This window comes from Microtus oregoni, unplaced genomic scaffold, assembly GCF_018167655.1.
Source record: "Microtus oregoni isolate MIOR12 unplaced genomic scaffold, Mior012 000001F_ref0000356, whole genome shotgun sequence".
Taxonomy (NCBI): domain Eukaryota; kingdom Metazoa; phylum Chordata; class Mammalia; order Rodentia; family Cricetidae; genus Microtus; species Microtus oregoni.
In genome coordinates this window covers 8,807,734-8,876,191 of record NW_024543060.1, presented here as the reverse complement: position 1 = coordinate 8,876,191, position 68,458 = coordinate 8,807,734, and the positions used below count along the sequence as shown (strand labels likewise).

The 68,458-nt window shown below is 45.0% G+C and overlaps 1 protein-coding gene and 1 pseudogene across 3 annotated transcripts; one reads left to right on the top strand and one right to left on the bottom strand.

Annotated features, from left to right (window-relative positions):
* Nucleotides 1–11,071: 11,071 nt before the first annotated feature.
* LOC121458460 lies at nucleotides 11,072–13,378 on the top strand (annotated as a pseudogene).
* Nucleotides 13,379–21,374: 7,996 nt separating this feature from the next.
* Entpd4 (ectonucleoside triphosphate diphosphohydrolase 4) lies at nucleotides 21,375–55,080 on the bottom strand. 3 transcript variants are annotated; one of them, XM_041672558.1, is made up of 13 exons: nucleotides 54,944–55,080; nucleotides 40,354–40,458; nucleotides 39,089–39,244; nucleotides 38,134–38,339; nucleotides 34,791–34,941; nucleotides 33,730–33,833; nucleotides 32,295–32,354; nucleotides 31,912–32,066; nucleotides 30,144–30,310; nucleotides 26,297–26,621; nucleotides 24,503–24,588; nucleotides 23,632–23,793; nucleotides 21,375–22,669 (listed from the first exon to the last, which is right to left on the bottom strand). In XM_041672558.1, exons 2-13 carry the CDS (start codon nucleotides 40,359–40,361, stop codon nucleotides 22,450–22,452), a joined length of 1,800 nt encoding a protein of 599 aa, XP_041528492.1. In that variant the 5' UTR covers nucleotides 40,362–40,458; nucleotides 54,944–55,080; the 3' UTR covers nucleotides 21,375–22,449. The 3 variants fall into 3 exon arrangements, with proteins under 3 accessions (XP_041528492.1, XP_041528479.1, XP_041528485.1); XM_041672545.1 differs by having other exon boundaries at nucleotides 21,376–22,669; nucleotides 39,089–39,286; XM_041672551.1 differs by having other exon boundaries at nucleotides 21,376–22,669; nucleotides 31,936–32,066; nucleotides 39,089–39,286.
* Nucleotides 55,081–68,458: the final 13,378 nt, after the last annotated feature.

Below are 68,458 nucleotides of genomic sequence, written 5' to 3'. Positions count from 1 at the left end.
ATAATAACAGAAAAAAGCCACTAAAGAGCTTAAGTAGAGGGGGTTCCCTGCATTAGTGGGAAGGGGCACTCTACAGGTTATAAGGTTGTTAGATAAAAATCCCAGCACCAGAAGTGAGTTACTTCTATACTTGGCCAGGGAGGCCCCTGAGGCCCCATAAACTATGACAGATATATCCACTCTTGTCAGCGGTGTTCCAGAACTAGACAGACAGACTCTATTGCTGAAGACACCATGCACTTTGTTTACAGAACACGGGAAAAGAGCTGGGATTGAGCTGGCTCTCACGGTGTCCCATGCAAGTATTACATGGTCTGCTGCAGGAAGGACGGTCAGTAACAGTCCTGCTCAGCCGTGAATCTTGTGTTGCAGTACCGAGACACCAGGCAAGCTGTCCCTGCTTGTACAGTAGTGGCATGACCATAATGGGAACAACCAGTAGCTTTTTGAACCAAATTTGAGACTCCACAGGAGGGAGTTCCCATCTGGTACCGAAAGCCCAGACAAAACCATGTGACTGGGGAGATCATAGACCTCCAGCGGGTGGCTGCTATTGATCACGCTGTTGCTGTCAGCTGCAATCCATCATGAAAAGAAACTTCCCTTTGCCGTGGATGGCATACTGCAGAGACTCATAGCCCCTGGGCGGGCTACTGTCTTGCATGTTACTTGATGTAGGAGGGTCCTGCCCACTGTGGGTACCGTTCCCTAGGCAGGTAGTGCTGAGCTGGTTAAGAAAGCTAGCCAGGCCTGCGCCTGCTAGTGAACCAGTTAACTGATCTCCATGGTTCCTGTTTTAAGTTCTTACTTGAGTTCCTGTCCTGGCTTCCCCAGTGATGGACTAAATAGCCCTGGCTTCCAATGCTTACTTTTGGTCAGGATATTCTATCAAAGTAACAGACAGGAAACTGTAACAGGTGGGGAGGCTCATGAGATTCAGGAAGTAAACAAACTTCACAAGTCTGGACTTGTGAAGGAGCCTCCCCCGCCCCCCAGGGTTCAAGAAACAGAAAAGAGGTGCTGAAGAGACTCTAGCAGCCCAGCCACTATGGAGAAGGAGAAAGAGATGGTACCCATGATGAGGCAACCTTCAGTTAGGTGGAAGTTCCAAAATGCTCATCATTTTCTAGAAGCATTCTTCGGGTGGAACCCTCCCAGGAGTTTCTCATAGCTGATTAAGTCCACCTAGAAAAATTTTACAGGCTTAGCATCATTTTTCAACACTTACCTGACAAACTATTGCAATTGCTGCTTGTTGCCCAGCAGGGGCCACTGCCAGCCTCGCTGTGGCCTCCACCATCCCTGCTTTCACTTGCTGCTCTTCGCTGCCCTTTCAGAGACCCAAGGCTCCTAGGACCCAGGTAAACTGGCTTGTCACGACCTTCCATAACTGTAGCTCCAGGGCGATACAAAGTCTTGTTACTCACAGGAACCTGCGTTCATGTCCACACCCGCACAGACCAGTACACATACACATAATTAAAAATAATTTTGAAATTAAATTTAAGAACTAAGTAAGTTGGTTTACTTACCTTGTTTATCTGAAAGAGTGTCCCGGAGCTGGAGAGATGGATCAGTGGCTAAAGCACCAGCTGCTCTTACAGAGGACCCAGGTTCAGTTCCCAGCAGCCACATGGTGGCTCGCAAAGCTTAGGAACTCTCCTTCCAAAGGCTCAGACACCCCCTTCTGATCTACGCGGGTGTCGGGTATGCATGTAGTGCATATAAGACACAACCAAAACATTCATACTCATCAAGCTAAATGAATCTTTTAAAAATCTCCTTTTAAAATGAAACTTAGGTGGCTGATGAGCTACCTTATTTAGATTAGGGTACGAGAAAGGCTAAAACAGTTAAACTCAACATTGCGAATGTTCCAGCCCTGGTCAGCACGGTTTATTGTCTTTAACCTTGTTGGCGATGTCGTTAGGAAAGCGAGCGCTATTTTTGTAGGCAATTTTGATTTTATCAGTTGTGGTACGGTCTCATACTCCCATACAGATTCCGAGAGTGACTTTCCATGTTCCCTTGATGTCTCCCGTCTTCCTATGGTGAGTCACTCTGACCTGCCCCCAGCATGAACCCCAGAGCCAAGCAGGAATGTTATCACGTTGTTTTGAACAATACCCATCCCCCACTCGTGGGATCTTTAATCCCATGAGTGTGAGGCTTGCTAACCCTGACCCTGATATGAAGCAAAGGACCTTAGCGCTCACAGGGTCCAGAACCTTTCGTTTACAAAGGAGAAGGCTGCTCCACAGAGGGAAGAGAGTTACTTCATCTGTCAGTAGCGGCATGGTGGGGAAGCAGCCCAGTGCTGCCGCCTGTAATCAGAGGCCTTTCCTTGCTGCTTTCCCCTTTTCTGTCACCTCTGTTCGGGTAAACCCAAACCTTGACTCCCCAGTGATGATGAGAAAGTTTTTCTAAGGAGACCCTCTACACACACACACACACACACACACACACACACGCATGCTCCTACTTACCCCAAATAGAACACCCACAACAAAACAACAGACCACAAAGGGGTTAAGACATGTCTTTGACTGCAAGCAAGATTCCTTGTAAGATTCCTGGAACTAGCTGTACCTTGGAAAGGGGAAAAGCCATATGCCATCATATACATGTGGGCCTGGAGCACGGGTTCATTGCTCCTTCAGCATTCTTTTTTTTTTTTAAAGAACCTATTTTTTTAAATATTTATTTATTTATTTATTTGTTATGTATACAATAGTCTATCTGTGTATATGCCTGCAGGCCAGAAGAGGGCACCATACCTCATTACAGATCGTTGTGAGCCACCATGTGGTTGGTTGCTGGGAATTGAACTCAGGACCTTTGGAAGAGCAGGCAATGCTCTTAACCACTGAGCCATCTCTCCAGCCCCCTCCTTCAGCATTCTTATGTGAAACATCTCTATACAAAAGGAAGGTTATCTCTATATAGGCAGCTCTCACAGAACGCTTTCTTACCCATGCTGGACTCTCAGCTGGTGAGAGACTGGGAGCAGACTCTAGGGTTCGTAACTGTAATTTTACTACTGTTATAAATCATAATATAAATATCTAATATGCAGGATATCTGATATGCGACCCCTGGGAAAGGGTCGTTTGAACCCCAAGGAAGTGGGTGCAACCCACACATTGAGAAGCACTGCTCCAGGGTGAGGTGCAACTTTCTTCCCTTCCCATTTTCCTTCTCTTTCTGTCCTGACACAGGGCCACTGGAGGTTGAAATTTGGAGTGAAAAGCTCCGTCTCACGTGCCTCTAGCCAGGAAACCTCTGGCATCTAAGGCGTGGACCAATAGGCCCTTGGCTCTCAGGGCTTAGAGCTGTCTGCATCTGGGTTCACCAATCTAGCCATTAGAGCTTGGTCTCTCTAGGGGGTTTTTAGTGCCCCACCACACTGACTTTCTATTAACCTCTGCAGCCACCCTGGGAGCCAGCAGCTCGCTCTGCACCGCGATCACTCTGCACCGCGCTTGCTCTGCAGCTCACACAGGTCATCACCGTTTGTGATATGCACCAGATCAAACTGAAAACGTAAGTCTCTAAGACTGACAGAAGTAGAAACGGCTTTCCTTGGTATTTACTGAGTTTCCAGCTCCTAAGGATGAAGTAAGAGGCTTAAGCTCATACAACCGAATAGCTTCATGTGCTCTAGTTGTCAATATAAAAGGAGGTCGAGCAAGCAGCTGGGCAAACATTGGTCCACACATTTGGGAAAGAGATTCGGAACCGTCTATCAGGGAGGGGTTTCTGCCTCATCTGGCCTTGGGGAGGGGATCGTGGCCACTTACATCACATATTTCATGTTGGACAGACATCTAACCAGCCCTGTGACCTGGTTTCCGTGTTTCCCATGATCACAAACCTGCAAATCTCTCACAATGCCTTTTAGCTGAGTACTGACTGAGAATAAAGAGGCTGCGCCCTCTAGTGGTGGATCCTTGCTCAACAATGAGCAATGGTTCTGGTTACAGTAGAAAAGGTATCAAGACAATTGTACTTAAAACTACCGTGGGAAGTCCAAGGACCACCCACCTCCATCCAGGTCTGATGAGGGAGGGGGACTTGACCGGGGGAGGGGGAGGGAAATGGGAGGCGGTAGCGGGGAGGAGGCAGAAATCTTTAATAAATAATTTTAAAAAATTAAAAATTAAAAAAAAAACTACTGTGTTGTTCTTGATAACATTTACAAAACAGAATGGCTTAGAGGACCAGATTTTATGTTCTGTTAAGACAACTGCTGGTGTTTTCTTCTGATTTTGTCAGACTCTTTATTACTCAGGAAACCAAGTCTCAACCAAGTCAAGGTTCATTTAATCGCGTAGGTAAAGCCTTCTAATGTCCGCATTATAAACAACTATTACTTTAAAATGGTCCCGGTACATTTAATGTTCTATTGTTGCACACATGTTCCAGGGCAGAAATGCTTTGGCCACCTCGCCACTCCCATAGTCATCTCTTTACAATAGTTCAGTTAGTTTTGTGTTGTCTCTATCCAGCCTTGTTGTCTGGGGACTTTCTGCAGAAGTGCAGCTCTGACAATATAACACAAGCAGTGTGTCTGGGGGATGTCAGCACATCAGCTGCAGGGCAGAATGAGCTCACCAAACAGGACAAGACGGTGACAGCCGGGTCTGTGACTAGTAACAGAGCTGTTGATGTGCCCTCATAGGTGGGAGAAGAGAGGTGACACAGTACCATCACCTGAGATTCCAGCCTTCCAGAGGAAGTTCTTCCCACTGCCCACCCTAGCTGCAAGTGATCCTGTTCCCCCTGCCCACCCTAGCTGCAAGTGATCCTGTTCCCCCTGCCCACCCTAGCTGCAAGTGATCCTGTTCCCACTGCCCACCCTAGCTGCAAGTGATCCTGTTCCCCCTGCCCACCCTAGCTGCAAGTGATCCTGTTCCCCCTGCCCACCCTAGCTGCAAGTGATCCTGTTCCCCCTGCCCACCCTAGCTGCAAGTGATTCCGAGATATGCTGGAGTACATAGGAAATGGAAGGTTGACCTAAAGGAGACTCCATGATGTGACTTCCATGAGGTCATCATCCATGATGGGGTGAGACTTTGCAGTGCTGCAGCTGTTGGGGGTGGGGTCACCATGCTCCTATAAGTCGCCCCTTACCAGTCCTCTCTAGATAAGCCCCTGGTTTACCAAGTTGAGCTTTAATGGAACTGTCTGCCATTAGTTCCCTATCCAGGTGAACAGATGTTTGTTTGTGTCTCCCTAGGAAAGTCAGTGCCACACACTGTTGCACAGATGTGGGGCATGAAAACCAAAGATGAGTTTGGGGGGAGCGATCCCATTGCCCTTGCTGTGGGTAGTGAGGAAGGCACCCGGCTGAGACTGAACTCTCTGAGGGTGTAGCATTTGCAGGGGGCAATCCTGACAGGGCTGTTTTCCCCCGTGGTATGGACTGGTGTGCTTACCTGCCACAGCAGGTCGCTTGGGCCTTGCTATGGGTAGAAACACGTGTAACGAAGCTGAACCACGTGGTGGCGGGGTGTCCCTGGGAAGAATCACAGGGTGGCTGTTTTTCTTCTTTGCGGTATGGGGCCGGGTGTCTTTTTGATGAGTGGGTCTGTTGTGTGAATGCAGGGACACCCCAAAAATGGTTGATGGACTTGAGAATACACTGCAGCCCCAGTTGTGGCAGTTGCATGGCTGTTGTCATGGATAATAAGACACACAGCTGAGAACATAATTTTATTCCAAAATGTTACACCTGCAGAGAAAACTGTGCTACAGCATTGTCCTGACAACTTCAGTTGTTAACTTGATGCGGCCTAGAGTCACCTTGAAAACGGGTGTCAATTAAGGGAGCATGTCTATGGGGACCGTGCTGATTGTTAATTGATGCAGGAGGACCCAGCCCATGGTGGGCAGCACCATGCCCCAGACAGGTGGTCTCTGACTGTATAAGAAACCTAGCTAAGCATAACCCTCTGCCAGCCAGCAAGCAACCTTCCTCCATGGTTCCTGCTGTACTTTGGCTTGACGAGAGATCCTTAGTCAGAGGCAATGCTTTATAGAATAGCAAGCAGGCCTGCCTTCAAGTCCCGGCCTTGAGTTCCCACCCTGACTTCCCTCCATGGGCTGACTGTGACCTGGAAGTGGAAGCCAAATAAATCCTTTCTTCCCCTTAGTTGTTTGTGGTCACAGAGATAAAATTAAACCCGCACAAACACCAAAGGATCTGTGACTGGAAGTATGCAGTTTCGTACACGAGGGCTTTATCTAAATATTATGCAAAAGGCGGTAGAGTAAAAAGCAGGCCAGTTATATCCACAAAATAACTGGTTAGTATGCTTATGCAGTGTGTATCAAGACTTGCAACATGCAAAACAGCCAGTCAAGCTTTTGACATTTCCACTTCTGTATTCAGTGTCATTCAGACAACAAAATTGCTCTTCCGAAAGTCCTGGTATTTAAAACCTGGTCCATGTTATCTGCCCTGACTCGGTAGGATTTTGTTATATAAATATATATATTTGTTATATATATGTGATATATATATTTGTTATATATATGTTATATATATGTGATATATATGTGTGATATATATACACACATTCCAGAACCTCTTATTCCAGACCTCTGGTTTCTGCCAGCTCTGGACACAGCTGAAGCAGGGAGAGGCTATGCGAGCTTTGCTACCGAGAGAGATGGGCTGGCATCTAGCAGGTTCCATGCCCTGGGGTGCAGGCCAGTTCACCTCAGGGTTCTCCAAGGTATGCCAGCAGCTCGCTAGGTGGCTTAGGGTTGGCTGAGGACAGCATCTGACTCCTGCATTCCAGCTGCTGGTATTTATGAGGCTGCTCCGTGCCCAGAGCCAGCTCAGCACCACGTGACGGGCGGGAGGGTTATAAATCCTGTCCCATCCTGTGCGCTCTGCTCCTTTGATTTCGAGATCAGATAAAATCAGACCTGTTCTAGGCGCTGTAGTCAAGGATGGGCCTTACAGCTGAGTCTGAAATGACCACGGGTCTGCTAGAATCTGGGAACCTGAGGGGACATAAAGAGGAAGCTGCCGAACCTCCTCAGCATTAACCGCCAAAGCAGCAGGGACACCATGTGGGCAGAATGGGAACTGCAGTCCCTGTGATGAAACCGTAAATCCCAATGGAATGGAATCTGGAATAGGGTTTTTTTTCTGGAGGGGGTGGGGCAGTTAGGGTTGGTGGGGTCTTTCCTGGTGGGACTCACAACTGTGTAAGAAGAGAAAAGGGAAGTATGGACAAAATATCTCTCTGCTGGTAAGATAGGGGAAGACAAGCTTTTATGAACAGGTGGAGGGCTCCCATCAAAAGCTCAAGGGGACTGCTCCTTAACCCTGCACTTCCCAGTGTGACCTAGACATGCCTACTTCTAGACCCCCCACTCCACGGTGCTCTGTGACAGCATCCTGAGCTGACAGAGGACCCACAGTGGGTGCTCCTCTACCCAGGTCTCCCAGCCATGGCCACCACGGTATCAATTCTGCTGCTCTGCCCACTGTCCCCAACACAGCTCTCCCCTGATGCCCTACAGTACTTCACAGTAAAGAAATTCATCTCTTAAATCACAGTCCCCTCAGAGGTGGGGTGGGCAATCACATCGCCTCTCCTCCGGTCTTTCAGCCTCCCTGTACTGTCTTTCTCACACCCGAATCATTGACCTTGAGCCCCCCCCCCCCCCCCCCGTACACTTCAAATCCTGCTGGCCCTGCCTTCAAAGCCCCCAGAATCTTCTGAGGCTTTCTTTGCCTGGCGCCCTCTCGTCCCATCACTGACCAGGCATACTGATCCTTATATTCTCCCTTTGTCCCAGTATTCAATGTTCAAGTCCAAAGCCAAATGATTCTTTTGAAGTGTAAGTCTGGTCATGTCACTTCTCCAATGAGCATTTTGCTGTGGGCTTCCCTCATGAGATTGGCGTGAAAGCCCACGTCGGAGCTCCTCCCCTCTTCTGCCCGTGCAGGCTTTCCCAGCCTTTGCTGACTTTGATTTTCTGCGCACGCTCCACCATTCTCCGTGCTAGTTCCTCCAGTGCCCACCCCCTTCCCAGCTTCGCTCCTGACCCAGAGCCTGCACATCTTGCTCTCGCATCCTAGAACCCTCTTCCTTGGGTCTGCTTGGGCTCCATCCCTTTCCTCCTTCAGATCTTTGCTTGAGACCATTTCATCTGGAGGGACACTCTTGGCAGCCTGTTCAAACTGCTCCTCTCCTGGAATTCCCTTTCCATTTCCCTACCCTCTTGCCCTCTGGCTCAAGTTCCTTAGCAGGCCGTAAATGGTGCTCTGTTCTTCCTTACTGGAGAGTAAGCTCCACCAGGCCCGTTTTCTTCCTTTTTATCTTCCCTTTCCCCTCACTGATGTTTCAGGGACCCAGCGCCCAGTCCTGTTAACTGCTTGTTGAAGGAATAGATGTACTTCTTTGATGTCTCTGGCTCTCAGTACTGTCTGGAGGTCCTTGGGACAGTCAGTAATCCTTGCCTGCTTAAACCAAGTCCAAAAGCAACAACTATAAAAGAATAATGGTACATTTTACTGCATTAAAATTAAGAACCATCCATCCAAGCACAGCTTACAGAGAGTGGAGGACACTTGTAAGAAATATAACCCAAAAGGATGAAGGCTGAGTTAGGTAGCTTTCCGAAATTGAGACCCAAGCGCTGGAAAGAACAGCTTAAAGGAAGGATTTGTTTATTTTGGCTCAAGGTTTTAGAGATTTCGATCATGGTTGGCTGGCTCCATGGCTATGGTAAGGCCTAAAATCACAGGGCTGGGATGTGTGGAAGAGCAGGCTGCTAATCTCTGGGTAGACAGGGAGAGGATAGGGGTGGGGGAAGGAGAGAGGAGGGATGGATGGATGGATGGATGAAGGCAGGGAGGGAGAGAGGGAGGGAGAGAGAGAGAGCACCTTCAAAACAGCCCACACCAGGGGACTACTTCCTTCAACTAGACCTTATCTCCTACTTTTCATCCCCTCCTCACGATGCCATCATATTACAAAATCTATCAATGGATTTTTGATCTATTGATCAGGTCAGAACTCTCAGGGTGCAATCACTTCCCTAAACCCTGCCAGCTGGCGACCAAGCACACACTTCATGAGTACGTGGGGAATGTTGAATACTCAAACCACAGAAATGCAATTCCAGTATTTGATATATTACATAATATAAACATAGCAACATATAATATATAATATAACATATAATACAAACATATAAACATAAGGAAGTTTAAGGCAGGCTGGGGAGATGACTTAGTGGATAATGCACTTGCTGTGTAAATGTGAGGCCCAGTGTTCAGATCCCCAGAACCCACAGAAAAGTCATAAACGCCAGGCCAGCATGGAAATCCATTTGTCCTCCCAACACTTGGGAGGGGAGACAGGGAACCGATGAGTTCTGGGTTCAGCGAGTCCCTGCCTCACTAAATAAAGCGGGGAGTAATCGAGAAAGACACTCAGTGTCAACTTTGGCCTCCGCACATATACATGTATGTATACCCACAAGCATAGACACATACACACGCACATGAACAAACACACACTCATGCAAAAAATAAAACATATGAACATTGTCTAATGATGTTTGGATTATCTGTAGCCTGCTCATCTGCCTGAAATCACCTCAGGAATGGTTTCTGGAGCTCACACTTTTAGAGTAACTCTCTCAAATCACTGCAGTGTTTCCCAGGGCAGACATCTCAAGGGTGTGTTCAGGCTGCCTGTAGGGGTGAACACAATCATCCTCTTTGGCTATTCCCAGGTAGTTCTGTGCAATCCCCGAGATCACTTGCCATGGTGACATTGATGGGGTTTAAGTGGAAACTCTTTTGTCACTAATCATGTGCTTTGCCTAAATTTCAGCTCCTTACCTGATACAGAGGACAGCAACTGTTGCTTCGTAAGCTTGCTTTGGAGATAGAGAGCAGCATGTAGGGAAGAATGCAAGTCTGTGTCTGGCTGTCTCGTGCATGCTCAGAAACACCAGCTATCTCCCCTGCAATGAAGTCTCTCTCTCTCTCTCTCTCTCTCTCTCTCTGTCCCTGCCAAGGTCTCATCTTGTAGCTCTTGGCTGGCTGGAGCTCACTAAGGTGGGGCGTGCCCACCACTCCTGGCTTGTTTTTAACTCTTTTAGGGGAGTTCTGGGAGAAGCATGACTGACCTAAAGGTACGAGTATTTTTATTTTTATTACAGTCATGTGGTTACTTGTCTCAAAGCCTGACTCAAGTCACATGTGGAACAACAGCAAATGTGAGATTGGATAGCACTTTTACCGTACATCTGCTGAACTGAAAGGTACTAGGTTTTGGTTTGTCAATGTGAGGGGAAAACTTAATCAACTAACCTAGTTTAATTTTTGTCTTTATTCAATCACCCTGATATATATTTTTTATTTGATTCAATATATCTAAAATATTATCTCTCAAGTACCTATGGAGAGTTGGTATGTATAGGGCCTTATAGGCCGTTTTCTCTTCCTTCCTTCCTTCCTTCTTTCTTTCTTTCTTTCTTTCTTTCTATCTTTCTTTTTTTGAGACAGGGTTTCTCTGTAGCTTTGGAACCTGTCCTGAAGCTCACTCTGTAGACCTCACTGGCCTCGAACTCAGAGATCCTCCTGTCTCTGCCTCCCGAGTGCTGGGATTAAAGGTGTGCGCCACCACAGCCCAGTTTACAGGCCATTTTCATGGCAGCTTCAAGCGTCATCATAAAATTCATTAAGGGTTTTTTTTTTCCAGACCAGTCACATGATCTGAACTAGCTTTTGCAAGTTTGCCATGTTAGAAGACAGGCAATTGAAGGTGTGATTAGGCAGGGTTCTCAAGAGGAACTATGCTGTGTGTGTGTGTGTGTGTGTGTGTGTGTGTTTGCATGAACGCTCGCAATAAGGGAGATTTATTAGATTTGATTACATGATGAGTGTAGGATGAGGAGAAGGAGACAAGAGACAAGGAGAGGCGGGGAGGGGAGAGAAATGAGTATGAACCCTTGTGTGAAAGAAATACCATGGATTTTAGGCTTTCAGCAACGGTGCAACTTTCTTCTCTCATTCTGAATCCGGGTTCATCGGACACCCACCTCCACCATGCGGCCCAAGTTCGACCCTGAGGTCAAGGTCATGTACCTGAGATACACCTGAGGTGAGGTGGGTGGAACATCCGCCTTGGCCCCCAAGATCAGGTCCCTGGGTCTGTCTCTGAAAAAAGTTGGTGATGACATTGCCAAGGCAACCGGTGACTGGAAAGGTCTGAGGATTACAGTGAAACTGACCATCCAGAAAAGCAGGCCGACTGAGGTGGTGCCCTCTGCCTCCGCCCTGGTCATCAAAACCCTCAAGGAGCCACCAAGAGACAGGAAGAAGCAGAGGAACATTAAACACAGTGGAAATAGCACTTTCGATGAGATTGTCAGCAATGAACGTCAGATACAACATAGGTCTTTAGCCAGAGAGCGTTCTGGAATTATTAAAGAGATCCTGGGTACTGCACAGTCTGTGAGCTGCAATATGGATGGTCGCCACCCTCATGATATCATTGATGACATCAGTGATGTAGTGGAATGCCCAGCTAGTTATGAAGCAACAAGAAAAAACAAAAGACCATCTGATAACAACAACAACAAAAAAAAAGACGAAGAAGAAGAAAGAAAAGAAAAAAAGAAATACCATGATCAGAGCACCTGGGGTCAGAAGATATTTTGAAGCGCCACCTAATGGAAGGAAGACTACATAACAACACTCGTTGACCACCAAGGCTGTTCTTCCTGCTTTTGCTAGAACAGCCTCATCTTCACATTTTCCCCTTATTATTATTGTGTGTATACATGGATGGGGTATGTGTATGCTCTTGTACCATGGCACAAGGGATGGGCACATGTACGGGACAGTCCTGTATGACGGGGGGGAGGGGGCAGTGTAAGGGTTTTCTTTTCAAAATCTTAGCAACAAGAGGGTTAGAAAGGGTTCCTTAGGCAAAGCGTCCCTAGAGTCCACTGTTAAAGTGACGGCAAACAACTAAGAGTTGGATTTGTGCAGAATTCCTAAAGACCACAGTCACAAAGCCAAAGCCAGTTCTGCTGCAAAGCAACCTTGGTTGTAGCAGACCACTTGGGTGCTGTGTGCTGTGTTAGGGGAGGGCTGTGGCGTTGGGTAGAGTGCTTGTCTGGCATTCCAGGGGACCATCCTCAACACTGAACACCAAATTGAAACCAAGACCCCCCCAACCCCACCCTAAAACTATGCTGGGTTATTATTTGGGGGAAAGTATGCTCTTTTAAATTGAACAAATTATAAAAACATAAATATTTTAGAGACCAAAAGTTCTGAGTTCATTCTTTCCTAGAATTTCATTTCTCTGAGACTTCAATCATGTAAAATACCAAGAATTGTATTTTAGCATTTAAGTTGGGGATTAGGTTTTCAGTGTATGAACTTTGGGGACATATTCAAGTCATAGTAGAAAAATGGCTGGGGTGTTTTAGAAAATTCTACCGTAAGCAGAATAAAAAGATTCCACAAAGCTGAGTAGAACTCATTAAATGTTTAAGAGTCAGAATCTTTTTTTTTTGGTTCTAAAATCTGGGTAATAAAGTTTATGGTGAGAGAATATAAACTCTTTAAGAAAAGAAAATGCCCAGGCTGGTTCCTGGTGTTCAAGGCCTGGGCAAGACAGAGCAAAGCAAAGACAGGGCAGGCAATCTTTTCAGAACTATCTAGGGCAACAAGGATAAAAAGTGGAATTCACATAGCAATGGTAAACCTTAGTGAGTTGGGATTTTTGTTTTTTGAATAATACAGTAAGGGCCAGTGATATGGATTAGCGGGAAAAGGCACCAAGCTCGATGACTCGAGTTCCATCCCTGAGACCTTCATGGTAGAAAGAACCAACTCTCCCGAGTTGTCTGTAACCTCTGAGTGTATTCTGTTCTGTGTGCACACACCCACACTCACATCAATGTAATCCAAAAGTCCTAATTCAATAAACATCAGCCCTTTACTAAAAACTCCAAAGATGTATCTTTTGTCTTTCGGGAACTTTGTCACACATCAATGTGTCCCTTTCCTGTCAGTCAGGGTCACTTGAATTCCCAGCTCCCAACAAAACAACATGATGCCTAGGACATTCATCAGCTGAGTGGCTGGACAGGAAGGAAGCCCTCTCCTTCACCTTCCATTTGGCTGAGTTTATTGTTTAAACAAAGAGTGCCTTTGAAACCTATCAACACTGTACTCAGTACAGAGCTCTCTGAACTTTTCTGGGGGTAGAAACCCCTAAGGCCTGATTTGTTGTCGTTATTTGTTTCAGTCTCTGACAAGTTACAGACCCAAGCTGTTGATGGAAGTGTTCAAGTGGCCGTGGAAGTGTGGAGCCCAGTGTGATCCCTCTGCAGACAGGATTGGGGGGGAGGGTGAAGATCAAAGACCAGAGTGGCCCTGCAGCAAGCCTCAGCCTCTCCTAATGGCTCTTTTCATAGCAAAAGGGGCCTGCGGATGAATGAAAGTGTGTCACCAAATTCTTCTGTTGTGAAGGGGAGGCAGAAGGTTGAGGCCATCAGACCCCAGACATGGTGAGCTGGCCAAGACTCCCTGTGGTATTGTGTTTCCAAATTGCCTGCCTCTTCCAAGTTGTGCTTGGGGATTAGCAGGGCAGCCCTTTGTCTTTTGATGACATTTCTGAGAGGATTTGCTGACAGGTCAGGCAGGAACTTCTGGACTCCTTGGCCAGAGTGAGCCACAACTCCTTACCCTCCATGCAAACTCTTAGCATTTCAGAATCTAGAAGAACAAAGCAAATGATGAAGCAATAAAAACAAGCAAAGTATAATCTGAAGTCATAGGACAAATGGAAGAATACTAAAACCAAGCAAAAACCCAAGGCTCTGTGCTGTGATTTGTTAGCCATGTTAAAGCTTTTGGATCCGGCACCTGCCTTCTACCCAAACGAGTGATAGACACATCTTTACTCACATAGACATTTCTGGGTATTTATCCTTTTGTTTGTTTGTTTTCAAGATAGGGTTTCTCTGTACAGCCTTGGCCGGCCTGGCCTGGAACTTGCACAGTAGACCAGACTGGCCTTGAACTCAGAGAGACCCACCAGCCTCTCCGGTGCTGCGATTGAAGGTGCACGCCCTCACCACCCAGCTGATTTCTGTTATTTACCTTTAAGCACCAAGTCCTGTATTTAGTGCTTGGTTTCAAAACAGGTTGTCTGTTTTCACACTCTATGCTATTCTTCCCAACAAAGGCTTGGGCACCCTGCTTTAGGCTGTTCTCCCGACTCCTATTCCCTTTGCTTTTCCCCTTATATCCTTTCAGACAAATGCCTTAGGCCTTTTTATCTGTAGCTGCCATCAACCAACCATCTGTCTCTACGTCTATTTTAAGTATGGCTCAGGCCCACCCTCCGCCTTCAAGAAAATCTGTTTATATAATTCTAAGAATGGCTGAAAGAGGTTTAGCTTCTAATTTGATCTTTTCTGGCAGTTGGCGGTTGGAACTGCAGTTCTCTGAGGAAGCCACAAGTGTGGTGAAGATCCGTCAGACGGACCGACTGACTACAGCTGTCTGGTGCAGATTCAGAGGCGGAATTATCTTGTACTCTTTAGTTCCCTAGTCTTCTTGCTAGCCTCTTACTACCAACCTCCACATCTTTGCGACTGCCGGGTAAATCTTTGGAAATGCACCGTTAACCTTCACCAACCCTACAGTTAATACAACCGGAAGAGCCAAAGTTAACCTGTAAGCCCCACTGGCCCAAGGGCAAGGTAACTTTCTGGAATGCTGGGGGCTGTAGTTCCTGGGAAATAACAGGCACACACATGTGCGTGCATGCATGCATGCATGCATGCGTGCATGTGTACGTGCCTTCACTCCCCTAAACAAGTTTGTTTTTCCCATTTGCACAGGACGTGCTTGATCACATGTGGGGTAGGGAGAATATTGGAAAAAATACGTCAGGATGTATGCTTGTCCCTGATTGGGACCTGATGGGAAATACAGTGAACTGTGGGGTTTGCCTTCTCAAGTCCCTGCAAAGAGTGGGTAACTTGAGGCCATTTCCTGGGAACCTAGTGGGGGACCTGGCCAGAGTCCATAAACCTGGTATTTAATTAAAGTTTGCTTCAACTTTGGCTCAAAATTGTGGAACTGGTTTTCCTCTTAAGAACCCCAGGATTAAGAATAACATTAGAATCTTTCAGGAGAGGTTTTCCCACCCTGCTGTGACCTGCATATCTGAAGTTGCCACCAACATACGTGACAAATACACTGACTTGTGACTTTGGTTCTCTAACTATAAAAGGTTATATGATCATTTCCACAACATAAAGTATCATCCAGAGTAACCTGAATCCATGCTTCCAGGCCATGGCTGTTCATGTTTAGCTCACAGCAAACTCAGAGCAAGTGATTCGTTCTAATTTCACTTCGGTTGCTATGATAAAATACCCTGACAAAAAGTAACCCTGGGGAGGGGAAGAGTTTATATGACTTGCAAATCTGGGTCACAGGTCAACCACTGAGGGCAAGTCAAGGCAGGCACGTAAGCAGCTAGACACATCACACTGCCAGCCAAGAGCAGAGAGAAACTAATGCACCTTGTACCACCTGTGTGCTTCTGTTCTCAGCTAGCTTGCTCCTCTTTTATACTGTCCTACACCCAAACCTAGGAAATGGTGCTGCCCACTGTGGGCTGGATTTTACTTCATCAGCTAACAAGACCATGTCCTACAGCCATGCCAACCTGATGTAGGCAATTCCACAACTGATACTCTCTTGGTGAGTCTAGGTCATGGCAAGTTGACATTTAAAATCATCCAGTGGGCTGGAGAGATGGCTCCACTGGTAAAGGCTGGGCTCATAACCAAAACCCAACCAGCTCAGTAATATTTTGCATCCCGGTTAGCAATAGTAATATTAAAAATTCTCTAGGAATAGCACCCTGTTGGTTTTTCTTGTCACCTGGGAAGAGGGTGACAATTCTGTGGAAGACTTGCCTTGATTATAGATTGGCCTGTGGCCATGTCGTTGAGAGACTGTTTTGATTGACGCTCAGTGTGGAAAGGCTCAACCCACTGTGGGTGGTACCACCTCTGGGCAGGTGGTTCTGGGCTGTATAAGAATGCCAGCTGAGCACGAACCAGAGAGCAGGGCAGAAAGGAACAGTCCTCCAAGGTTTCTGCTTCGATTCCTGCCCTGACTTCCCTCAAGGATGGCCTGTGACCTGTACAGGTGTAAGCTGAAACAGATTCTTTCCGCCCCAGAGTTGCTTTTGGTCATAGGGTTTTCCATGGCAACAGAAAGCGAACTAGAGCACTTAGAACCGCAAAGTGGTAGGGTGGAGACTCACTCTCCACTGGCAAGCCTGAGGGGACAGCCAGAGCCCACTGGGCATCTCTTAGAAAGGACACAGTGAAAGCTGGCTTCACACAAGGAACTGAAAAGGCATTGGCTGTTACTAATATGGATATTGACTGAGAATAAAATCAACCCAGTGAAGAACAAAAATATATATATTTTTGAATTTGGCGATAATCAGGCTTCTAACTTGAAAGGCACAAATTCAGTCTTGAAGATGGTCTCTGAGATGTTCTAAAATAGTGGCTGTATTGATAGCTTTGTTGACAGGGCAGCTGGAAATTATACTGTTTGTCAAAAACTATGATAGATACTGGAAAAAGTCAGGCTGTCTTGTAGACATGGTTTTGGGTGCTCTCTCAGTGTCTGTGTAATTTGGTGGAAGAGGTCTGTTGTACTGAGAAGACAATTAGCCATGTTTGAGGTAACTGTTGCTCAGGTCAAGGGTTTACTTTCAGATATCCAAGATCTGATGAACCATGGCCTCCAATACCGTGTTACATGCCCAAACCAATACTCTTCCATTTTGACTTTTCATTGACAATACATACTAGTTATTTTTTAAAGAAAGATTAATGAACTTTACCTATATGTATATATGTGTACCACATGTGTGCAGTGCCCATGGAGGTCAGAGGAGGCTGTGATTCCCTGGAACCAGAGTTACAGACAGCGAGGGTGATGAGAGCTGAACTCGGATGCTTGGCCAAAGTGGCAAGTGCTATTCACTACCGAGTCATCTCTCCAGCTCTCCAGTCATCTCTTTTTCTTGTCTGTATGTAAATAGGCATGTCAAAATGGAAACCTGACTTTCGTGTGTATATGTACATGTGTGCCCATGTGGGGGAAGATCAACTTCTCATGTTGTCCCTCAGATGTTGTCCACCTTATTGTTTGAAGCAGGATCTCTTCCCAGGCGGGGTTGGCGAGCTGCAGGGATCTGTCTCTGCACGTCATGCTGGAGTTAAAGCATGTGCCACCATGTCTGGCTTTTTCACATGGCTTCTGGAGGTTGAGCTCAGGTCCTCATGACTGCATGACAAAGCACTTTACCAAAGGAGCTCTCTCTCCAGACCATAGAGACCTACATGTAGCCACCTCAGTCTGGTTTAACATTGCATGTTGGTACGTCTCGCTCCTTGTGAAGCCCGATTTCTGTGCTATAGAACACAGTGCCTGCAACCCTTACAGTTGCTCCTCACTGTAAGTTCAACAGGACAAGAACAAAGTGTGTGCAGATTCAGCTTATTTGGCTGGATTTATTCATTTGAACAAGATTCAGACATCAGAGAGAAGTCTGTTTAAATCACAGTGGGACAAGCACACACGGCTCTTGTTCAGTGGATGAGCCTCTATTTTCAACATCCATCCATGCCCATGTGTGTGACAGGAGGCTGCCTAACCTGGAGAGTAGACATATACATGCTTCCACAAATAGTAATTCTTACTCTGAAAGAAAAACTGTCACTTAAAAAACAAACAAACAAAACACTTAAAGGTGCTCCCTAGGGTTTGTAATCCCTAAGTGTAAACTCAGTCTCAAAGCATTCTCCCAGGTTGGTCAGATCACTTAGAGCAGTGGTTCTCAGTCTGTGGGTCGAGACCCCTTCGAGGGTTGAACAACCACTGTAGAAAGGACCGCAGCATTCGGTGGTGGTGCACGCCTTTAATTCCAGCACTGAAGGCAAGGCAGGTAGATCTCAGTGGATTCGAGGCCTGCCCGGTCTACCAAGCGAGTTCCAGGCCAGTCAGGACTGTTACACAGAGAAATCCTGTCTTGAGAAAAGGTTGCAACGTTAGGAAGGTAGAGAACAACTGATCTAGAGGGATACTCAACACTGGAGAAGACAGAGCACTGAAATGAATGAATGTTTTATGTAAAGGTAATTTTGCTGCATTGCACATTATCACACAGGACTCGAAAGTAGAGGTGGTGGTTTTGCTTGTTTTTTTTTTTTTTTGGGGGATTCTTGCTGATAAGTGCTTCTCATAAGGAGCACTATCCTATGTTGGCCTGGGTTAAAATGAGTTGTCTGTTCAATGGCTAGTTATACTATGGCCCACCGGGGTGGGCACCTGTGAAGTGTGACCTGCCTTCAGGATGGTCAAGCTGAGACCTATGATCCTTGCTGCATAAGCCAACAGCTTCTCCACTGCCTATGCCTGAGATGGAAGAAAGCTGAAGCCAGAGGTTTAGGGATAACCTGGAGAGTGCAGATCTGTTTGCCTTTTTCTGTGCAGTGCCCCAAATCTGTGAACACCCCCGAGTGGTTTTAAATATAGCTTGGAATATGATAAGTGTGTGTTTGCTGCTGGGTCTCTTAGGTGTTGATGAAGAGTTTGACGAAGTTTCCTAGCAACTTCCCAGCTCAGTGTCGTCTGCTCTCTACTCCAGACGCACAGTTCTGGCTTTCTGGGCAGCTACCAAGTGAAAGGAATCCTTATCTCAAAGCACCTTTATCTTCAGCTGCTGCTCTCTCTCTCTCTCTCTCTCTCTCTCTCTCTCTCTCTCTCTCTCTCTCTCTCATCTTCAGAGAGGTGGCCTTATGCATGGTATCAAGAGCTGTGTGAAGCTGCAGGCCACCTCCAAGCAGGAATTGCTCTGACTCAGACTCCCCTGGTGCCACATGAGCTCCTAAAGAACTTTGTTGTTGTTTTTATATTTGGGGAAGAGTAGGTTTCCTGATTTGGCAAAGTAGACCCTGGGAGTAATCCCCATGTGAGGAAGTGAGATGGATCTAAGCAGGTATTTAAAGACTGACGTGTGCTCACTTCCCACGTGGGAACTGATGGTAACTCACAACGCGGCAGTTCCCTTGGAGGAGCAGGTTGAGAGGCACAGTTGGAATCTGCAATGTCTCCAAAAGCTCCTGTGTTAGAGGCTGGTCCCTGGCTCTGTGTTAGGGGACGCAGAGGAACTTTCAAGATGGGGTTTGCTCAGGATGCTCTCAGGTCACTCACTAGGGGTGTGCCCCTGAAGGGGAGCGTGGGACTCCAGCCCCCTCTCCTCAACCTTTGCTCTTGGCTGACCAAGACCACCCCACCCCACCCACTTTGCTCTTGGTTGAGAAGCCGGTGGCTCTGCTCTAGTCTTTGCTCCTTCCTGCCACAGTGCGCTGTCTCAGCACCAGTCCCAAACAGCTCCAAATGACCCCACAGAAACCCCAGAAGCTGTGAGATAAAGAAAACCTTTTCTCTTCGCAAACTGATTATCTTAGGAGTTTGTTATAGTAAAAGGAAACCCACATGGCAATGGTCAGCAAACTTTTCTATAAACAACACTGTAAATATTTCAGACCTTCCGAGGCCATGTAGAGTCTCTCTTGCACATTCTTTTTTTTTTTTTTTTTTTGGCTTTTCGAGACAGGGTTTCTCTGTGGCTTTGGAGCCTGTCCTGGAACTAGCTCTTGTAGACCAGGCTGGTCTCGAACTCACAGAGATCCGCCTGCCTCTGCCTCCCGAGTGCTGGGATTAAAGGCGTGCGCCACCACCGCCCGGCTCTCTTGCACATTCTTTAACTGGTGGTGGGGATAGGATCTATGTAGCCCAGGCTGCCTTGAAATCTTTATTCCTTTGCCTTAGCCTTCCTGTGCTGGGATTACAAGTGTGTGCCACTTTGCCTAACCTTTTTTTTTTCTATTTTTTTTTAAATCCTTTTCTTTTTTGAAATAGTGATGGCCTGGAACTCCCAATGTAGGTCAGGCTAGCCCTGAACACAGAGATTTGCCTGCTCCTGCCTCCTGAGGAATTAACATCAAGTTCAGCTAAAGCAATCCTTTCAAAAGCCTTAGCTCAAAAGTCTTCTAGATTTCCAATAGTTTCTAGGTCCTGCTCTGGGAGCCACCATACAAACATTGGTGGTGTGGCCTTGGGAACCCTATGCAGGGGTTGGGGTTGGGGGCTGGGGATGTGGGGTGTTACTTTGGAAAGTAAGGTTGGTCTTTGCAGCAGGGATCCTGTTACAGGCTGAGAATGCCTGCTTCCATCCTGTCCCCAGACTGCAGGAGCAGGACCAGACCAACACCCTCTACGTGAGGACTGGCTATGTAGGGGTAGAAGTCCTGAGGTAGGCAGATTTTAGTAAGTTCTTATACTGGATTTCCTTGCCTTGGTTTTAAAAGCAAATCCCCCCTATTCGAGGCATTTATGGAATTTCATCACACAGATTATGTGGCCTCACCGTTCCTATGGCCCAGAAGTGGGAGAGGGGTGCAGACTAAAGTCTAACACACTCCTCTTTAGCACCAACGCCACAGACAGTTCACAGGGCACCATCCCCTGCAGGAATTCAAGGAAAAGATGCCAGCATGACGACTGCTAGAATCCCAGTGACAGGCTCACCTGTGCTGGGCCTGAAGCTGTGGGTGCCCAGCTCTTCAGAAAGCGACCTCTCAAATATTCATTCCAGGGCAAGTCCTCTGGGGCACGGTCCACACACGGACTGCTCAGCACCACGCCGTCTACCTCTCCACTAGTGCTTTTCATCTAGAACAGTCACTCTGAAGAGATGAGGAATCTGCATGACTTTCATCAGTTTGAAGTCTTTTAAGTGGTCAGTGCAGCGTGCACCACATCTTTTCTCTAAAGGTAACAGGGCTTTAGAAGCACCGTTCTTTTTTTTTTTTTTTTTTTTTTTTTTTTATTTTCGAGACAGGGTTTCTCTGTAGTTTTTGGTGCCTGTCCTGGAACTAGCTCTTGTAGACCAGGCTGGCCTCGAACTCACAGAGATCCTCCTGCCTCTGCCTCCCGAGTGCTGGGATTAAAGGCGTGCGCCACCACCGCCCGGCTAGAAGCACCGTTCTTTTCTCATCTTAGAGTTTTAAAGTAGCTGAAGGTTCTCAAAATAGCCATTTGCTACCAACTCTGTCAACTTAAGTGCTGTAGAGCTGGGACATATGTGCTGCACCACCACCACCACCACCACCACCACCACCACCACCACCAAAACCACCACCACCACCACCACCACCACCACCACCACCACCACCACCACCAAAACCAATGCCTTCTAAAAATAACTCTCCCATAGGAATCCCCTGGATTTCAACTAAATGAACAACATAAAAACAAACGAACAAATGACACCCCATCAGTCTCACCTGTGCCCCCCCCCAATCATCCTGTTCATGTTTCTGCTTAAAATGCCAAATAGGTTTTCAACATATGCATTTATTTCTCGTTTTAAATTCAGGCTCTTCCATGGTATGGGCTTATAGTGAGAACTGTCACGCAGTGGGTGGAGTGTCCCAGAGAAAAGCACTGAAGCCATCTGAACGGTGGGGTGCCAACTTGAAAGTGGAAGAGAGCAGCCTAGCACAGGCCTGCTTCTCAGGAGCGCTGGAGCACCCGCAGGGGACACTCCAGTTCTCAGACCACTAAGCCAGGGGAACTTTAAAAACTTTCTGATTTAAAAATAAACAAACAAAACAAATGACCATACAAACAAAAACCCCTAATGCTGCTATAACAGGGCAACAGTTTCCTAAACCCAGGGACAAGAACGGCAATTCACAGGCATGTGCTTCGGCTGCAGCCAGACAAGGCTCTCCTCAGTGCTTCGTATCCGTCACAACCCTTCATTCAGTAGTACCTCCCTAGGCCAATATTTTGTCAATTTTTGCTATGAATGACTGAATTCTGAAAACTGCAAAGAAAACACAGGTAGTGACAGACCTGAGCAACAGTTAAACTCAAACACCTCTTCCAGGCTTATGATTTTATAGAGGAGACAGAAGACCTAACTCACTTCTAGGTTCCATCCCAGGCCCAGCTGAAGTCCCATCCTCACTGATGGGAACTTGCCCACTGCCCTCCACTATCCAAGTCATGCGCTGACAATGCAGCCTGTCCCAGAGACAGCCAAGGACCTTGCGTGGCAGATACTGTGCAGCACAAACCAAGTGAGTTCCCTTTTTCCACTCCTCCAGTTAAAGCTGTACTCAGAATGGCAACAACTCTAGAGAGAAGGGTTCACAATCAGTGGGTTTCGTTGTAACAGAAAGGAAAGGGGTCACAAAACCGTCTGAGCATACAGAGAAACCCTGAGGCGAAAATGGCTTTTCCTGTAGAGTCCTCCCCAAGCTGACACTGTGTCATAAGGGACCAGGGCCCTTCTGGGAAGGCAGGCCTTCCTCCATCCACAGAGAGCCAGTTCGGGGTGCCCTGCGGTGGATGCGCCGCAGTCGAAGCAGGTACAGAAGGATGGACAGCAGGACGACCAAGAAGCAGCCAGAGAACAGATAGTGGTTGTAGACGAAGGACACACCCCGCCAGTGCCCGTGGCCGGCCCGGAACACCTCCTGCCGGATGTCTCTGCAGGCATGAAGACAAGCAGAAGCAGTGAGAAGGGTGCAGGCTGGGGCCTGCTGTTCCTGGCATTCCTTACCTCTGAAACGGGACAGTAGCCCAAAGTGAGCTCCCTGCCAATGCTATGCTCTTCATGCTAAGACAACGACATGTGGAGGCACGTCCATAAGACCCCAGCATTATAATCTCATAAATGTAAGGACCAGGGTTTTGCTGTGACAAGGAAGTTAATGGAACAAACACATTCACATAAAAATTATACATAATAACAGCTACTGTACAGAATTTCTGGAGATGACTCAAATAAAATATCAGATAAAAATAGTTTTTAATGTAGTTCAGCCAAGCTGTGAACTTGAATGGGGAAATCTGTATGTCTATTTGACCAACAGTGGACTGGAATTTAGAATTTCCTTTGGACATGAATCTATGTAGACAATGTCACAGTCTTAAAAGTAATTGACACTTCAATACTATGGACAGTGACTGGTGTTTTTAGTCCATTATGCTAGCCGTCTCAGCTGTCAGTCATCATCACACTGAAGGAATGGACACGATGGTTCTGCTGCTAGACACTACAGGTTAGTGTGTAAATAAAGACGTCCTCCTACATCACGAATATGTTTGCTACAACAGTGCCATAAATGCATTTCAATATAATTTCTTCTGCAATCCTAGACACTATAAATATCCAGTGAAGGGGCCCAAAGCCATAAAGGTCACCATGGAACAGACCCTCCTGCAGGGTTAGGGAACAGACAATTGGGACATAGAACAGCACCAGTGCTGTGTGCTGTGGGATGGGCTGCCTAAGAGAACAGGAAGCACTTGGGGAGGGAGGCAGAGAAGACCCAAGTTAAGTCTGGCTGGGCTCACAGCTCTGAAAACACGGCCACAAAATGCAGTCACCAAGAGACAACATGCTTTGGAGACGCATCTTTTGTGACCCTCCCAAGCTCATAGCCTACCTCAAGGGCAAAAAGCGGGTCCTGTAGAGGATCGCCCCCAGCGTCCACTGCACTTCCTTGTCATACACCTGCAAGGCTGTCTTCAGGTTTTTGTAGGTGACAGGAAAGGAGAAGCCCCTGTGGAACACCTCAAACATCCAGGCTGATTTGAAACACTGATACCTACAAATGCCAAACACGGGCATAGGTCAGGTAGGCACCCCTGTTTCAATGTCTCCAGCCTACAGCAGGCCAGCTCCGACCAGACAGCTGCATATGCGCTCAGGTTCACCTGCACACAGGCCAGGTCATCTGTCAAAACTGACGAGCCAGAAACAGTGTCATTTCATCACGGCTGTGAGACACCACCCTCCACGCACCTTCTCCATCATTTACTGAACAACAGCGCCAAGTTCTACCCTCTTTATAACATAATGAAAAGGTGGGAGGATCCTTCTCAGCTCTGATATTGCCTACTCCTAATGCTCTTAGAGGTGGTTTTTGTTTTTGTTTGTTTGTCTGCTTTAACAAACTACTGGACTCAGTAAGTGATGAGCAGTGGCAGTAATAATAAGACCCACTCGCCGCACCTGAGTGACTTAAACCAAAGGGAATTTTATAAACCAAACCAGAGTGGCTTCAGTTATCAGAGGAGTATTGTGAGTGTTGTGGGGGAGGGATGGAGTCTGGCCGAGGGGACAGATGGAAAGGGGAAGCAGCCCACACAACTCAAGGTTCCTCAGGACATGAGCGAACAGGTGCAAAGAACTTCAAAGCTGAGCAGAAAGCCTGTAACGAGAATTCGTCCCACTCGAGGGAGGCCAAGGGTAGAGAAGGACAGTGGGTAAAGAGGGTCAGCCGGCAGCTCAGGACTTGACTGTCCACTACTTACTTCAGCCGATGGAGGTCAGCGTGAGAGGCATACAGTCCTCGGTCAAAGCGTTCCCTCAAGATCGACCACTTCGTTGCACAGTAATCCTAAAAATAATTTCACCCTAAATAAATCATCCCTGAAAGTTTATTTATTTATTTTTTAGTTTTTTCGAGACAGGGTTTCTCTGTAGCTTTGGAGCCTGTCCTGGCACTAGCTCTTGTAGACCAGGTTGGCCTCGAACTCACAGGGATCCATCTGCCTCTGCCTCCCGAGTGCTGGGATTAAAGGCGTGCGCCACCACCGCCCGGCCCTGAAAGTTTATTATTAAAGTACTTTTCCTACTTACAAATGGCTTACCACGTTCACCATCATAACAAGCACAGGAAACACACAAGCAGAACGAATGTTTGTACAGTTAACGTGAGACTCGGGTCTCTAAGTTCCTGGCAACCAGCACACTCTGTACTTGTTCTGTGTCCTGAAATCCTGCCCACGCAGGATGCACTGACCTCTTCAAGCCCATTTAGTTCTTCCGTCGTCACTGCACCAGAACAAACTTGGGCAGAGTGAAACAGCATTTGCCTGCTCAACTGAGTCCTCGGGTCTGGGGCAGCTTGGCCTTGGGTGAGGATGGCGATTTGGAGTTACACTGACTGCTCACAGCCCTGAGCACTAACACAGCTCCTCTCCTCACCTCTCCAAGGTGACAAAGATGCGCTTAGAGAAACAGTGTGACAAGGAGCACAGAGGAATGTGCTCGGCCTGGGGCAAGAGTCAGGAAGGGAAAACATCAGGAATGAAGACACACACGAGAGAAGGTGCCTAGCATAGAAGATACACCTGGCTGCTTGCCATGCTGAGAGGGCACTGAACTGGTGGGAGGAGCAGTGAAGGCTAAGGTCGGTGGATTCAGTCTGTGAAGCTGCAGAAGACTTTAAACAGCACAGCAAGGTGACAGCGTGAGAGCTCAGACAGAACGCAGGATGGACACCAGAGACACCAGACACAGGACCAATTGGACAGCTCCTGGTGAGCTAGAGACTTGGCAAGGACAATGACAGTAGAACAGGAAGCAGGGACAGGTAGAAAAGTACTCACGAGAGAAACTATCGCTGATTATATGGGGTGAAGCATATTACACGGAGGGACAGAGAGCAGCAAAGGGGTTGGGGATGCAACTCAGTGAGGCAGCATTTGCCTGGCATGTACAAGGCCCTGGGTTCTACCCCAGCATTATAAATAAAACATAAGAGCCATGCCTGGAGGTAGGGGACAGGACGGTTGGCAATACTGTCAACTAAGATGGCACACGAGAGAAAGAAAAGTGAAAAACTGTGTATTTGTTTGGAATTATGAAACTCAATGGGTAAAAGATTAGAGATCGAATGTCAGCAGCCAGACAACTATGGCATGGATGGGGCACTCTACGAATCTATGAACCTGGAGGGCAATGGGCTGTGGCTGGAAGACAAGGGTCATCAAGACTGAAGAGGTATGGCAGGGAAAACTTCTGACAAAATGGGAAAGCAAAGGGACTCTGATGGTAGGAGTATCCTGGCTGCTATGTGGTGGGCGCCTGCTGAAAGGATTTTGAGATATGGCAATCATAAGTCAACTTAAGACTCTGGTCTGTTCATTCCTGGTAAACAATATGGCTAGTAGAACTTAGGTCTTCTGACGACTTCCCCCCCACAACAGAAGGGAAAAGATATCACAGGGATGCACTACAACCACCTTTCCCTCCGAGTATAATGGAAGCTGGGCCTGCAGCCCAATGGTCTCTATACAGCATGGATTTTCTTGGCTTGTTACCTTGGCAGCTTTGGTAAATTTAGCAGCATTGTAGTCTCCCCCCATTCGCAAAACATCCTCGGTGCAGTAGTAGAATTCAGAGAACCCATAGAATTCGCTGTTCTGGAAGTGGATTGGGGGCTGGTAGACTCCATTGAGGGAAGTCTGTGTCTCATTGGTTTTGTTCATAAAAGGCTGGAGGGTCTCCCGACACAGGTCGAAGTCTCCTGTCCCCCGGAGGTACAGGGTCTGCCCATTTTGCTGGATCTCATCCTTAATGTCAAGAGGCAAGCAGGGGTCCAGGTACGGAGCATCAGGAGTCAGGCCAGTCTGCTTACCCAGGAGCCTGTGGCACAAAGAACCATTTACCATGAGACCTATGCTACTCCTCACATGGACCCACAGAAATGTGTGTGGACACAAAGGGTTCCAAACCAAGTTAGGAAAATGGTCACCCAGTGTAGTAATAAGAGTGGCGGGGCTGCGTCCCCAGTACTCCGGCTGCCCACATGGCTAGCTTATGCTCTGAAATAACAACACACAAACTGTATTCATTTAAACACTGCTTGGCCCTTACTGGCTAATTCTGATATCCCGATCAACCCATTTCTAATAAACTGTAGCACCGGTCTTACTGGGAAGATTCTAGCCTATGTCCATCCTGGGTCGGATCGCGTGCGTCTGCCTGGGAGCTGGGAGCATGGCGTCTCTCTGAGGCGTCTGCTCCCAAGAGGAGAGCTGTGGAGTCTGAGCTCACTTCCTCTTCCTCCCAGCATTCTGTTCTGTTTACTCCTCCCACCTATCTTCTAACCAATGAGGGTCAAGCAGTTTCTTTTTATTTAACCAATGACCTTCCTCCATCAACCCAGCCCTCCGAGGAGATCCACAATGACATACACAGGTATTGCTGAGTCCAAGGAAACAAGCCACGACCTGACCCATTTATTTATTGTGTGTCTACACCACAACACGTGTGTGGAGGTCAGAACAACTTGTAGAAGCTGGTGGTCTCCTTCTACATGTGGGTCTCAAGGATTAAACGCAAGTCATCAGGCTTGAGCAGCAAGTGCCTTTAGCCACAGGACCATCTCAGGGCTGACCTGACGCTTTTGATTCCCCTCAGTACAGACAGGATGCCTGCTGAGGACCCAGCAACCGTGTGGCCCACATCCCCACTCTGCCACTGCTGCTTGACTTTAACCGTACAGAGCTGGATGTAGCACGACTGAAAAGAAATACCTGGTCCTGGAACACCAGGTTGGATGTTTCAGAAAAACAAGATACACACTACTAGAAAGCTACTGTCAGACTATGCATGGAAGATTAGAAAGCTGGGGAAAAGCAATTCTAGAAGGAGGTGTACCAAACTGCTTGACAACATGTCATTATATTGCTGGTATTCTTTAAACAGAGACAAACTGACAGCTCAATGAAGATGCGGTGTGAACAGGAAGAGATGGATGGAGTCCAGGAAGGCAGTAATTCATAGCCAAACACCAACCAATATGGGCGTGAGAATACAACGTGTAAGGTTTGAGCCGCTTCATCCAATTTTATTATGCCCACCATCATCACTATGAATCAACTACAGACCTAGACTGTAGTGGGTATTATTATTGCTATTGTTATTAATCAACTATTGGCCGAGATGGCAGTAGGTAGTAGCTGTTTTTGCTGCACTACAGGCTCTGAGAAGCCCTGTGAAAAGAACTGTTAGCCTTGCTGTAACTGAGATACGCCAGGCTTGTCACATCCCAAAGAGATACCCTGATAAATGAACCCCTGTCCTCCCAATGTGTGTGCATATTCAAGCAATCAATAAAAAGAAACCAAAGTTCTGAAAATGGAAGCGATGTTCACGTTGGACACCATGACTCTCAGTCTGACTGCTAGAAGCTGAATGCTGCTGGAGTCCCTCTCATTCACTGACAGCCTTTCCTGCCAATCTGCGCATTCTTTAGATCAGGGTTATTCAGAATGGACTTGAGTGCAATCCATAGAACTATGTGCTCTAAAGAAATGAAGCACCACCGTGAGTGGCAGAGATAGGTATGAATTTCAAGGCTCAGTTAACGATATGTGTATACTTATGAGGAATTCTGAACAGTTAAACGTGTACCTCACACTTCTGTCTCAGCTGTCCTACACCTAGCTAACGAGTGTCACTGGACTATACATTATGCAAAGCTTTTTCTTTTAAATTGGTAATAAAACCCAATTAGTAAAACTCAGGAGTCAGAAGAAAAGTGTTGAGTAATTCTAAGAAAGTGAGATTCAAATTTATATTTCTATTTAAAAATTTTAAGACTATTATAAAAATAGCTATCACAAAATGTTCTAGACATAATTTTAAAACAAAAAGCAAGCACCATGGGACTACTGCTGTTGTGATTAACATTTCTCAATTAGCTTTTAAAGTAATCAGAGAATCACTTCCTACTTATGGACGTGAATTCTGGGTAAACTTAAACCCAGACCCAGCTTGGTCTTCATTATGTCTTAGGCCTTCATGGATACATTAAGACTGAATAGGTCAGGGCTGGAGAGATGGTTCAGTAGTTAAGAGCACTGGTTGCTCATCCAGAAGACCTAGGTTGATTCCCAGCACTCATATGGCAGCTCACAACCATCTGTAACTCCAGTTCCAGGGCATCTAATGCCTTCTTCTATTCTCACACATGATGTACAGACATACATGCAAGCAAAAACCATGCACATAAACACAACTAATAACATTTTTGAAAAGGATTAAATTGGCCAATGAAATATACTATTACTTAGCTCTAAGATCAGCATTTCTCCTAAAAAATGTTCTATCAAAACAAACCAGACGCAGGAAGATCAAGGTGTCTTACCTGCCAGATGCTGCTCTTCTGCTTCCAACCCATTCCCCGTTCTGATGACATATTTCAGATAAGTAACACCCTGGGTGGCCTAAAACCATGCAGACCAGGCTAGCCACGAGCCTCTACCGCCCAAGCGGTGGAATTAAAGGTGTGCACCACCACACCCAGCTAAACTTACAACACTCAAGTTGACAGGAGTGGTGCCCTTCTTTTACCTATTTTTCTATACCAGAATTTCACATAAACTCATTTTTTAAAATTTCACTCATAAAAATAGAAGGGATTAAAAGCAAGGAATGATCTTTACTCATCTGATAGAGTGGAAACCTCCCAATCACTCCAGACTAGTTCCCAGATACTAGTCTGGACACTGCGGCTGATTGCAGAGGCCTGGGAAAGCTCAGAGAGTGACACAGTGCTGCTGGTGCCCCACCCTGAAGCTCACACTCAGCAGCTGCCCTTGACCTTAGAAAGTCTCAAATAAGGAATATTCTACAGACATTGGACACTGGTAGATAAGAACCATAGTGAAAGGGGTTAAGAGTAAGGAATGATCTTGAAATAATTTTAGTGGTATTAAAATATTTTTAGTCAGGCACTGGTGGCTCAAGCCTTTAATCCCAGCATTCAGGAGACAGAAGCAGGAGGATCTCTGGTGAGTTTGAAGTCAGCCTCATCTATAAAGTAAGTTCCAGGATAGCCAGGACTATTACACAGAGAAATCCTGTCTCAAAAAACAAAAACAAAACAAAACAAGAACTGTGTGTATGTGTGTGTGTGTGTGTGTGTGTGTAAGCTCAGTATAACAGTACATGCCTGTAAAGATCAGGTAGAGAGAAGATAGAAGAAGAGGGGAGGGAGGGAAGAAAGAGAGAATTTGCAGGCACAACTGTGGGACAGGGCTGGCGGCAGGACCCTGAGGGCCTCTCAGTCCTTCCAGCACAGATCCTGACAGGGATCTAGTTTTGATGAGGAGGGAGCTAGGCCTGCAGTGGTTTGCTGAGGAGCAGCAGGTGCTGTACCTGTTTTTCTGAACCGTGCTGGCAAACAGTTTGTCTTCATATCTCTGCCGAGCGGCATTCCCACCGAACCCGAGAAATGTGGCCACATAGACCCGGTACACATGTTCTGTCTGGTGGACATCACACCCCAGGTTGAATTCAGCTAACAAGTTTTTAGCTACTTCCTCCTGTAGGCACAAGGACAACACATTTTAGTATTTTAAAGCAACTTTAGCTCCAGTTAAAAAAGAAGGGTCTAAAAAGAGTTCCATCTGAGAGCAGCAGACTCTGTCTCTCTACCTCCCAAGGACGCTCTGAGCACTTTCATAATTCGGTTCCTAATTCTAACTAGGGCCTGCAGATGCTGCACATGGGGGTGTCAGGGCTTTCTGAAAAGGAGGTCAGGGCTATAGTTCCTCTACTCTGACCCATAAGTCTATGTATGGTACCCCCTGCTGTGGAAATAGACCCAAACACAGCAAAGTCCTGACATGCAAAGACACTTTTATAAAAACAAATAAACAAACAAATAAAAACCCCTAAAAGGAAAGGCATCTGAGTATGCAACATTAAGGGAGGGTTAAATTAATTAATGGCAGTAATCAATAGTTTATAGAGGAACACATTATGAGCTTTAAATAAAAGGTACAAAATCATACAAAAGATAAAAGCGTAACAACCACATTTTGAAACTATAACAGGAATAAAAATAATGGAAAGAACTTCTCCAAAATACTAACAATGCCTTTTTTAAATTACTAACAATGGTGAATCTAGGGGGAATTTTTATTCTTCTATTGCTCTAAGCTTCCTTTGTGAGCTCTTGGTACTTTTCAATGAGGGTAGAAAGCGTGTGTGTGGTAGTCTCTCTCTAGACTACTCATATCTGGAATGGGAAGTGGGAAACACAGGCTCAAATACTTGGATTTCCAAAGTGCTTTTCCAAGGACTTAATAAAGACAGCAATAACACCCACTGAGTACACACTAGGGAACAGAGTGCTAATCTCTTATCAACCATTCAATGACCTCACACTATAGGACTATTGTTGGCATTTTTTTTCCAGAAGAGACCGGCTCACAGAAGTTATAGGACTTACATGAGGTCACACAGCTAGGAGGAGAGGGGTGATGCTACCTGCTGGGCTTGTCCTACTCCATGGCCCGACTCTGAACCACTACCTGGTACATGATCCCTACTTTGGGGGAAAACAATGTAGGAGACCATACTTTGGTGTCAATTTACATCTGGACAGAAACAGTAACGAGAGATGTGGCAATTCTGGGACACATAAGGAAATGGCGCTGGTGTCCTCTTTGCAAGGACCGCTGAAGACCACAGACCCTGACTGACAGCACTGAAGGGATGGAGGACAGACGGAATGAACCAGATGTGGAGTAACAGGTACCAACATCAATATTTTCCAGAAGAGTTCAAATTATTAATAAATAAAAATGATTCTCCTGATTCTAAATTTAGAAACCTGACACTATATTATTTTTTAAGTGAACGAAGAGAAAATGTAAACAAAAGCTCAAGCATGCGACTGACATACACCAGAGAAGAACTCTAAATTCCGAAAACAAACCAGCTAGGCTCAGTGTACAAACGTAATGGGCTTGGCTGAGGCCTGCCTCATTCTCCAGCCTCCTTCCTCCTGGGTTGAGAAGACGGAACCTCAGCAAGCAGAGTAAGGATGTGCTCAGACTCAGGAAACAAAACAAAAATGGATGGAGACATGTTAAATGAAAACGGAAGCAAACACGAGGCAATCTGTACAGATAATAACCTGCTGTGAGGAGGCAAAGCTTACAGTTTTGGGGACTTCGTACGCTATCTGAGTGGACACGCCTCCCATGTCAAGAATACCGGCTGTCCTTTTCCGAACGATGGCCTCACTGCTCTCACTGCCAGGAACGTTGACCTCCACAACCGCCTCGTCATCTGGAGAGAGAAGGGTTCACTCAGCAGGCACTTCAGGAGGCACACTCTGCTTTGAAGACCATGCAGTCCATCCTCCCGATGAGCTCAACTGTGCTTTAGACAGCAGCTCTGCCTGCCCAGCCCCCACACTAGCTATCTCACAGCACTCAGCTCTTCTGCCCTTGGTCATGAATTATGATTGATTGTAACTTCCAACCAGAGCACTAGACGAAACCAACAGGCACTTACCCTCCTCAATATGCTCAAACCGCCCGAGGACAAAATTGATGCCAATCCAAGCATACACACCTAGACATTGCAGAGCAAAATAAAGAAAAATCAAGTTTTAAATCTCTGATCAATTTGGTCTGCGCAAGCTTCTCACTTATTTTAACCCCTGACATCCTGAGACAGAATCACCAAATAACATATTTCTACTGATATTTTATCTTCTTAGTGGTTTTACAAGAACTCTCAATTTTAATACTTTTATCAGGTGTATCTGTTGAAAATATAAATTCTATGGGGATTCCACACTGACTTCCCCTAATCTTCCCTCTATCTTTCTCACCTACAACAGCTGCCAAACCCCAGCCTATACATGTCTGCAGTCCCTACAGTCTGTTTTTATCCATCCCCACTGCCACCTTGACTGGTGTCTTTATGCAGTGGAGATGACAAGCTAATCAGTCTTCCATGGCAACCTCCTCCATTCTATCCTGTTGGACTGGTCCACAGACCAAGTACAAAGTAACAGGCTGATAATTGAAGATGTATCCAGTGTTCAACATCACCACCACCTTTCCACAGAGCCACAGTCCAGCAAGAGAAAACCCAGTGGTCCACAGTGGCATCCCCTCCCACCTGCAGTAACAGTGATTGTTAACCCAGTGGTCCACAGTGGCATCCCCTCCCACCTGCAGTAACAGTGATTGTTAACCCAGTGGTCCACAGTGGCATCCCCTCCCACCTGCAGTAACAATGATTGTTTCTTTTCATCAGGCCATGCTTCCTCTACCTGCTCAGGGAACTTCCTCTACTCCCCTCCCAAGGGTTCAACTTAGAACCATTACTGGGCAGGGGGAGGAAGAGACGCCTTTCTCTTTCAAACTCTCAGGATATTTTATTTTCCTGTATCTTCCTTTGTGTGCCTAATATGACCTCTTACAATTCTGAGGGCCTTCTTTGTAAGGTGCTCACTGCTGATTGGCGCATTCTGCATTTCCCGATGCCTTCCCATAGGGAACACCTGCTGGAGCAGTGAGTGATCTAGGAACAGATCCCATACTTCTAGGTCTCTGCTCCTAGCAAACCATTACATGGACTGGTTGTTCCTTACTCAAGTGAAATAATTTGTCGGAAACAGAATTAATATTTTCTCAGTTTATCAAAGGCAAGAATTTCTCCTTCCTAGAAGTCAGAGGTTCATGGCCTAAGACTTTTTACCAGCCAGGCAAGGAACACAGTCTTCCTCTATCAGTTTGTTCAAAATACAGTCCCTAAATATGGTAAGGACAGATGAGGCATGTTTAGCAGCTTTAGGGCTGTATCATAAAGACTGGCTCTATAGGGCACTAACTTAGTCATTAAAGTGTCTCCAGTGGTTCAATACAATACACAGTGGGGAGGGGCCTGTGAAGTGGGGGCCCCCTCTCACTCTGTGAACTGAAGGTCTGATACCAACCTTCTTGTTTCCCTGAGATGACTTCAGCATGGGAGTCAGAAAACAGGAAGTCAAAGTGCACAGGGATGTCGGTCAAAAGGTCCTCCAGGATGGCTTTCTGCTGGCTTCAAGGCAATCCCAAAATTTACATGTCAAAATCATATGCTTGATTTTTTTGTTTTGAAAACAAAAACAAACAAAAAACCTTATGACTCTGTTATATCCTATATGAAATAACTAATTGTAAAACTAAAGCGATTCACTGAAAATAAATTGCTTATCTCAGGAATGTTCTTTTCCAAATGAAAAAGCTGTGTAAATCGTGTGATTCTTGGCTTACTGGGAAGAATGCTTGTCTAGCATGTACCAGGCCCCAAGTTCCGACACCAGCACCGTATAAACTGGGCACGGTGATAAAAGCCCATAACCCTAGCACGCAGGAGATGGAAGTAGGTAGAAGGATTGGAAATTTAAGGTCAAACACAGCTACATATTTAGTTTGGGGCCAACCTGGGATACGAGACTGTTGTAGGATATTTGTACACTGTGCAAAGGTGTATTCCTGTGATTGTTGAAATAAAAAGCTGAACGGCCAGTAGCTAGGCAGGAGGAATAGGTGGGATTTCCAGGGAGAGAAAAGAAGAGGAGGAATCTAGACACGCAGGAGATGTCAGGAGATGGGGAAAGGAAATAGGAGGGACAAGACTGAAGAAAGGTAACTCCATGTGATAGAACGTAGATTAATATATAAATGGGTTAATTTAAGTTACAAGAGCTAGCTAGGAACAAGCCTAAGCTAAGGCAGAGCTTTCAAAATTAATAAGCAGTCTCCATGTCATTATTTGGGAGCTGGCATGACAGAGAAAGACTCACTGCAGGTGACTCTGCCCCCAAGCCCCACAAAGTTAACCTTATTATTTTAATCACAAATAAGTAGATTAGAAACTCTTTGGTGAGGTTTAAGAGAATAGCTCTGAGACTAGTCCAGACTCAAGAAAGGATTTTCAGTGTCTAATGATAACAGTGATGGAGAAGAGAGCAGCAAGCCGCCCCTCCCAAGGTCCACCCTCCAGGCAGATCACCTTTCAGGAAGGACTCTCATTCCAGCAGTGCAGAGAATGTAGAGAGGTGTCTCTTTGTGTTTTGCCCGTGGCACATGTTCTGCAGCAAAGTTCAGAAGTGGAGAAATGTAATCGCTGACTTTTTCTGGAGAGGTAGCAAATTCTGAGATGCCTGCAGAAAGGGAGAGTCTGCTTAGCAGGGACGGGGCAGAGCTAAGAGTAAATTTCTTCAGTGTGCTGAGTCTGTATACTAGTTCTGCCTGTTCCTCTGCTTCCCCACACTCTGCTGAGGCACGAAGGGTTGTTACACGCCCTCTTCTTTCATGGATACTTATCCAACTAGCATCTTTTACGCGTCCCACACAGAAGCATATTCTTGCCCTTGAGAAATGTGTTCCTTTCTCCTCAGGCAAACTCCAATGGCTGCAACACCATCCACACACCATAGGTCTTCAGATTGTAGCACCAGCCGCCAGTGCACTCCCAACCTTCAGGTCAGTACACAATGGCTGTCTAATGCACATAGCACTGCTTGTCCTCACAGACACCCCGAACATGACACGTGTTCTGCAACTGGTCCTACAGATCTGCCTCTGCTGCTGTTCTACTTCTGCTCTCCTTGTTTCTTTGGACACTACCATCTGCTGCTGGCCTAGTGTAACCAACTACCTTCCAGGCTCCACCGACCCCTCCATCTCCTACCCCAAGGGTGCTTCGTTTCTATTTTAAACCCTTCTATGGCTCCTCTAACCAACTCAGACAAACTCAACTTAGTGATACATAGCTACTCACACAATGGCCCATCCTTGTTTCCTCCCCAGTCCCTTCCTCCCATCTCAAAGCAGTGAACTAACACTTCTGGTAATGTAACCTACTGTGGCCTTCAGGCCTTTGAGTCCCCAGCAGAAAGAGCCTTCTCTTCCCCTACCTCCTTTACCCAGCCAGCTTATACATGCCTATCTAACAACTCCGTCTTCCACAGAAGTCTTACTTAGTAGAACCCCGATGGAGACTAGCTGTGCTGACAGCCCGTGCTCACCCTGCTGCTGGCTATCTATTCACCACACCAAATTACTCACCTGTCTCATTACAACTGGCCAAGGGCACACACTACATCTTGTTCAGTTCCTATCCCAGCACCGACAGTGCCCGGCAAGTGGAGCACTCAGAACATCTCTTCAGTGTTTACTACTAAAAGTGAGTGGGAGCTGGAGAGATGGCTCAGCAGTGAGAGCACGGGCTGCTCCTGCAGAGGACCTAGGTTTGGTTCCCAGCACCCACATGGTAGCTCACAACCATCTATAACACCAGCTCCAGGGGTTCCACTGCCCTATTCTGGCCTCCCTAAGCACTCACATATGAACATACATGCACTCAGACACATACATGACAAGCAAATGCATATTTTTAAAAAGAAACTGAGTATTTACAGCTGTCACTGACCCTACACTATCAAAACAACGGGGGCCTGAAAAGTCCCACAGTTTCTTACTTCACACATTACAGAACTGTAGACCCCTCAAGATGGTGAGTAAAAGGAATCAGCAGAAAATGGAGTAAAAGGCAAAACTTTGACTCTGCACACAGAGCTATTTCAGTAGAAAACCAAATCCCAAACTAACCAGAACCTATTTTTTAAATGCTTAGAGCCTTGTTTATATTAATTCTGGGAGACTAGGAGTCAAGACAGAGCATTGCTATAAAAAGGCACACTGAGGTCTACTTGGACAAGGACGATGCTAAGCTTCTAGCGTACACCTCAATGGGGCAGCGTCGTTCAGCTGATCCACCCTGTGAGGCAGAACCATGCTGAGCCTGTTGTGACTGAGATCCTGGTACACTTCCATGAGGACATGGGTTTCCTGCTCTCCATGGAGGTGTACAGTTAGTGCTGGGGGCTGTCGTGTGAGGCTTGGAAAAAGGCAAAGTGTTCTACTGAGCTTGAATTCTGAGTCTCTTGGTAAATTTTTATATGATTATACTTTTATTATTTTAACCCTGAAGATGTTTCTCTATTAAGCATACATACAAAATAATGGAAAATTAAGTTACTACTAAATATTAAAATCCCTATTTATGGAAATCCATTGATGTTATTTATGCTTCTCAGATGGAAGGTAATAAGCTTTATTGATTATTACTTATCAATATTCTACTTTAAACTTTTTATGTCACATTACAATTATCTGTACTTATGGGTTATAGCGTGATGATCAGATACGTGAGCAAAGAGCAACAATCAGAGGGAGCAACTAGCACGTCCATCTCTGAACACTTACCATTTCTTTTTGTCTTTCTAACATTTAAAAAGATAAATTCATTGGATAGTCTGCATTTAATATTTAGGTACTCACACACAAGTGAAAGATAGATGTTTCTGTTACGTTCTACAGCCTACTGTCTTAAATCAGATCTTACTAAATATTGGGCATGAGATAGCCCACTTGAAAATGCTCCATTCCCAATGCTTCTGACATGGTGCCAACCATGGGCAAGGCGGAGATCCTGAGAAGGTGAGAGACTGCTGCTTAAATCATTCAGTGAGGAAGTCAAGACTCGACTTCACAACGTTACACTGGTTTAGAAATCTTTAAACACTGGGTATATTTACATTCACTTTTTTAAGTCCCAAGGTTACCTTTATGAATAATCTAGGACATAAAAATACATTTGGGTAAATGGAGCCTAGTGACCTGAGGCAGAGGACTGGATGCTGAAGGTCAGCCTGGGTACCTTAGTAAGATAATGTCTCAAAAAGAAAGAGTGGTGGGGATATAGCTTGGGGTAGAGTACTTGTCTAACATATGTGACCCTTAGTATCAATACCACAACCAGAAAAGAAAGAGAAAGGGGCAAGGGAGGTAGGGAAGGAGAGAGGAAAGAGAAGAAAAAAAGGGTAGGCAAGGATGGAAGACAGATATCTGGGCAGTACTTTTTAAAAATATCACTAATACATACCAATATTTAAACAAATAATATGCTAATATTTAAAGTACACATTGTTAGAAGTTATTGAAAATGTCTATCTTTAAGGAAGAACTACCAAATAGGAAAAACAAAGAACAAAACCTCCACAACAATGTTAACTAGCATGTGAGCCAGACATCGTGGGGCTACAGTGATGATGGTCACAGGTGACCCAAAGGACACAGGCTGTGGAGGTTTGATCAAGATGTTGGCTACATACACAGAACAGACAGAAAAGGAAATAGGAAAGGAAACAAAGGCAGCCATTAGGCTCTGTCTCGAGCTCAGAAGAGGGCAAGGCAGTGTGGGGTGAGAGGAGAGAAGAGGACGTGAGCGGAATCACAGGATACTGGAGCCCAGAACCCGGTGCCAGTCCTCAGCCATTCTTATCACGTACCAGGTTTAATTTTCATCACCACCGGCTTTCGGTTTTTGTCCCTCATCTGTCTGATGTCCAGCAGATCATGAGGATTGCCGTTGTGCCGAGGCCAGCAATAGACAAATATCCGAGAGCCGCTACTGCCGCAGTCCACCACAATGCCATAGTTCACGTTGGGGTTGTTGGTGTCGGTAGCCTCAACGTCTGTGACTCGGGCCAAGTACCTTGTTCAGAAACACACAAGTGTTGTCACTTAAACAGAGTATCGCCCACTCTAACAGAGAAGGCGCCCTACAGAAGTACCACATCACGACCGCCATGTTGTGTAATGATCTCTCTCTGGCACTCCCTTCATGGCCAGATGATGAGTAAAAGGAAGACCAAACAAAGGCTGCCCACAGGGAGCCCCTCATTCAGGTCTGTGCTAACTTCTCCTTAACACAGCTACAGGCTCCAGAGAGAAAACTGTTTCCAAAGTTCAAACATTAACTCAGAAGGCAGTTTAAAACAGGCAGAAGGAGCTCCTGACTGTCCTATCCCAGGGCCTTCCCTGCAGCCAGCTGTCAAGTACGTCCATGAAGGCTAATTTCCTAGCAGGCAGTCAGCACAGGGCCCAGTTCTCACAGCCACATGCTCCTTATATGCCAGTCCAGCCATATCAGGACAGTGCCAGAGCTGACCGTTCCTGTCCCTCTGATGTTAGTTTGCTGGTAGTCTAACCACGAGGGCGGCACTGTCCTCTGGGAGGAAGGAGACCCCAGAGCTACCCCACCCCTTCCCACCATGTGAGCTAGGACACGGCTTTCACCAGATACAAACTTTACTGAAACCTAGCTCTTGGACTTCTCAGCCTTGAGAGCTACCAAGAAAACAACTCTGCAGCTTATACGCTGCCCTGTGTTCTTTTACAGCTGCTGGAACACAGTTGGCCAGAAGGTGTGAATTCCTTCTAGAACAAATCTTTATCTCTTACCTTTGAAATTTCTTGTCCTTCGACAGCCACCCATACTTGCTGCGTATGATGACAACAGAGAGGTACAGAAGGGACACAGCTGCAGCCAGGATGCTAATGACGATGATCTGGCGTAAACTGGTGTTTAGGAATCGAGGACAGCCCACTGGAGAGATGCTAAAATGCCAAGAAGCAGGAAAGAGACAGGAAATGCCAATCCTGAAATTCCGAAGAAACAGATTTTAAAACAACATACTTAGATGAGACCTGGCCTCACCTGAACAGGTGTTCAGCACGCGCTCCCCCTGCTGCTGTCTACTGGAGCCTGCTCTTCCCATGCTCCAGGTTGCTGTTTGGTTATTGAGCACATTACTATAAAGTGGCATAATGAGAACAACGCCCTGCTGGTTATGATACTCCGCATATCCCCCTTTCTTGGGGGTAATACAAAATTTCCTGCCTTTTTCCAAAAAGAAATCTCGTTCATAAGTTTATCCAGATAAACACAGAAATCTATAATGAAACCAGTTTAAGAATGAGGACACCAAGGGAGACTGAGGACACAGAAACGGCAAGCTGCAAGCCACCCCATAAATGCCAGCAGCCTAGTGGATGACACATTGCGTATTAATGAGCCAATGACTTAGGAGAAGTGAGGTTTTCTTAACAAGCAATTCTAGAATAAATTTCTCCCCAATGGCCCAATAATGGGAAAGACAGTATTGCCATAATGAAGTCAATAAGGGAACTCTGATTTCAGAAAGAGTCCCCTGAGACATGTTTTATAAACAGGAAGGATTCAATTTATGTCATGAAAAAGAAGCAAACTGTAGAGCCATCAGCAGGCACTGCCTTTAGGGTAAGTTTCATTACTTCATACTTTCTATCTTTGTGTTAAAAAGTCCTTTATGGACTAAAATCTCTCACTGAAGGAGTACACTGCCAGCCCACTGGAAATTCCCTTCCTAAGAGTTGTGAGGACACTCCATGGCATCTGCCTTCCTCAGAGGCTCTAGACAGCTATCCTATGCTAATATAACATCACAAGATACCATGTGCTTGCTGAGACTGCAATTTACACTAACCCTTACAGAGCTCACCTGGCTCCATTCTTTCTGGACAAGGGCCGTGTTGGGCTCTGCAAGACCAATGGCTTTAGAGCAGTATAACACAACTTCAAACACTTCTCTCTTGGGATTTAGATTTTTCTTCTCTCTTAAGACCCATTATTTCTTCAGCACCAAAATCTCAGGGTTTACAGGCTAGTGACAAGGCTCATCACTCACCTTCCCATACTGAAAGGCCGCGGACCAGGCAATGTTGTGGGAGTCAGTTCTTGTCACACACAAAGACAGAATGAGAGCTAGGGTCTTCATGGAGCCAGAGCTTCCCTGTTTCAGGGTGAGAAAAATCAAGAACAGTGAAATCAAATAAAATGTCTGTGGTTCTACAAAGTACATGGTTAAACCCAGCCACACATCATCTGACTGTGATCCCTATGTGGAGACCACTGGGTTAGAGCAACATGTTTGTACACCAATTTCATGCTGCTAGAGATACCGACCTCAGTCAAGAGATACTAAGAGTGGTACAAGTTATTACTCCAAGCATCCCTATAATCTCAAATTTTCATGGCATTGCTGAGGGATAATGGTCTATATTCTGTCAATTATATTTTAAATAAACACTGATTGGCCAGTAGCCAGGCAGGAAGTATAGGTGGGACAACCAGACAGGAAGTAGAGGCGGATCAATGAAAACAGAATTCTGGGAAGAGGAAAGCTTGGTCACAGGTGTGACCCAGCCACAGAAGAAGTAAGATGTGACTGCCTTGCTAAATAAGGTACTGAGCCATATGGCTAACAGAGACAAGAATAATAGGCTACTATAAGTTATAAGAGTTAATAAGAAGTCTGAGCTAATAGGTCAATCAGTTTAGAACTAATGTAGACCTCTATGTGATTTCTTTGGGACTTAATGATTATGGAAACCAGGCAGGACAGAAACCCTGACAACGGGGCATGAAGTAATTATAGCACTGAAATGTTAAGGAAGATTTGGAGGTGGGGAACTCAATTGGAAGCATGCATTCACTTGATGGACTACTCTGCTTTGCTGTACAAAGTTCAGTGTGAGGTGTCCTGTCCCTGACAGTGCTCCATCCTGTCACCATCCTCACTCCTCCAGGCCTCAGCCCTCATGTCACAACACCAGGGACTCTTCCAAGCTGCTGGAGTCTGAGGATGGTTGCAAAGTTCTCCTTGTCTTCACCTCCTGGGGCCTCCGAGGCCTTCCACAGCCTAGTCAGCTTCTCAGCTCTGTCATCCTGTGGGGGATCCTTGGCTCTGTACCAAAGCTGCCTGTTCTTGAGTCCCCCAAAGTTCTGCCTAGGCTCTATTCTTTCCTAACTCAATGACTCCTGCTCTGACTCCATTCCCCCTTAATTTAATGTTTCTGGCTCAGCTTCATAACCACAACACTTATCAGATAACTTGTTTCTTCAACCCAGCTCCTCTTCTGAATCATGCACACATCCACCTTCAATCGCCATGATCTCCATCTGGATGCTGCACAACCATGATCCACATTGCTAAGACCACACTCCCCATTCCATGTAATCCTAGCCATGCTCTCCTCTGTCCTGATTCTCATGCCAGGCTCCTCCAATTCCCAGTATCACCATATTCCCCATCCAACTTCTTAGAATCCTTCCCTGAACTACTGCTTACCTAAAACCTGTCCCTTTCACTTATGATTCCAGTCCAGGCTCTCTCCTTTTCTCTGTACTGTTTTCTACATGAAGACAGGCCAGGACTCAATATCTTCCAGTGGTCCCAAGTTCTTCAGACAAATGCCGAAGGCAATCCTGTGACTTCCAGCCCTGCAGGCTCTGACCTCACCACCTGCTCACCTCTTTTCCCAGCATCCCAGATGTACTAGCAGCCCCCACCAGCTTCTAGGAGTGACTCACTCTGGCCTGTGGCCTCTCTGCCCTCTGCTATGGAGCAATCCTTACAGCTTAACACCTGACCTCCTTCAGGTTTTTACTCAATGTTACCTTCTAAAGGATCAGTAAACACACATATTATTTTCCATCCAGCTCTCATCCTTGATTTTTCTCCTTTAACATTGACCTTTTTGGTGCTTTTGTTTGTTTTTTTGAGACAAGGTCTCTCTACACAGCCATGGTCATCCTGGAACTGACTCTGTAGATCCCGAGAGCTGGGATTAAAGACGTGCCACCACACCTGGCACAGTATTGCTAAATACCCACAAGAGTGCTCACGGTTATCCAGTCTCCTAACAGCCCTTTGGGCAGGGAACGCTACTGTGATGTCTCACAGATGAGGCAGAGAGGTGAGACTGGGATCCAGTGTGTGACTCACACTGCCGCCCTGTCCTCTAACACAGCATGCATGTGGAGTCTCCATGTCTCCTGTGCCGTGATTCCTGCTCTAGAATGATGTCACCTCTAACACACCGTGCATGTGGAGTCTCCATTTCTCTTGTGCCGTGATTCCTGCTCTAGAATGATGTCACACGGGACCCTTAGCTGACTGCTGCATTCAAGTCACCCAGCTCTGGGAAAGGGCCTAACAAGGTGGCAAGGGTCAGAGTTCTGGGAAGAAAAAGGCTCTTTTCAAATCAAAGAGAAACAACTGTTCCCTATGTTTCTCTCTCACTGAGGGAAAAAGTCCTAACTCCTCAGATGTGGAAGAAGGCCCCCAAGACCTGTGTGGCTCATAAAGCAGCTGCCTGCTATGTGGGGCTATTTAAAGGAACTAAACGAAACATTTCATCCAGACGTAGCAGCACAGGCTTGTAACTCCAGCTGTCTACCTGGGCGATAGAGTGAACGCAGGAGTAGCCTGGCGAAGCTAGAGAAGCCCTGCTTCCGATAAAAAGTAAAAAGTAGGCTGAGGATATAGCACAGTTGAAGTGTTTGCCTAGCATGGGTGAAGCTCTAGGTTTATGCCCACTAGAACAGATAATAATGATAATAAAATTAAATATAAAAATGGAAATATAAAATGTTTGAGATCTTCACTGCACTAGCCTCATTCTAAGTGCTCAAGAGCACACATGGCCTCTGCATTGTCTGTGCCAGCATTGGACATGGCCATCACAGCAAAAAGCTCTTCAGACAGCATCATGGGCCCTAAAAGGCTCCCACGCCAAATGCAAACTGTGGATTCCTCAGCTTCTGTAGAATATCCCTCTTTGGGGTCTTCGGGTGGGATTCCTACAGCCCTGGGGCACAAAGGGAGCATGAGCCTCGAGGAGCCCCTCTAACATAGCAGGGAACTCTGGGGTTAAAGAGTTGTTGACTTCTCCTTACAAGGCCTTTCAAGGCAAGGACAAATGTCTGTACACAGCGATAACAACTAATGGCTAGGAGTGAGAACTATAAAGAAACACACACACACCCCATTTGCACTGTGCAAATAAATAAATGTAGTTAAAAACTTCATTTAAAAAATTCATATAAAATTTAAAAAGTATTTCAAGTAATGAGACATTTAAAATTAGTTTTAATGTATAGCTACAGAGAAACCCTGTCTCGAAAAACAAAAAAACTTTTAAAAGCATTTTAATATAGTGAGAAATTCAATGCTCTAAAGATTTAAATATTTAAAATACCCACTAAAAGGAAAAGTGATAATATAAGCAAATATTGATAGAATCTTAAAAGAATTAAGGCCTTTCTCCAAATGATAGCAATACCTCATACCACAAAAGAGAGAAAATATAATTTTAAACCTTCCATATGTTAAAACAACAACAAACCCTTCTCAAACACACATACATAGCTTGGGAAGGTAACATGTGTCACTTGAGATGAAAGGTAGCCTTTTTGAGGCTGGAGAGATGGCTCAGTGGTTAAGAGCACTGGTTGATCTTTCAGAGGACCCAGATTCAGTCCCGAGAACCCACATTGAAGAGTCTGTAATTCCAGTTCCAGGCGTCTGATGCCCAGAGTTCTGATGGCAGAAACCTCCAAAGGCACCTCCATTCATGCACACATACCCACATGCATGCATACATACATACATACATACACACACACACACACACATAGTTAAAAGCAATAAAAGTAATTTTTCTTTTTTACTAAAAAAAGTAGTCATTCTTTACTTATAAAGCAGTCACATGAAGTAATAAAACATGCACTAACACAAAAACGGGCAAGGATAATAGACGTTAACGTAAGAAATGATGCAACTTCAGGGGTATCCAGAGAGACAGAAGGAAAACAAGACCTGACAGCTATTAGACTCATAAAAGTTTTAGGAGCAAGGAGTTGGGATTATAAAGTACAGTTGGCTAGAATCTGAGCAGGTACTAACCTTGGGGCATTTGAGTGACATATACAAACAGGCTCAATGTCTATATATATGTCTATATGTCTAGAAACTTACTCTTGGGAAATAATAGGATGAAATTTGACTGAAACATGTACAAAACATTGTACTGCTGTCTACTGCAAGGTTGGAGATGACACTCAGTGGATGTATATATGCCTTGCAAGTGCAAGACCCTGGGTTCCTTCCCAGCACTATAAAAACACATGGAAAGCTAATGTGACTTATGGTGGTGAGGGCATGTTTACACATGGGACAAAATATGACTATTAAAGGTGATGGTGTCACTCTATACTTGACTGTCAAGAGCACCACCATGTACAAATGAGAAGACTTCACTATACAGAGAAGAAACATGAGAAACAATGTTAACAGTGTTGTTTATTTCTGAGTGGCAATCAGATACCTGGCAATCTGTACTTTGTCCCCTAGGCTCACCCATGTTTTCAAAATGCATATATTAATTTCATCATCAAAACAAACCATGGAATTACTTTTGACAAACTACCTGTGACTGATGCCTTCCCTCTTTTGGAAATATGAAGAAAGATTACTTGAAAAACTCAAGACTAGGGCTGGAAAGATGGTTCAGCAGCTAAGAACACTTCTTCCCCTTGCAGAGGACCTGGGTTCCAGTCCCAGCACCCACATGGTGGCTCCCAAACACCTGTAACTCCAGTTCCAGAGAATTCAATGCTTTTGACTTCTGATCTCTATGGGCATCAGACATTCATGTAGTGCAGACATAGATGAAGGGAAAACATTCACAAACATAAAAGAAAAATAAATTTTAAAAAACTCAAAAAAAACTGAAGACACAGGAACTGAAATCTGAGTACAAAAGAATCGATGACAGCTGTGTGATAGTTGAGCTAAGAACCAATGAAAAGAACATTGCTAAAGCTTCTATTAAACATAAATTAGTCATGGGAGAAGTCATTAATGGCTCAGCACTACGAACATAACCATAAGGACAAACAAATCAAATCCCAAACAATACTAATATCCAAGAAATGATGGAGAAAACAACTAACAGCAATGTTAAATTCTATGGACTCTTGGCTATGTGCACTCAGAGCCCAAGAAGGCTGGTACCAGCCGGAGGTGTAGGTGGAGAAGAATCTGGGTGGGGTCAAGAAAGGAGAATATATTTCTAAAAACTCAGCATACTTAGCAAACTTTATGGCATCTGGTATTTGTCTTAGGATTTTCTTTTTCTTTTTAAAAAGATTTATTTTATTTTTCTTTATGTGTATGTGTGCACGTGCCTGTGGCAGTCAGAAGGGGGCATGAAATCCCTTGAAGCTGGAGTGGTTATGAGCCACCTAATGTGGGAACTAACTATGAATTCTCTGGAAAACCAGCAAACATTCTTAATCATGAGTGATTGAAACTCTTCATCCCCGGGATTTTTTTTTTAATGCATGAGAGGATTTTGACAAAAATGTCAGTTCATAAATTATTTATTACTTTCAGTTAGGACACATGTAAGGCTGATTGTTGCCAAGAAGTCACAATCCTGTAACTTGATCTTAAGATGTAAATTCCAATTGCTGCTTGAGCATGAGGAATCCTGACACCAGAGTTCAGGCATGCAAACACCTAATAATGCTATTTCAAACAAGTTCTAAATTGCACCATTACCTTTGTAATTTTAGCTTCAGGGTTCTCCCTGGCAGAATAAAGCCTGTGGTAGTTTAAATAACAATGGCTTTATTGTATTTGGATGCTTAATCATTAGGGAGTAGCACTATTTGAGAAGGATTAGAAGGTGTGGCTTTGTTCGAGAAAATTTGTCACTGAGGGTGGCCTCCAGGAGTCTCAGCCTCAATCCTGACTGCAACTGGAGAAGCAACCTAGAAATAATAGCCTCTGACTGCACCAGGAGGAACGCCCATCTGAGTCCCTGGCTATGGGCAACTGAAGGAACAATTACAGAAGGCGCTACCCTGCTTATACCTGAAGGAATAATCAAAGGAGCCACAGATCCCAACTACATCACTTGGAGGGTTCGAGACACCTCTGAAACACAGGCTCCACCTGTTCCAGTTGGAGGAAGAGAAGGGTAGACAACAGGGTAAGAACATACTCAATGGCATAAAGAGCAATCCAGCACCACCAGGAACTAGTGGTTCTACAACAGCAAGACCTGAGCATCTTAACACAGACGAAGCAGAAAAAAAGACCTTAAAAATAACTTTATTAAGATGAATGAGGCCTTTACAGAGGAAATTAAAAATTCCGTTAAAGTGGAGGAAAAGACAAACAAAAAATTGGAAGAAATCAACAAATCTCTTAAAGAAAATCAAGAAAAAGCAATCAAACAGGTGAGAGAAACAGTTCAAGACTTGAAAAGGGAAATAGAGACAATAAAGAAAACACAAAACAAGGACAGTATGGAAATGGAAAATCTGGGTAAACGATCAGGAACCACAGAAGCAAGCATAAACAACAGAACACAAGAGATGAAAGAGAGAATCTCAGGTGTTGAAGATATGATAAGTGAAACAGATACCTTGGTCAAAGAAAATGTTAAATCCAACAAATCCTTAGCACAAAATATCCAGGAAATCTGTGACACCATGAAAAAAAAAAAAAACAAACCTAAGAAGAATAGGAATTGAAGGAGAAGAAACCCAGTTCAAAGGCACAGAAAATATATTCAACAAAATCATAGAAGAAAATTTTTCGACCTTGCCATATAATAAAACACTAACATACAGAATAAAGAAAAAATATAAGAGCTGTAAAGGAAAAAGGCCAAGTAACACATAAAGGCAGACCTATCAGAATTGCACTCAACTTCTCAATGGAGACAATGAAACCAGAAGGTCCTGTCAGGAGTCATGCATACACTAAGAGACCACAGATTCCAGCCCAGACTACTATATCCAACAAAGCTTTCAATCAATAACAGAGAAAACAAGATATTCCATGACAAAGCCAGATTAAATCAAAACCTAGTCACAAATCCAGCCCTATAGAAAGTACTAGAAGGAAAACTCCAACCAAGGAAGTGAGCTATACCCACAAAAACATAGAAAATAGATAATCCCACACCAGCAAATCCCAAAGAAGAGAAACACACATAATACCACCAACAACAACAACAACAACTACAACAAAATAACAGGAACTAGCAACACTGGTCATTAAAATCCCTTAATATCAATGGACTCAAACCGCCTAAAAAAAGACACAGGCTAGCAGACTGGATACTAAAATACAATCGATCCTTCTGCTGCATACAAGAAATATACTTCAACTACAAAGACAGATATGACCTCAGAGTAAAGGGGTGTGAAAAGACTTTTCAATCAAATGTACCTAAGAAACAAGCTGGTGTAGTTATCCTAATATCTAACAAAATAGACTTCAAACTAAAATTAGTTGGAAGAGATGAGAACACCATTTCATATTCTTCACAGGAAAAGTACATCAAGATGACATCTCAATACTGAACATCTATGCCCCAAATACAAGGGCACCCTCATTCATAAAAGAGACATTACTAAAGTTTAAATTACACATCAAACCCCACACATTAATAGTGGGAACTTTAATACCCCACTCTCACCACTGGAAAGGTCTACCAGACAGAAACTAAACAGAGAAATAAAGGAACTAATAGATGTTATGACTCAAATGGGTTTAATAGACATAAATAGACCATTTCACCCAAACACAAAAGAATATACCTTCTTCTTGGCACCTCATGGAATCTTCTCCAAAATCGACTACATACTCGGTAACAAAGCAAATCTCAACAGATACAAAAAAATTGGAATAACCCCATGTCTTATTAGGATCGTCATGGCTTAAAGTTAGAATTCAACAACACTAATTGCGGAAAGTCACAAACACATGAAAATTGAACAACGCTTGAATGAACCACCACTGGGTCAAGGATGAAATAAAGAAATTAAAAACTTCCTAAAATTCAATGAGAATGACTGTACAACATACCCAAATCTATGGGACACAATGAAAGCAGTACTAAGAGGAAAGTTCACAGCACTAAATGCCTACATAAAGAAGCTGAAAAAATCCTACACTAGTGACTTAACACAACACCTGAAAGCTCTAGAACAAAAAGAAGCAAACTCACCCAGGAGGTCTAGACTACAGGAAATAATCAAATTGAGAGCTGAGACCAACAAAATAGAAACAAAGAAAACAGTACAAAGAATCAATGAGACAAAGAGTTTGTTCTTCAAGAAAATCAACAAAATAGACAAACCTTTATCCAAACTAACCTAAAGTCAGAGAGAAAATATCCAAATTAACAAAATCAGAAATAAAAAGGGGAACATAACAACAGAATCAGAGAAAATTCAGAGAATCATCAGGCCATATTTCAAAAACCTATACTTCATAAAATTGAAAAACTTAAAGGAAATGGAAAATTTTCTGGATTAAGTACCACATACCAAAATTAAATCAAGACCAGATAAGCAAATTAAATAAACCCATAACCACTAAGGAAATAGAAACAGTCACCAAAAGTCGCCCAACCAAAAAAAAGCCAAGGGCCAGATGGTTTTAATGCAGAATTCTATAAGAACTACAAAGAATACTAAGACTCCTTCAAATTGTTCCACACAATAGAAAGAGAAGGAATATTGCCAAACCCTTTTTATGAGGCTACAGTTACCCATACCACGCAAAGACACTACTAAGAAAGAGAATTACAGGCCAATCTCACTCATGAATATTGATTCAAAAATACTCAATAAACTCCTGGCAAACCAAATCCAAGAACACATCAGAAAAATCATCATGAAAAGTAGGCTTTATCACAGAGATTCAAAGATGTTTCAACATATGAAAATCTATCAACGTAATCCATATAAACAAATTGAAAAACAAAACAAAACACATGATCATCTCATTAGATGATGAAAAAGCCTTTGACAAAATTCAACATCCCTTCATGATAAAGGCCTTGGAGAGAGCAGGAACACACTAAACATAATAAAGGCAATATACAGCAGGCCAACAGTCAACATCAAACTAAACGGGGAGAAACTCAAAACTATCCCACTGAAATCAGGAACAAGAAAAGGCTGTCCACTCTCTCCTTATCTATTCAACATAGTACTTGAAGTTCTAGCTAGAGCAATAAGACAGCAAAAGGAGATCAAGGAAATACAAATTGGAAAAGAAGTCAAACTTTCATTATTTGCTAAATATATGTGTGTGTGTGTGTGTGTGTGTGTGTGTGTGTGTGTGTGTGTGTGACCCCAAAAATTCTACCAGGGAACTCCTACAAACTGATAAACACTTTCAGTAATGTAACAAGATACAAGATTAACTAAAAAAAAATCAGTAGCCCTCCTATATACAGATCATAAACGGGCTCAGAAAGAAATCGGAAAAACATCACCCTTTACAATAGCAACAAATAACATAAAATATCTTGAGGTAACTCTAACCAAACAAGTGAAGAACTTGTATGACAAGAACTTTAAATCTTTGAAGAAAGAAATCAAAGAAGGCATGAGAAAATGGAATGATCTTCTATGCTCTTGGGTAGGCAGGATTAACATAGTAAAAATTGCAATCTTACCAAAAGCAATCTACAGATTCAACACAGTACCCACCCAAATCACAGACCTTGAAAAAACAATACTTGACTTCTTATGAAAAACAAAAAACCAGGATAGCCAAAACCATCCTGTGCAATAAAGGAATTTCTGGAGGCATCACCATCCCTGAATTCAAATTCTACCACTGAGCTACAGTACTGAAAACAGCCTGGTATTGGCATAAAAACAGACAGGAGGACCAATGGAACCAAATCAAAGACCAATTATCAATCACACACCTATGAATATCTGACTTTTGACAAAGAAGCTAAAAATGGAAAATGGAAAAAAGAAAGCATCTTCAACAAATGGTGTTGGTAAAACTGGATGCTGACATGTAGAAGAACGCAAACAGATCCATACCTATCATCATGCAAAAAACTCAAGTCCAAGTAGGTCAAAGACCTCAACATAAAACCAACCACACTGAACCTCATAGAAGCAAAAGTGGGAAGTATTCTTGAAATCACTGGCACAGGAGACCACTTCCTAAATATAACACTAGTAGCACAGACACTAAGAGAAACAATTAATAAATGGAACCTCCTAAAACTGAAAAGTTTCTGCAAAGCAAAAGACAGTCAACAAGACAAAATGGCAGCCTACAGAATGGGAAAAGATGTTCACCAACCCCACATCCGATAGAGGACTGATCTCCAATATATATAAATAACTCAAGAAACTGGACCCTTAAGTACCAAATAATCCAATTTAAAAATTGGGTACAGATCTAAACAAATAATGTCAACAGAAGAATCTCAAATAGCTAAAGACCCTTAAGGAAATGCTCAACTTCTTTAGTCATCAGAGAAATGCAAATCAAAACAACTCTGAGATACCATCTCACACCTGTCAGAATGGCCAAGATCAAAAACACTGACTACAGCTTAAGCTGGAGAGGCTGTGGGGTAAAGGGAACACTCCTCCATTGTTGGTGGGAGTGCAAACTTGTACAGCCACTTTGGAAATCAGTATGGCGGTTTCTCAGAAAATTAGGAATCAATCTACCTCAAGACTCAGCAATACCACTTTTGAGCATATACCCAAAGGATGTTCAATTTTACCACAAGGACATTTGCTCAGCTATGTTCATAGCAGCATTATTCGTAATAGCCAGAACCTGGAAACAACCTAGATATCCCTCAACCAAAAAAAAAAGATAAGGAAAATGTGGTACATTTAACACAATGGAGTACTACTCAGCAGTAAATAAAAAAAAAAAAAAGACATCTTGAAATTCACAAATAAATGGACAGAACTAGAAAAAAACATGAGTGAGGTAACCCAGGCCCAGAAAGACAAATATAGTATGTACTCACTCATAAGTGGATATTAAACATAAAACCTACAGTCCACAACCCCAAAGAACCTAAACAACAAAGAGAACCCTAAGAGAGAAAAAAGACAAGATCTTCTGCATAAACTGGGAACGTGATGGGCAGGGGAAAGGTAGAAGGGGAGAAGGGAGGAAGGAAGGAGAAATGTATAGCTCAATAAAAACAATAAAAAGTAATTGCTTTGGTCATAGTATTTCTTCACAACAACAAAACAGTGACAAAGACAAAGCCCATCTGGTCCATGCAGCAATTTTTTGGTGGGTCTCTCCCATTATGTCTACGGAAGGGTGTCAGATCCCCTGGAACAGGAGTTACAGACAGATGTGAGCTGCTATGTAGGTGCAAGAAATTGAATCTTGGTCCTCTGGAAGAACAGCTAGTGCTGTTAACGGCTGAGCCATCTCTTCAGCCCTGTCTCTCCCATTATGAAAAAAAGAAAAAGAAAATTCACATCAGCCTTGAAGCTTATTTGGTGAAAAACACAGACATAGTAAGCAAGTATTACGGGACTTGGGTTAGTCTGACTCTTCATTCCGTGATAAACCCCTGGGAGAAAGCCTTTTACAGTGCAAGGACTCATTTTAGCTCACAGTTTCAGAGGTCATGGCAGAGCAGCACACAGCATGGCAGCCAGGAAGTATAAAGAGGGCACAGAAAGAGAATGCTGAGCTAGCCCTCACTGGCTGCCTCCTTTTTCTCTTCAGACTCCATTGATGTACCTAGCCTATTGGGTAGTACCTCAGATCCAGAGTGAAGTAATCTGCTCTGCCAATCCCCCTAACAGACATGGCTGAGAGTGGCATGCCTTCACTCTGAGTCATTTCTCAATCCAACCAAGTCAACAACAGATACTAACAATCACAGCACGTCTGAATATTACCAATCAAATCCAGGTTAGACTAGGTGAGTCTAACTTCTGATCTAGAAAGCTTGAGATGAGGTGAAGTGTTTCAAAACAGAATCATTTAAATACCAAAGGATTAAAGGAGAGCCTTGAACAATTGCAAACACAGAAGAGCTCGTAAGAAATGACTGTCTGCCAGGGCTCTCGGAGGTGGAGGCTGCTGTGCAAAAGTGACTCAGCTGTTGGCAAAAGCACAGCAGAACACTTGAAGATGTACAGAGCTGCACGCATGCTCCGTGTTTCTTCCATATTCATGTCCAAGGGTCATTTTAAGTAGCACGTCTTGGTCAATCTTTTCCTACTACTCACATACTACCATGGTCAGCACTGTGAATGGCCTTCTTCAGACCACACTTTCCCTGCACCAGCTCTGCGGTCTCCACCAGAATGATTTTCCTCCAGTCCCAGGTCCATATATTCAGTTTATTAAAGCCCTGAGACCTTAAACTCAGTTAAGCTAAGTGTGGGTAAAATACATCAACTTCTGAATTCTCCAGTTGTAAGAGAGGTATCACCACTAACATGCTTTGAGGCTCACTTTTCCTGTACCAACATTTCATCATCCATCAAGTTCTGTTAATTCTTTTGTATCTGTATGTTCACATGTGTTTGTTTATGCGTGAGTGTGCACATGCACATGTGTACACAGGCCAGGCCAACATCAGGAGTCTTCTCAATCTCCACTTTAATTCCTGAAACAAGGCCTCTCACTGAACCTGGAGCTCACCAATCGGCAGGCGAGGCTCTCCAAGGATCCCCTGCTCCCCATCCTCCCCCAAGTGCTGGGATGTGAACTTGGGTCCTTACACTTTCACAGCAAACACCTTACCAACCATGCACCTCCCCAGCTCCAGGATCCTCTCAATTCTTCATCAGGCATCCCACACATCTAAGGTGACCACAGCAGACAACGTTACTTCAAGACAGATCTTGTGGTAAGTCGCTCTGCTTTTAGTGTAAACACTCTTTATGAAACACTACCTTCAAAGTATGACCAAAGAGAAACCTAAAAGCCGGCAGATCAATAACTTCTCTGTGTAGTACTTGAAATCCTCACTCCATCAACAGTTCCGATACTGTATATCAACAACGTGTTTTTGTCTCACTCAATATCTCTTTGCTCTGGCAAGATGGGACTGTTCTACACAAGCTCGTCCAATATTGGTCTCTAGCTTTTAGTAACACTTCTCCCTCCTCACATCCTGCTTGCACTAGTACACATCTTTCAAGGCCACTGGGTATTGTTTTTTTTTAAATCTAGATTTAGCTTGCTATACTTTCTAATTGTCTTCCAGCACTTCAAATCTCATGATTCGGGTGTAGCCTATTTTAAATAAACATACTAAACAAATACATAGAGAAGACAGAGCCTTAGATCAATTCCCATGTTTGTCTCCTCTCAAAGTCTCAGATCACACATTCCCTGATAGGTCTAAAAGAATGTAAGCTATTGCCAGGCAATGGTGGCGCACACCTTTAATCCCAGCACTCGGGAGGCAAAGGCAGGTAGATCTCTGTGAGTTTGAGGCCAGCCTGGTCTACAAGAGCTAGTTCCAGGACAGCCAGGGCTACACAGAGAAACCCTGTCTTGAAAAACAAAACAAAACAATGTAGGCTATGAATTCAACAAGCAATTAAAACAGGTGGAAGAGGCTGGCAAGATAGTTCAACAGGTAAAAGTGTTTACTGCCCAAGCCTCCTAACTATTTGAGTTCATTTTCTAGAACCTCTAGAAAGTTGTCCTCTAAACTCCAGACCCGGGTGAGAAATGGGTCTCTCTCTCTCTCTCTCTCTCTCTCTCTCTCTCTCCACACACACACAAACACACATCATCCAGTCACACCATATACAGCAATAATACTTTGAACATAGGTAGTAAGTCAACATTAAGATAAGCAAAAAGTAAAAATAAAAAAACCAAACTACTTGTATAAATGAGCATAGTTCTGCAACTATGTCAAACAATTAGCAAACTAGAAACAAAGACAACTCACACATAACACCATGACGATGTTAGGGCTCTCTGAGAATAGAGATTTAGGTAATTTTCCCTCATAAAAGTTGAATACATTAAAGACCGCACCCTAACGTTAACGGGGGTGTCTAATTTAGAACTGTTATTGACCTCTCGTTCACTGTGTAGCATGCAGGTCTTGAATTACAAAGCATCTCTTGTTTTCTAGTGGCATATGGTCTCTGCACCTGTGTTCACCTAGCTGGGGTCTGCAGCGCCCTGCAGGTTCTGGGGTTATAGTTCTGAGAAGGGGAGACTTGTCCCTTTAAAAGGAGTCCTCGCATGGCTCAAGTTGAGGATCACAACCGTGCACCATCACTCTTATCTCCCGGTCAGCTCCATTTTTCCACGGGGAAATCTAACAGGAAACTTCCCCAAATCGCAGAGCAAAGCAAATACATGCTGCTATACATGCGACAGTGACAGATTTCGGGCGGCAGACGGGAGTCATCCGGCCCCAGGAACGACAGCCTTTTTCCCTCAACCCACAGTTGCCAGGGGTTCAGGGACTCTCCGGAGATCCGCCACGGGGTCCGGGGGAGGGCGGGGGGTACAAGCACCTGTCACCGGGGTCACGGGGCTGCGGCGGGGCGCCCGGATGTAGCGGCGGGGAAGGCTGGACAGGGCCGCGGCCTCCCTTTGCCCTAGCTCCACGGGACTCGGGCCTCACCTGCTGGGCCGGCCGCGGCTCCGGGGGGGCGGGCGGCCACGAGCGCACCGCATCCCGGCCACCAGCTCACCAGCTTCCCGGAGGTTCCGCTCCTTTCCGGGAGGCACACTGCGCGCGCCCGCCAACGTCACGTCACAGCTCGCGCCGCCGCGCGCACGTAGGGAGCGAGAGCGCGCGCGCTGGGGAAGGTGGGGAAACGGGCCTGCGTGGGGCGGGGCCTGCCGGATGATTGGCACCGAGCACTGGGCTTCCCCAGGGCTAAGGGAAGGAGGTCCTAGCGGCTCCTAGCCTCCTCTCCCGTGCCTCGTCGTCCCCAAGACGCAAAGTGGCGATGAGACCGCCGTTTATCTTTCCTTCGTGTCGCGGAAGATTCTAGGAGCAACACAGCCTAGCAAGGCCTAGGCATTGTGGCTCAACCCAGAACGCTATCATTCATTCATTCATTATTGTGTGTTGGGCGGGGGCCGGGGACGGGGGCACTTGTGCCTCAGTTCGCGGTATGGACATGTCAAGGATAAGTTTCTAGACAAGGTTCTCTCCTTCTACTCCAAGTTACAGGAATTGAACTCCTGCTCCCAAGGCTTGCATGACAAGTACTTTTGCTCACTTGGGCTCGCAACAGTCCAGTTCTGCATACTTTTCCATTCTGCCAGTAACTTCTTGACTTACAAATAAGAAGGTACTCTGTCTGTAGGGTAAAAGGGCCAGTGAAAGAAATCCACCCTGGTTTTGAGACCCCAGCCAGTGAAAGAAATGCTTTAGCCCTGAACCCCCGAGCCAAAGAAATGACACCCTGACCCTGAAACCAGTGCCAAAGAAACACACGTTTGCCGGGCAGTGGTGGCGCACGCCTTTAATCCCAGCACTCAAGAGGCAGAGGCAGGCGGATCTCTGTGAGTTCCAGGCCAGTCTAGTCAAGAGAGTGAGTTCTAGGACTGTTACACAGAGAAACCCTATAGGAGGCGGGGAGGATACGCTTTGGCCCTAGAATCAGAGCTAGTGAGAGAAATATGCCCTGGCCCCAAAACTAGGGTCAAAAAGCTAAAAAAAAAAAAAAAAAAAAAAAAAAAAAGGCCAGGGAAAAGAATACAGTTTGACCCTGAAACCAAAGTCAAATCTGCCCCTCTGCCCCTGACCAAGTAAGCTGGAAAGCAACCAATTCCTGTGCAGGGAAATGAATCAGTCCCTGATCAGAAAACCAGCTAATCCCTGAGCAGAGGTCTGGCCAGTCTGGACTCAAGGGACTGAAATGTGACCAATTCCCACCCTGAAAATCTTCTTCCTGGACAAACTCCACCCCTAAGGAGCCCTATGTAAGCCCTGCACCTGTTCAGTTTGCAGCTGCCTTTTTCCCCCCGCCCTGGCAGAGGCAACCACTCTCCTGGATCCTTCTCTCCCAATGAATGGGGTTTGGGTGAAGAGCTTCTTTCACCAGACAGGGAGGAGCTGGGGAGGCCTTCCCCTAGCAAAGTGGAGTTGTTAGGCTCTGGGGCACCTGGGCTGCATTGTAACAACTTTGCTGGGGAAGCCCTCTCCTGCCAGAGCAGAGCCGTTACATTGGGCAAGCCTTACCCTACAGAAGGGCTGTAAGGGGCTATGCTTACTGTGACCTGTGCTGGTCCCTGGCTCACGACTGCCAGAATGCTCTTCCACCCGAGCTGTAACACTCAGTATTCCCTGGCCCCTGACAGCTAGGATGCTTTCCATCCAAACTGTAACACTTGGTATTCCTTGGCCCCTGACTGCAGGGGATCCCTTTCCGTCTGAGCTGCAATGCTTACACACTTAGTGAGTCTCCTGTCTTTCACAAGCCAATGGCCTAATCCGTGCCCTGGTTATGAGGAGAAATAAGGTAGAACTTGCCTACTAACTTCATGATGTGGGGATGTGTTCCTAGCTCAAGGTCTCCCCATAGCTCAGTTGGTTGCTTTGAAGTTGCAGAGTTGTGTCCTTGAGAGTGGAGATCTGGGAATGAGGGCGTAGACCACAGATGGGACCATCTTACCAGACACCAGAAGCTATTTTTATGTTTAGAACTTTATAGAGGTCTATTTATCAAGTAAAACATGCCGGCACAGAATGAGTAGTTCTCCGTCTTAAAACAGAATCCTTGGTCTAGCACCGCCTTGGGTCACCTGCCCTTTCTAGTAAGTTACACTTAAAATTCTGTTAAATAAGAAATTTTATACTGCGGACAGAACAGTGGAGCAGTCCAGCTTGGAGCCTCACGGCTTCATCTCAGATTCTGCCGGCTCCTTGAGTGGAGCAAGGTCAGCCGATTTAGAAGACAGGGCAGGAATGCACCTCAGGATCCCAGAAGCAGCTGCAATGTGACCCTGGGCTTTGGAGCTACCCCACATAAACTAAGCTTAGATATTCGGCAAAGAATATATGTATGTATATATATATATATATATATATATATATATATATATATATATATATATATGCTGGTATATTTATTTTTGTTACCCTCAGAATTCTGTCCTTGGAGAAGGGACTTTTTAAAGGTATATGATGAGGGTTTGCCGGTAGAGAAGGGAATGCTAATACAGATAGGAACCCGGATTCAAAGGACCCTTATTTGGAAGTAGACAAAATTGCCGGGGAGAAAATTGAGATCTTGGGGATGGGGTGGGATGGGGGTAAGGGGAGATGGGGAGAGAAAAGGGAGAAGGGGAGAATGGGGGGAACTTGGGGAAAAAGGAGGATTGGGATAAAGGAAGGTTGGATAGGGGAGCATGGAAGCACAATTCTTAGTTAAGGGAGCCACCTTAGAGTTGGCAAGAGACTTGAACCTAGAGTGGCTCCCAGATGCCCAAGCCGAGGTCCCCAGTTAGTTCCTTGGGCAGCTGAGGATAGGGAACCTGAAATGACCCTATCCTATAGCAATACTGACAAATATCTTGCATATCATCATAGAACCTTCATCTGGTGATGGATGGAGATAGAGACAGAGACCCACACTGGAGCACTGGACTGAGCTCCCAAGGTCCCAATGAGGAGCAGAAGGAGGGAGAAGATGAGCAAAGAAGTCGGGACCACGAGGGGTGCACCCACCCACTGAGACAGTGGAGCTGATCTATTGGGAGCTCACCAAGGCCAGCTGGACTGTGACTGAAAAAGCATGGGATAAAACTGGATTCTCTGAGCATGGCGAACAATGAGGGCTGATGAGAAGCCAAGGACAATGGCACGGGGTTTTGAACCTACGTAATGTGCTGGCTTTGTGGGAGCCTAGCCAGTTTGGATGTTCACCTTCCTAGAAATGGACGGAGAGGGGAGGACCTAGGACTTACCACAGGGCAGGGAACCCTGACTGCTCTTTGGACTGGAGAGGGAGGGGGAGAGGAGTGGGGGGAGGGGGAGAAGAGTGGGAGGAGGGGGAGAAGGGTGGGAGGAGGGGGAGGGAAATGGGAGGCTGGGAGGAGGTGGAAACTTGTTTTTTTTCCTCTCCTTTTCTCAATAAAAATAAATGGAAAAAAAAAGGACCCTTATTTGTACATAGGTCACAGGAAGGTTGGACTGCATTTTCACAGCCTTGTTTGTGATGATTCTCCAAAAGGGGAGGGCAGTTCTTTTGCAGGTGACTGGTTAGTTATGAAGAAATTCCTGGGGCTCTGGACAAAATAAGAACCAGGGATGAAGGGGGCCCTTCCCTGCTTCATGTCCCCTTTTGTTTTTTAACTAGTTATCCTGCTTCAGTTCCCTGCTCTCAGAGTTGGATCTCTTAATCTTGAGTTAACATGTCTGAAGCATCTGTGTTCTGTGTAGGGTGTAGCTTCTGCCTTCTAGGGGTTGTAAGTGTGTGTGTGTGTGTGTGTGTGTGTGTGTGTGTGTGTACATGGAGGGATGTGAGCCTGCAGGTATGTATAGAGGCCAGAGGCCAACTTTGGCCATTGTTTCTCACAATGCTATCTAATCTAGCTTGTTTGTTCATTTATTTATTATTTATTTTGAGACAAGGTCTCTCATTGAATGTGGAACTCACTAATTTGGCTATGCTGGCAGGCCACTGAGCCCCAGGGACCTACCTGCTTCTCCCTTCCCTTTTCCAGAGCTACAAGTGCACACCACCATACTTAGCTTTTTTATGTAAGTTCTGAGAATCAAATTCAGGTCCTGTGCTTAGACAGCGAGCTGTCTGGGTTTGGAAGTTTTCCCATGCATGAACTAAGGGAAACAAAAGAAGGTTAGCTTAGAGATTAGAAGGTTATTCTTTGGGAATCTGAAAAGATAGCATCATCTGTGGCACTGGAATGTATAGATCATAAAGCATAGAGCAGATTGTCATAGGTAGTCTTAAGGTCAATTGATGTGGGAGTGTCATATATCAATCTGTTGATTTCATTGGTTAAGCAATAAAGAAACTGCTTGGCCCTGATAGGTTAAAACATAGGTGGGATGAATAAACAGAACAGAATGCTGGGAGGAAGAGGAAGTGAGCTCAGAGACGCCATGCTCCCCTCTCCCGGGTAGATGCAGAAAGCTCTGCGCTCTGAGGCAGAGACGCGATTCAGCTCCGACCCAGGATGGACGTAGGCTAGAATCTTCCCAGTAAGAGCACCTTGGGGTGCTACACACAGATGATTAGAAATAGGCTAAATTAATATGTGAGAATTAGCCTAGAAGAGGCTAGATAGAAATGGGCCAAGCAGTGTTTAAATGAATACAGTTTGTGTGTTGTTATTTCGGGCATAAGCTAGCAGGTGGCCGGGGTGCTGGGGACACAGCCCTGCTCATATTACTACAGTCAATGTTAAAAGAAGAAGGACATTTTTCACTGTGTTAGTGTTGTGGGACAATGGTCTGGACCCTGTCAATTGTATTTTAAATAAACGCTAATTGGCCAGTGACCAGGCAGGAAGTAAAGGCAGGATAACGAGAATTCTGGGAAGAGGGAAGCTTCAGTCTGAAGTCATCACCCAAACACAGAGGAAGCCAGACACCAGAGCAAGCAAGATGTGACTGCCTTGCTGAAAAAGGTACCAAGCCACGTGCCTAGCACAGACAAGAATTATAACTTATAATTATCATAAGTTATAAGAGTTAATAAGAAGCCTGAGCTAATAGACCAATCAGTTTATAATTAGTGAAGACCTCTCTGTGATTCTTTGGGACTTAATAGCTGCAGGACTGGGCAGGACAGAAACCTCAATCAACATGTTATATCTGAAAGTCATCATGATAATCAACCATTGAAACTCAAAACAGTGTAGGTCGTTTTAGTCTAAGTCTTGTGGGGTGTTATATACACAGCATTCCACAGTGAAGATGGCACAGGTTCCCGCTTTCACTCAGTCAAAATAAGTTTTGTAGGATGGCTGCAGCATCATTTATGTGGTGATGCACACATTTGACCCCAGCATTTGGAAAGCAGAAGCAGGTGAATCTCTGTGCGTTTGAGGCCAACCTGGTTTACAGAGCGAGATCCAGGATAGTCAGGGCTATGCAGAGAGACCCTGTCTCAAAATGAAAAAAAAAAGAAAGAAAAAAAGAGAAAGAAACAAACAAACAAAAAGTTACCTTTGAGTTTAGCAGTAAGATCCCTTGAGGTGGATCATTGAGGGTTTTTGTGTGTACTTAGTGGTCCCGGATGGTATAATATATCTACTGATCCTAGTTGAGGGATATAATTGGAAGTAGATGATTATGCCAATGAAAGTCAGATTTCTGTCTGTGTTGTACAGTGGGGAGATTTGCAGGAGGACTTGCAGTTTCTATCCAGCATCCTTGCATCCACGGGGGTCCTAAAGTCCTTTGCCAATCCATTCTGGAAGTAGCTGTCAATGGACAGAGGTTAATACCACAAAACCACTTGGAACCACTAGAAGCAGCCCATCTAGTTCCAGTTCTCCAAATCTATTTGATATCAGAGAATCAATTTCCTTTAGTAATATGGTTGGATTATAATCAGCATCAGGAATCCATTTGAATTGCCAGGTGAATCTTCCATACTCTGGTTCACAGGAATGACTTCTTTGTACCTCTGGAAAGGGAAGTCTTCTGTCTGTAGTCATCCCAAATCTGGAAATCTCCTGTATCCATGATTATTTGGTCAAATAAGGTAGCCGTGGAGGAGTTATTTAATTGAGGTTGAGCCAGACTGTGCTCAGAAGTTAGTCTCTACCAAAGAAGAAACATTCTCCGGCATCGAGAAGCACATCTGTCAGGAAGCACATTGTCCTCCCTAGCATAAGGGAAGGGGATGCAGGAGGATAGGGCATCAAGCTCAGCCTCTTGGCTACATAGCAACTTGAAAGCCAGCCTGTTACATGAGACCTTGTATCAATCAATCAATCAAAACCCAAACAGACCAACAGATAGACACACACACACACACACACACACACACACACACACACACACAACATGCTTATGTATGTAGGTAAAGTTTTCATAATCTGGTGGATGAACACTGCTGCACCCTTGACTTGGTATGTTAAACTAGAACTATGACAGACTCTGGCTTGAGTTTTTTGTCTTTTAAATATTAGATATTGGGGCTGGAGCAATGACTTGCTGGTTAGGATCAATATGGCTGCTCACTACCATTTGTAACTCCAGTTCTGGGTGATCCAGTGCCCTCTTCTGACCTCCAAGGTCACTGCATGTGTGTGGTACACAGACATACACGCAGGCAAAACACTCATATACACAAAATGATAAAAAATAAACTAATTTTTACAGATTTTATTTAATGCACATGAGGGTTTTGTGTGCATGTATGCCTGTGCACCACATATGTGCCTGGTGCCCATGGAGGACAGGAGAGGGTGTTGGATTCTGTGGAACTGCAGCTCCAGACAGTTGTGAGCCCCTCCCAGTATGTAGGGAGGGTTTTCTGCAACAGCAGCGAGTACTCTTAACTGCTGAGCCGTCTCTCCAACCCCATCTGTCTTGTGGTTCAGTGATTCATGGCTAGCGTTCATGTTTTTCAAGCTTCTCTTGTGTGAAAAAGTACTTTATTTTGACTGTTTGCCTAGCCATTACAATCTTTACTATGCTTTATTGTTTATACAGTCCAATGTATCAGAACAATATATCATTTCTTCTGGAATCCCATGGAGTGATGAACCTCTACTGTCCAAGATCTGCTCTTCTCACACCCTACCTCCCTTCCATTAGGTAAGTGGAGACTTTTGGTTCATGGATAGTTAGGGTTGGTATCCCAGCCCCACACTCAGGTTTCAGAAGGCTGATCCTTGGCCATAGTCACCCCTGAACTTTAAGGCATCCAAGTTCCACAAGGAGGAATTGACATAGGATAGTTTGAACTATTCCCCTGTAATCGAGTCAAAAAACCACATTAGAATAGAGCCAAAGAAGGAACAGCCTCATCCTTTATCATTTCCTTTAACAACCAAGGAACTGAGAAACTGGGGAGGTTAGAGTGACTTGTGTAAGGTCCTAAGGGGAACTCAGGGATTCCAAAACGAATGTTTCCGATTTCTATTTTGGTGCTATTTGTTGACAGTCTGTGGCTATAAAAAAAAATCACCAGTTTGGACAATTTACACAGTAGAAAAATCCCATGATGTGTATCTAAGGCCAGCTGGGGGTGTTCAGACACTGACTGGGGTGGTGCTAGGGTGTTCTGACTTAAGAACTAGGCTACCTCAGAATGTTCTGACTTTTAAAATTCTCACTATTTGAGGAAGTGGTTGGGATTTTTGTAGTATCTTTGGTTTTTCAAAACAGGGTTTCTTGGTGTAACTCTGGCTGTCCTGGAACTCATTCTGTAGAACAGGCTGGCCTTGAACTCACAGAGATAAGGGGTTAGGGAGTATGTTTTAAGAGAACTTCTATTAATATTCTAGACTAGTTTGTGTGATTCCACCACACATTTTAAGAAAAATATAGGAAAAGGTGCCATTGTATAAAGCCCTCATGTCTTAGAGCTGCCTTTATAAGTTACCCTGCACTGGATAGCTTCAAGCAACAGAAATCAAGGTGCCAGTGGGGCTGTGCATCTGCTAAAGATTCTAGGAGAGGATCTTTCTGTTGTCTCTTCTAACCTACGGTGATCCTTGGTCTTTCTCAAAGATGTTGGTGTCACTTCAGTCTCTACCTCACCACGGTTTGTTGTTGTTTTTGCACAAATTTCTCTCTTCTTTAAAGTTATGTTTATGTGTGTGCATATTTATGTGCATGTTTTTGTATATGTGGATACAAGTACATGTGTAGGGTGTGTGTGTGTGCATGCACACACATGTGTGTGTATGTGATTATAGAAGTCAGAGAACAATCTTATGTGCCATTCCTTAGGTTCCTTCTACCTTTTGTTTGGTATTTTGTAAGAAAAACACACACACATATTCATATATATATATATATATATATATATATATATATGAATGTTTTGAAATACCATACACTGTATTTTGATTATACTTGCCTTCCATCACCCAACTCTTCCCAGCTCCACCCACTTCCTTTCCCACCCAATTTTGTCAAGGTCAATTTGTACTACCCAAATATTCTTGATTGAGTAGCCTTCAATTAAGTGCTACACTCTTAGAGCAAATCTTAAAGCAAACTGACCCTTCTTCTAGCAGCTAACAATTGCCAATAGCTTCCTCGGCTAGGGATGAAACTTTGTGCTCACCTCCCTCTTCCTGCTGGGTTTGATCTGACTTGGGTTTGCACAGGTCTTGCACACGTGGTCACAATCGCTGTGAGTTCATACGTGCAGCCGCCTGGCTTGCCCAGAAGATTCCTTGTCATTATCGTTTCTGGCTCTCACTCTCTTTGAGTCCTCTAGCCTGCAATGGCTCCTGAGCCTTTGGAGGAGAGTATGTGTGTATACTCCCCTAATCCTCTGCGCCTTGCTCTCTTTTTATAAAGACATTAGTCGTGTGGGATTTAGTTCCCGCTTTTACCCAGTATGAGTTTGTCTGACCTTGACTGCGTCGGCAAAGACCCTGTTTCTCATGAGATCACATTCATAGGCTCTGGGTGGACATAGACTTGGGAAGGGGGCACTAACCAACTCAAGACACAAGAAGAACAATCTAATGTGAGTTGTCAGGGAAGACTTCCTTGAAGAAATTCTTCATAGTTCTATGGTTGTCTAAAGTGTTCCTGGTATACCCAGGCTGGCAGAAATGAAGATGTTCCAAAGAGACACTACGTGCTTCCGTTGACTGTCTGCCTGTTGAAACAATGGACCGGAAGAAGCTACTCATTAAAGATTGGACCAGTCCGAGAGGAAAGTCATCCCCTGGAACTTAGTAAACTACCCTCCACTTAAACTGTCACGTCCACTCAGGATCCTGAAGATGGACTTGGAAGCCTGTTGGGACTCAGTCTTTCTTCCTAGTGTGGTCGTATTGAATTAAAATCCCCTTTCTACTTTTACTATTAATTTAGACCTATTAATCTCCTTATCTAAGACAGGTGACTGAACCTGGCTTGTTGTGGCACAGGCTGTGACCTTAAGTCCAGCAACACTGGTGTCTGCATCATCATGTAAAATGTCTTTAGATCACAGATGCTCACGATGTGTCTTTAAACTGAGCTTCTTTATCAGTCTAGCACAGACACTACAACTGCAATCCCCCCGAAAGCGTCACACGGGGAAACTGAGGCCTTTCACAGATAGTAGCACAAGAACTGGGGCAACGTGACACATCTGCTTTCACTGAACCTCCTGGAATCTGGGAGACAGATCTGGGACAGGTGTGGCTGTCCCTCTGGGCCAGGTTTAACACAGTAAGAGTTTCTCCAGAGAGCATCCGTTCAGGCTCCAGTGGGGCCTCCCCAAGCTGACCCCACCTGGGAAGCACCCTGTGTGTACAGCTGGCTTCCTGCCTCCTTGCTGGGAAAGAGGCTGGCCTTCTGACCTGCCAGGCTGTTGTTTGTTGTGTTTCTAAACAATGCTTAAAGTCCTGCTTCCTCCGGGGGTGGGGGGAAGGTGGGCGAATTTGTTGCCTCCCAGCGCTACTGTCAAGGGAAGCAAGAGGTTTTACCTTTCTTCCCGCTCTATGCCTGGGTTTCCTCCTGTAAGGTTTATAACTGGAAGGATGTTATGCGAAGGTTAAGTAGAGGGTTTAACATATCGCAACAACATGGTAGGCCTACATTGCTAGCACTTCACCTGCCACCAAACAGATCAGCTACGTCTTTACGTTTATAAAATGGCATGCCGAAACCTACAAGAGCAGGGAACATATCTAGCTTGATGAATGTTAATATTAGAGGCTTGGCGTTGCCATGCAAAAGCAAAGCTCCTACCTTTAAGGGGATAAGGGAGCTAAATGTGAGACCCATGTGACCACGGCCTGGGAACATAGATGCAGGATCCCCCAGATTCCATCTTTCATATGGAAGCAGCTTCATGAGCTTTTTAAAAATAGTAACAGAACAAAGAACTTCCTAAACCAAGGCCCTTCTCAGATACATCGCTGGAAGCATTAAGAAGGTTACAGAAATGACAGCTTCTGTGGTCCTTGTCTCATCTGTGGCCCCTTCCTCCATTTCTAGAACCAGCAGCAGACAGCTCTCTCTCTGGCCAAAGCCCAAGAAGGTTTTCTGTAGGACTGAGGGTGATTATGTCACCGTGATTCCATGCTGAGGGAGAATGGGCTCGCACCCTGCAGGGACTGGAAACATTCTAATTCTAAAGAGAGACAACTGTGTCCTCTATGCAGAGGATGGAGCCAGTGAAGGCAATCTGAGGCCTAGCAGGCGGCCTTCCCCTATTAAATAGCCTCACAGCCAAATCTGTATATTGGATAGGACTTAGCACCCTGTACAGGTGTGGGCCATGGCCAACTACAAGCTAGTCATGTAACCCAGGAACAAAGAGAGAACATAGTTTAATTAAGGGCCGGTAAAACAAGCCAAGGGAGAAAAAGAATGAGCCAAGATGACCGCAGCATGTGGCTGTTCCTCTGATTGTGTCTATAGCATGTGATCCTCTCCCTGATTGGACCAAGAGGGCCTATGAGGAATGTGTGAGCCCACATTGACGTAGTCTGCGATATAGTCAGAGAAGAACCAATTTCAATCAAATTCCCTCAGTCTTTGCTCAGTTCCTGCCGTAAGTCCAATAAGAAGCCTCTACATGACACGGCTGAGCGGGCGCCCTCTCTTGGGACTGCTCCTGCTTTCAGAAGTCTTTCTCATTTTGTCTCAATAAGCTTTCACTTTGTTCAGCTCTTTGCCCAAGTCCTTTATTTCCCAGCAGCTTGAGAGCCACTGTCCCAGTGTGGCTCTGGTAATCTCTGATCATATGGCACCCTAGTCCCTTGGGTTAAGCCCACCAGAGCCGAGAAAGGCTCCGCTGCTCTCAAAGATCCGACATCAGTATGTTTTGGCCTTTTCTCATGCTTGCCGAAGACACAGAGAGGAAGCTGCCCCTTTCTCCTCCTATTTCCAAACTATAAACGAATTCACTTTTTAAGACCAGTTTAATTCCTAATCCCTTTTGGAATCCAGGGGAGCTAAGGTGGACATTTATAGGCCAGAGTGCTCAAGATCAGTTGTAAATTATCTCATCTCTCTCACTGTTGCCATTTGAGATAGTGGGTAGAGAGAGCATTTACTTTCACTACAAAACCTGAAATGGAAATGAAACTTTTAAATGAAAGAATATATACATCCATTGAACATGTAACATGATTTACCCACTTACTTAGTGAGTGACTAAATTGCACAAATCAAGCACAAACGCTGTCCCAGTAGTCCCCCACCCCAACCAGAGGTTTCATTTGCTGTGGTTTCAGTTATCCTTGATCAACCACTCTTGAAAATATCGAGTGGTAAATTCCAAAAACAATTTACAAGTTTGAAATTGCACAATGCTCTAAGTAGTTCAGAAAAATCTTGCACCACCCTGCTCTGGATGCGAATCACCATTTTATCCAGTGTGTCCATGCTGTGTACACTACCTTCCCGTTAATCACTCAGAGGTCATCTCAGTCATCACATCGACAATCGTGGTACTGCAGTGCTTGTGTCCAAGAAACAACCCCAAAGCTCAAGAGAAGTGATGCTGGCAATTTTATTCTGGTATATGTTATAATCTATTTTATTTTGACTAATAGAACCTCTTACTGTGCCTAATTCATAAATTAAACTTTATCATATATATATATATATGCATTGGAAAATCACTGATAAATATTAGCATGTATGTATATGTATAGGTCTTGAAAGGTAACCCCTGGTGATGGGAGGACTACTGACTACTGTATAGCCCCAGAGGAATCTTCACCACCAGCATAATTCCTAAGATACCAAGAGGGCTCGCTATTGCCTCTGACCCTGGCCTGACCTGTATGCAGGATCCCCCAGCAAACCCATGTTCTTTCTTCTTGTCCACTCTCAAGTCATGCACTGCAGCCTTCCTCTTTCAGAAGGTTGGGGTGTGGACAAGGTGTGCACTGAGGTACAAGGTGGAGAGGAGAGCTGAGCAAAAAGGAGGCCTCCAGGTGGTCTCTCCCTCAGATGCCAAAATTGCTAAGGATATCCCATTTCCCAGGCTTTGTTGGAATAACAGGACCTTGTGTTCCGCATGCATTTGATCCTGAACTCCCGGGGATGCTGAAATTTTACTGACTTCACTCTGTATTTGGAAAGAGATCCTTGGAGAGGCTGTTTGATTAATTAACTAATGTGATTAGAAACAAAGAGGAGAGAAAGGCAGGGCATTCATAGGCTCTGGTGGAAGCCTGGTAGGTGAGGGCATTCATAGGCTCTGGTGGAAGCCTGGTAGGTGAGGGTGCGGTGGAGGGAGGCTTCTAGGTTCAGGGGTGTGGATTTGGGTGACATGGACATATTTTGAGATGCTTTGATGGGGGCTGAGATTCAGAACCCATCACAACTGACTGAGCATTGCCTCCTTAGTCTGTTGTCTCCAGCTCCTGGAGCCTTTCACTGAGACTGGGAATGTGCCACTAGAGGTCACTGGAGTTTGCGGCTCTGCACCGCAGCACAGCAAGGGGCAACCAAATCAACACTGGAACACGGGGACATAGTTTTCAGTGATAGTGAATGCTCTCTCTGGGAAGAAAGTCCACTCTTTTACTGGACAGTTTTCCAAGTCATTCAGTCCAATCTCCCTCCCATTTCTACTCCCAGATGCGAATTCTGTACTAGGAAGACCTGGCCACTAATGTCTCTGGTGTTTGGGCCACCAGGAGGTTTTTAGCTCCATGTCCTGGATCCAGTTATAAGGAAAATACGATCCCTCTGTGCCCCCAGGGGGAATGTGTCCCAAAATGAAGGTTGTTGCTTTCTTTACTGAAAATTCAGTTGGTCCATAATTGTGCTTTGTTTACTTCTTTCAGACAAAAGGAGGAAAGGCTGGTTTGAGTTTGAGGTTTGGGTCTTATTTTATGAGCAAAGTTCTTTCCAGACCTAAGGTCCTTATTTTAAAATTTTATTTTCTTTGTGTGTGTGTGTATTCGTGCATGTGCGTGTGTGTGTGCGCGTGCTGTGTGCTGTGCTGTGTGCCTGGAGCTTAGAGGACAATTTTATGGAGTTGAATTTCTTCTTTCACTTTTACGT

Coding starts and splice junctions, on each gene's coding strand:
- Entpd4 (XM_041672545.1), bottom strand. Junction 32,067..32,294: donor GTTTGAGCATATTGAGGAGG/GTAAGTGCCTGT, acceptor TTCTCTCTCCAG/ATGACGAGGCGGTTGTGGAG. Junction 26,622..30,143: donor AGCACGGTTCAGAAAAACAG/GTACAGCACCTG, acceptor TTTGTGCCACAG/GCTCCTGGGTAAGCAGACTG.